Here is a 72089-nt window from a genome sequence, read left to right as displayed (position 1 = left end):
TTCATATGGTCGGTGTTAAGTCAAACAGAACCGAGTGGCAAAATTCTGACTTCGAGAAAACGCATTCAAAGTTTGCTATATTCGAAACCATCTTCAAACTCTGGCTGTTTGCAACATTTATGTAGTTTGATTAGAATAAAATGTTGCTTAGAAAATTTTTGACCGTTTACTATCATTAACTCATTTTTTAAAATTTTGCGACTTATTCCGGTCTGATTTAATACCGACCGTGTGATATCGCGACAAGCGATCGAGTTGAGCAGGCTAGTCGAGCAGTCGAATCAAGCAGTCTAGCCGAGCAGTTGAATCAAGCTGTTCAGTCAAGCAGTCCGGTCGAGCAGTTGAGTCGAGCAGTCGAATCGAGTGGTCGAGTCTAGCAGTCAAGTCTAGCAGTTAAATCAAGCAGTCTAATCGAGCAGCTTATTCGAGCAGTTTAATCGAGCAGTTAAGTCGAGTAGTCCAGTCGAGCAGTTGAATCGAGTTATCTAGTCGAGCACTTGAGTCGAGCATTCGAATCAAATTTAGTCAAGCAGTCGGGTCAAGCGGTTAAGTCGAACAGTTGAGTTAAGAAGTTTATTCAAGCAGTCGAGTCGCGTAGTCCAGTTGAGCAGTCGAGTCGAGTTATCCATTCGAGTAGTTAAGTCGAGCTGTCGAATCAAACAAAAGTCAAGCAGTTGAGTCGAGAAGTTTAATCGAGCAGTTCAGTGGAGCAGTTTAATCGAGCAGTTAAGCCGAGTAGTCCAGTCGAGCAGTTGAATTGAGCAATCTGGTTGAGCAGTTCAGTCGAGCACTCGAATCGAACAGTTTAGTCAAGCAGTCTAGCCGAGCTGTCGTGTCAATCGGTTCAGCCGAGCAGTTAAGTCGAACAATTGAGTCGAGCAGTTCAAACAGTTAAGCAGTTGAGTCGAGTAGTCGAGCTGAGTGGTTAAGTCGAGCAGTCTAATCAAGCTGTTGAATCAAGCTGTCAGTTGAGTCGAGCAATCAAATCGAGTAGTCTAGTCGAGCAGTTGAATCGAGCAATCTGGTTGAGCTGTTGAGTCGAGCAGCCGATTCGAATAGTCCAATCGAGTAGTTGAGTCAAGCAGTTCATTCGAGCAGTCGAGTCAAGCAGTTGAGTCGAGTAGTCCACTCGAGCAGTTAAATCGAGCAGTCGGGTCAAGTAGTATGTCAAGCAAATTTGTCAAGCAGCCGAATTAAGTTGTTAAATCGAGCTGTACAGTTAAGCAGTCAAGTCGATCTGTCCAATCCAGCAGTTGAGTCGAGCAGACGAATCGAACAGTTCAGTCGAGCAGTTCAGTTAAGCATTCCAGTCGAGCAGATCAGTTAAGCATTTCAGTCGAGCAATCAAATCAAGCAGTCTAATCGACCAATCCAGTCGAGCAGTCTAGTCAACCAGTTGAGCAATCGAGCAGTCCAGCAGTCGACCAGTGAGGTGACTGAAAATACAACTCATTGGTACGTAAGCATGACGTCCTGTCAGGGACCTGTTTTTAGTTACCGATAAGCCTCTTATGACGTCCTGTCAGAGACCTGATTTTCGGTACAGACATAAGCCTCTTATAAATAGATTATTTCCTGCTCTTTGAAAAAAATCACAAGGGTTTTTTTCAGTCACGACCGGTTGGCGTATCATATCCTTAGTAGATGAGTTATTTGGTTATATTTGGCGAGTATTTTTGCCATTACCAAAATCAGAATATGCCGAAATAGAGCGCTATTAGCGAGTCGCGTCTAGTAACTCGAATCGACTGAGTCATTTTCAAATATCGAGTGCGGGAAGAACGGGTAGCATAGCGGCTCAATCTACCACCAAAATAAAACAAGCTTACATTCAGTTGTGTAACTTACTTTTTAGCGATCGACTTAGTCGAGTTACGCGACAAAATCGTGTCACGTGTGACTTACAGAGAGCGCTACTCTGTAAGTCATGTCGAGTTTCACTTTGCTTGACTAGACCTCTTTTGGTATTATGTAAGTCACATGTGACACAGTTTAATGGAGTAAGTTGTCTGGGTCCACCGCTAAAAAGCTGCACTCGACACTCGACAGTGACTGGGTCGTGTCGAGTTGCTCGGAATGACTTACAAAACAGGGCCCATAATATTAACAGTAGACTAGTCGAGCAAAGGCCCATAGAAATCTGCCTTCCAGTCAAGCAGTTCTGTCGTGCAGTTGAGTCGAAAAATCCAGTTGAATAATCGAGTCGAAAAGTTGAGTCGAGCAATCCAGTCGAGCACTCGAGTCGAGCAGTTGTTTCGAGCAGTCGAGTCGAGCAGTTGAGTTGAGTCGAGCAGTCGAGTCAAGCAATCAAGTCAAATTGAGCTGTTGAGGCGAGTAGTTATGTCAAGCAGTCGAGCTGTCCAGTCAAGCACTCGAGTTAAGTAGTACAGTCGAGTCGAGCAGTTGAGTAAACGTTTTTAATACTTGACCCTTTTTATCGACAGACTTCGCAGTCGGTTATTAGTGCATAGAACAATTTTGGGCCTAGTGTCACGATCCTACTGACTCTTGTCGCACCGCCCAGCCGAGATTCCGACATACGATAACTGGCTTGTTAAACCAGTATCGCACATCGAAGCTAACTCGACGGTGCATTAAATTACTTATCGCCAAAATTGTAATCCAAGAATTTTTTGCATTTAATTTTATAGACGTGTGTCGGGCCTAGACGGGCCCACCCGTGCAATTTGAATTTAAACTTAAAAGTGAACTTTAGATTAGACATTTGATAAGCATACCCATAATTTGGGTTTTATTGCACTCTTAAAAAAGCAAAGCTGTGATCCCAAGTAATAATTCTAAATCCATTGATTTTACTTGAATTTTATAAAGGTTTTATTGCAGTATTAATCATTACCTCTGGGTTTATTGTGGTATTGCGCAATACCAAGAGGATACGAGTCCAAACACACTTATAGCTAGCTAGAAACTATTATAGCCATAATAAAACTGCTAATAAAGCAAATTTTTTGTGGTTGCTTATATTACCACGTTTAAGCTTGTTGGCTGCACCATGTCTCTTATAAACTTACCATAAGTGTGACGTGGCAATAAAAAATGGCGCACCAATCAAAATTGATCTTATCGCGGTTACTTGTCAAACCGCAATAAATCTGTTAGTTTTATAGAGCTATTGAAACGGTAACACCCTAATCATTTTTTGCTGCTATTATGTACCCAGCTAGCATTTTCATATGTATAAAGAAGGTAAAAATCAGCGTTACGTACAGATATACATGCTAAATAAATCGTATTTCATGCGCAAAATTGGCACATCCGTAATATTTTAGTGGCGATATACGTGATTACGAATAATTTTGAGCGTTACGACTATATAAATATTTATATACGATAATATCCGATAAAGCGCGAGTCGCTCCGTACTACTCTACGATTTTGTGCTGAAAATCGTATGTATGTCAGTCATTATCATTATATACGACAGAAAATCAACTTGATCCCACTTTATCCAGCTTTAGTTACGTTTTCGAGTTTGTTAGGAGATATTTACGATAGTTTTCGTACATTGATATACGAGTTGGTGCTAGCTGGGTAGAATACCAAAGTTCAACACCAAAATCATTTTTTATGCGAAGCCATATTGCCATATTCTAGTATTTTGTTTTAGCTCGCAAACAACAATTCATCAAAGCAAAGTGTTTTGCAGAAAGAGAGTTAATTTCAATTGGCTTTCCTGTCAGAGGAAGCAACTATAATGATTTTGCTAGAAATTGAAATTGACTAACTGAATATTTTCAATTTGTCAAAACAACCAGTTTTCGGAAATTGCAAAATTTCAGTGGCGCGCTGATTTTATTGACCTATCATATCAATGTGCACGATGAAATTAAATGCGCACATGCTGCAAACCAACGAAATTGCTTAAAATTTAATAAATATTCTATGGGATATTTTATTTTGATCGCTATAAACCAAATCGTTCAGAATGATCTGTCAGTAAAATTTTTCTAATCAGAGATATATTTTCAAGTTGACAACTTATTTAGCTTTTGCCAGAAAAGCGAAAAGCTTTTTTAAATTATGGCGATGGCTGTCAAGCAGCGAAAGCTTAACCGGTTTTATCGCTGCTTTTAGCAGAGCGTGATACGACTACTTGAGTTTATAACCTGATTCTTATAGCGGTTATGAAAACATTCTGAGGAGTGGGCCACTTGGTCAGAAGCATTTTTATAGCGGTCATCAGAAAGTTCTGGTGGAGCTCATAGTTTTATTAGCAGTTTTATGAAATTGGTCATGAAAACCACCATTCGAACGTAATAAAACTTGAAATTGTTACTTGGGATAGGCTTAAACGTCTTCCTAAAATTTGACCCTTCTTTATCGACAGATTTCGCAGCCGCCTGTTAGAGTACAAGACAGTTTCGGGGCTAGTGCAAAAATCCTACTCTATCTAGTAGCACCACCCAGCCGAAATTCGAACAAACAACGACTGGTTTGTCAGACCAGTATCGTACCTTGAAGCTAACTGGGCGGTTTTATTGCACTCTTATAATGGCATTTAAAACCAAAATTGGTCATGAAAACCTTTTTCCTTTTTTTGTGTGCAAGAAGAGTATTGGGTTAAAAGGTCACTGTGACAGTCTTAATGATCGTCTTTTGTGGCAGATGAAAATCTACTTAAAAGTATAATAAAACTCACATTGTTGCTTGGGTATAGATTTAAGTTTGATTTCGAAGTTGAATTTGGGCTTGCAATTGTATTTAAAATTAGACTCAAAATTTATCTGAATATTGGACTTCAAACTGGACTTGAATTGGAAATTAATTACACTTGTAATTGGGCTTTCAGTCGAACATAAGTTGGAATTAAATTAGGTTAGAAATTGAGAAATTGATGTTGAACTCAAATTGGACTTGAAAATGGATTTGAAATCAAACTTGACACTAGAAAGGAATTTAACTGACAATTGAACTTGATATCGGACATTAAATTGTATTTGAAATTTAGACTTTAAATCTGAGTTGATGGGATTAAATTTGGTTTGAAATCGACTTTAAATTGGGACATTAAATTGGACTTGAATTGGATTGGACCTCAATTGAATTTCAAATATCGTACTTGAAATTGCGCTTAAAATTCCACTTCGAATTAATCTTGATATCGGACTCCAAAATTGGAATTAAATTCGACATGAAATTGGACCTAAAATGAGACATTATGTTGAGCTTAAAATTAGACTTTGATTGATCTTGAGATCGGAGTTGAAACTGTAATTAAATCAGACCTGTAATTCGACATCAAATTGGATTTAAATTGGACTCCACATTTGACCTCAAAAGGACTTCAATTTGCACTTGACATCGGTGGTGAAATTGGAGCTTAATTAAGCTAGAAATTGAATTTAAAATGGGACATTGAAATTGGATCTAAATTGGATTTAAAATTGAATTTGAAATTAGAATTGTCATAGGCCTTAAAATCGGACATTAATTTGTACTTGAATTTTACCTGAAATCAGAAGTTAAATTGAAACTAAATTAGATTAGGAATTGGACTTAAAATGGGACTTTAAATTTGAAATGAAATCGAACTTAAATTGAAGTTGAAACTTGAGTTGAAATTTGACCTTAATGAAACTTAAAGTTGCACTTGAAATGGAATTTGAAGTCGGTGGGGAAACGGAAGTTTAATTAGACTAGAAATTGGCTTTCGAATGGGACATTGAAATTGGCCCTCAATTGAACTTCAAGTTGCAGTTAAAACTAGACTCGAACATGGCGTTTAAAGCAGACTTTAGATTGCACTTGAAATTGTATCTAAAATCAGAGGAACTAAATTAGACTTAAAATCGTACTTAAAATGGGACATTTAATTGGATCAGAGACAACATTAGAATTAAATTGAACTTGAAATGGGTTTTCAAATGGCACATTGAAATTGGACCTCAATTGAACTACAAGTTACACTTGAAAGTAACTTCTAATTGGCCCTCAAAATCGGACATTAAATATTGGACATGAAATTAGTTCTGAAACTGGAGGTGAAACAAAGCAAAGCTTTGGGCTTAAACGACTTTCTAAGACTTGACCCTTCTTTATCAACAGACTTCGCAGCCGGCTGTCAGATAGAGTACAGGACAATAACGGAGTAGTGCAATGGTCCTACCCACTCTATCTGGTGAGGTGGTGAGGAGGAGATGAAACTGGTATGCTATTAAATCTGAAGTTGGACTTAAAATGGGACATTTTATTGAACCTGAAATTCAAGTTAATACTGGACTGAAGATTGAATCTATTTTTACGCAATTGATTTACTTATTACTTATAATTCAATACCGGGCTATTGAATTGACAGCTCCGCACTCCGGTTGCACTGGGAATTTATTATGAAATGATTTTGGTATACATTAAATTTGTTACTGGAGGTGGGACACGTGCCCCAGTGTGTCCCAGCCTGGGCACGTCAATGCTTACTGGAGACTGGAACATTCTGTCGGCCGGGAAAATGCCTAAGTAATAAAAGGTCGAACAATTTCGAAGCATAATGAACTCGCTATGAAATTTTACTGGCTAAATGAATTACATCATTTTCCGGAAATGTGTGCACGTTCAAAATTGCTAAAATGTCAAGGCTTTTAGTGTCTCTCCTTAGCCATCGGAGTACGCTAACAACGATCCAAATACCTCTTCAAAATGTCTTTCCGCGTGATGTCGGTCACCACTTTTGCGCCCAAGCTAGAGAGATCCCATCTATCAATCCATTATCAGTCAGTTAAAAAACGATTCACCGCCACCACCGACCAATCGACTTTTCACCCCTTTTAAAAAGTATCGAACGGATGGGTGGCCTCCGCACAAACATCGCTCGAGTTTCCGCCGCCGCTGTCACTTGGCTTTTCCATCCTTTATCTGTACCTTCTCCATCAAGCACTTGACGCTCTTTGACAGCTTTTTATTCCAGCGCAGCATGAAATAATTATGCCACAATTGAGCCGCTTGCCGTGGACCTGTTCCCCGGTCCGGTCTATACGCCGCCCGTCGATTCGATGGTTGGTTTGTTGCCATCGATGTGATTATATACAGCGACGGACCCCACTTCAGTCAGAAGCCGGCGGAAAACAAGCGCGCAAAAAGTCATCCGACAGTCTGGCTATAGCAGACAGGATCTCCTGTGTTTTCGCGACAGAAAGTGCCGGGAAGCGCCACTGCTTTCAGATCGTATTATACTCAAGGAGTGTTTAATTTTTCCGTACAAGCACTTTCATTTCGCGTTAAATGACTTTTCCTTGTTGTTCTGTTTATATTCCACTTCGGAACGTCTGTTTCCGGTTGTTCGCATTGGCACTGGCAATTTCAAGCTGGCATGTGTGCCGTTGCTAACAGTCTCAAGTGGATTCGGAAGTAGAACAAATTGACTAGAAAGTTTCAATTGAACGCACAAAACCATTTTGAAGATTTCTCTGTGCATTCTGAACTTGTACTTGTAATGTGTAAGATTAATTGTATAAACTGCAACGTCTGTAAAATTTTCAGTTCATCTTGATAAATTGGTTTTCAATCCCATGGATAAGTATTCCAAAGATAATTTCACCTGCAATTCAAATAGCTAACAAGCAAAAGTTTTCAAATTGGATTGACCTAATTTTTTTCCAATCTTCCAGCTCGTTGATTTCCTTTCGCACACAAATCACTGTCTCAATCGAAGTTCGAATGAGCCTAACCATTATTTGATTTAACTTTACGGAATTTTATCGTTTGTTGTTGCCGCGAACAAACCGCAATTCTTCAATCGCTTTCACCACTGCCATCTGCTGCTCCATCAAGGCGCACTTCTCGCTGGCAAGGAAGCTTGATTCACCAATTGGGATGCTGCCGGATACCACCTGCCGCCTGTGCGGGGGGTAGGGGTGGACCACGTTAAGTGAGAAAGCCATCGTGCGTTTTCCACTTCGCATTATTTCGTTCCGCGCTTCATTGCTTTCGAAATGAATCTTATTCTACTGATTTCAGGGGGAGGAAATCGTGAATCTACTCGCGTGGATCAGACTTTCGCTGGAAGCGACTTTGATCGATTCGAAGGCGGAAAGCAACCAGCTGAAACGATCATGAAATTCTCATTCGTCAGTCCAACGAAAGAAAATTACAAAAAAGCTCCTTTATCAGTACACATACACAAATGTTTAACAATTCAATACCGCCCTCCAAGTGGGAAATCAACACGAAACGATAAACCCACGTATTTTCCCACATACTGACTGACTGACTAGCAAGGAAACAAACATTAGTCACAGCCGGTGATTTATGTCTTAATTAAATCGAACGATCGGAAATCGTTTTCTTACACTTCTGTACAGACAGGGTACAGTTAACTTGTTTGCAGCACCACCCGGTGCGGTAGCTTTAAGGTGCGGGGGTTCTCTCGCAGATTTTTCTGGTTCAGATTTAAAGCGGGGCGGTCATTTTTCAAACACCGGTCACGTCTGAGCCCCATTTGCTGCAGGGACCTATCGAGCTGGAAAGTTGGAAACATTTGCCAGTTTCTCATTTTCCTCCGGATGGAGCCTGTTGGGCTCGTTCTCGTAGACCAGAGAGATGAAATTGTATCTGATAAAATTGGTCGGCCGTCCGACAGAAGAGTGGTTTCCGAAAGTGTAGTGGAAAATTGTGAATTCCAAGCACAGGCTAGCTGTATGACCACTCACTTCAACTCGTACCGTTTGGTTTGGTTCGGTTTGGGGGGCGGGGGGAGGGCAAGTGGTTCACAAAGTACTGCGGCGAGCTTAGTGTCGTCGCCCGGGTCCAGTGTATTTGCTACTAGGGGTCCCGGGATTGGTCCGGGCAAGCTTGGTCTGAAGTTGAAAGTTTATCTTGCACTCGAGACGAGGTTGAGCAAATCTGGCAAACTACGAACAGCGGCAGTTGTTTGGTTGACCTTGCTCTCCGGCAGGAGGTGAAGAAAGGTTTTCCACGAGATGCATTGCTATTCACTGTTAAGTTCCTGCCTGGAATAATATAAAGTTTTGACTGTCGTAAAGCTATATATACTTCGGTCAGTCGTAAAAATGGCAAGATATTTTTAGAGAGTAAAAGTTAGTACCTATAGTTCACCATATTTTAATTGAGCAATAAAATTTTTAAGTAAAAAGTCTCCAAAACATAAATGTTTGAAAATTCCATTATTGGCATCTTAGTAAACTTTGTAAATTCAGATTGAGTCTGTCTGGTAAATATCTATTTTGTCTCACACAGCACTGTACACCATCCAGCGTTCGAATCAGTCCTGTCAGCTCCTCGGGAAAACCGTTTTCGTACATCTTCCATAGGTCTTCACAGTTGATATTATCATACTCAGTCTTAAAATCGATGAAAACTTGGTGCGGCAAGTGTGGTGGTCTGTCAAGAATGCAAATAGCTGTAAAGTAGTGTGTCAAAAGGAACTAGTAAGATGCAGAGGACGTTAGCTAATTGATATTTTAACTGGCTGTCAACTATTTCGTGGAAATTGATGAATGCAAATCAGTGTTGTAAATGAGATCCCAGAATAGTTATTTATTTTCTCGGTTTAATCGTAGTTGTAGGCAAGCTTTTTAAGTAAGCTAACTTCTGTGGGATATGGGTTACCCTGTTATGCAAGAATACCCTCGTTGCGTCGATTTTTTCGAGTTTACTTATGGGTATTATCTTACCCCTGGTGCTAGCAAAATCCCATTAGAGTGCAAACATGAACTGTCCCTCTCCGCTTTCCCCCAATCGGTGTGCGCACTTGGGTCTTTACGAAGTACCCAGTCAGCATTTTCATATGTATAATAAGATTGCAAATAAGAGTTACGTACTGATATGTATTCAACAAAATCGTATACGACGCGCAAAAGCCGCCTATCCGTACCATTTTGGAGACGATATACGCACTGAGGAATAATTTTGAGCGATACACTGATATAGGTTTTTCAATACGATAAGATCCGATTAACCGCGACCAGCTACATGCAGCTATACGACTTTGTGCTGAAAATCGTATGTTTGTCAGTTACTAGCATTATAAACGATAGATGTGCGCACTTTATTAGGCTTTATTTACGAATCGGAATTTGTTAAGCGATATTTACGATTATTTTCATACATTGATATACGAGTTGGTGTTGGTTGGGTAGACTCACCCTCTTTCCATTTCGGACCATCGAGCAATCAGGACGTGTAAGTAGTTTCATCCCTAAGCAGCAATCGATGGAAATAGATGAATTACAACTTCGTCAACTGCAAACCAGTTTCAAATCAGTCACTTAAAGTTGACTAATGCTACAAGTCATACAAAAACTGTCAAAATGCGAAATCTTCGCCAATCGTTCAATTCTAGAAAATTAAATTTTATCTGCAATTATTACTGTGAATTCACAGAAAAATTGGCATTCTGCGCTCATTTTGACAACCGAAAATGACAGTTCTTATAAAACACTGATACAAATTCATTTCAACAAACACGTGAACATTATGCGTACTCACGAAATTATTTTTGGTCAAAACCTGGAAAAAAAAATATTTTTTCGCTGTTTCAACGATGCAGAAATATATTCTTTTATAGTTAGAAATGTAAGTACTTACGTATTATTGACATGGAAAAGGTTAGAAAAAACATCCCGTTAGAATCAAACATAAAATTGTAGCGAGCTGCAAGCTAAACAGAGTATCTAACTGAATCATTACACAACTACTCAACTCGCAGTTAGCTACATAGTCATTACCTCTATTGGGGCTGGTAACGGCGAGTTTCGTCACTAACGCTAAACGAAAACCGAAAATAAAATGGCATTCGGCAAAATAGTCAACACCATGCGTTTTTCGTCATTCATGCCATTTTGAAATCCAAGATGGCAGACTATTATTTTTCATTTTGCAGGAAAACCTTTGCAATATAGACTTTTTTGAAACAGAACGAACTATTAGTAGACGAAAATCGATGTTTGACATCAATTTGAAAACCCAGATAGCAGACCATTAGTCAGCAATTTGCATGAAACCCCTAAAACATAGACCCTATTTAAACGGGAGTGACTGTAAGAAGTAGAAATTCGATGTTTGACACCATTTTGAAATCCAAGATGGCAGGTTATTATTTAGAGTTTTGCATGAAAACTCTCAATAAGACTTTTTAGAATGCGGATAGCTGCTAGAAGTCGCAGATGGATACTTGAGGCCATTTTCAAATTCAAGATGGCGGACTATTGTCAAGCATTTCTCATGAAAACCCTTGTAATAAAACTTTTTAAGAATGCGGATAGCTGCTAGAAGTCGTAAATCGATGTTTGACACCATTTTCAATTCCAAGATGGCGGACTAGCGTTTTCTGGAAAGCCCTTGCAATAAGATTGTTTTAAAATGCGGGATGCTGTTAGAAGTCGAAGATCGATGTTTGGCGCCATTTTAAATCCAAGATGGCGGACTATTAGGGTATGTTCCTTTTCGTCGTAATTACCTATTCCCGTCCTATCCAACACAAATTTTTAAAAATATCAGCATTTTTATGACACACCATGCAAAATTAGTTATTCCCTAATATTCTAGGTTTGTTGCCTCTCATACGCGATCAGTCAAAGTGAGCTGAGATTTATTTAAATGCTTTTTTCATTAACCCTTAAATGCGCAATGTTGTTTTAAAACAACAGTGAAAAACGTCCCCAAAGTAAATTATGTTTACCACCTTCAGATAAGTAAGTTTTCTTTTTAAATGAATTTTTTCAGCGTGCGCATTTAAGGGATAAAGAAGTCCTACCAGCCAAATTTCCTACGTTTTTTCGAGCGACGAAGAAGAAAATGTCGACTAATCGTTTTAATTTCCGTCATTTATAAATCCAAATAACTTACGCAAGGCATTGTCGTTATTCTACAGCCAGGAAAACTTGCCTGACCTGCAAAAATTTTGCAGAATAACAATGGTCCTGCTGTCCTACACAAATACTTGCGCGCTAGCTTCGTAAACATTGTTGTGATTTTTAATACGGACGATGAAAAGTTTTGATGGACGGATTTTAAAACGGTACGACGAATTTAAGAAATAAAGTCAGCTGCGTAATTTCAGTATTATGCTTTAATAATCGTTTTTCAGTGATTTCAAAGTTAACGGATCGGAAGGTAAGTGTGTTTTAGTCAAATCAGCACAAGAACTTTTGGAGTATTCATTAAATCATTAAATTATATCATTCAATTAAATGTAAATAGAATGGCTTTACTTACTACGACGGGAATTATAAATAAAGCCTACCAAGCATTTTGAATGAAAATCTTTGTAATACTTTTTGGAATGAGGGTAACGACTAGAAGTCGACAATCGATATTCGACTGGACTTGACTGTTCGATTCAACTGTTTGACTCAACTGCTCGACTCGATTACTCGACTCAACTACTCGATTCCACAGCTCAACTTGATTACTCGACTCGACTGCTCGACTCACTGAATTAAGCAGTTGAGTCGTGCATTCGAGTTGAGCAGTTGAGTCAGGTAATTCAGTTGATTATTCGAGACGGGTCGAGTAGCTGAGTCGAGCAGGTCAATCGAGCAGTCAAGTCGACCAGTCGAGTCGAGTTGAGCAGTTGAGTCGGAGTCGAGTTAAACAATTGAATTAAACGGTCGAGTTGAGCAGTAGAGTGGCATTAAACATCGCCCAGGTAATCAATAAGCACCACCAGTGCTATTCAAATGCAAACTAATAAGCATTTAAGTCGCCTTAAATGCTGCCCAAACGCCATTTTGGCAAAATATACAGCTACTTTATTGTTAACCTACTTGTGGTGCTGAAAATGCTAATTTGCAGCTAATTACCGACACGAAGAATTTGAATAGAATTTTGGAACAAAAATTCCTATGCAGTCAAAAAGCTAATAAACAACAACGTGCAGCATAAAATGCCAGATATGTTAATAAGCGGTCGATTTGCTGCTTATGTTAATGCTTATTGGTTACCTGGACGATTTTCGACATCTAGCAGCCACCCGAATTCTAAAAAAGTAAATTGCAGGAATTTTTATGCATAATGCTAAACAATAGTCCGCCATGTTGGGTTTCAAAATAGCATCAGTACGAATATGCTGGCCAAAAATGTTGGTAGATTCATGTTTGAATAACATAGTAGGATGAGTGTGAGTGCCGCAAGCCAAGCTGGTAATAGAAGATGTTCGGCTCGGCGCTTCACCTGAATGGTCCGCCAACATTTTGTTCATTTGCAACCCAACATATGCGTACGTGTATGGAAGCCACACAGTCGAGCATGTTGGCCAGACCTGAATTTACCAGCGGTTTTATAATTTCTCTAAAAAGTTCATCGAAATACCTCTCACTTGGAACCGCTTGGAACCAAAATTATTAAAATCAGTCTGGTGGTTTAAAAGTTATAAACAAATAAATGTTGAGAAAGTTGGCGTTTTTCAATTATGAGTGTATCACGTGTTATTCCTAACGGCGTTTTTGTTTCAGTGATTGAGAAGTTTACCAACTGCGGGGTTGCTTCTTCTTTTTCGTTCAAAATCGGCCGATGCGAATTTTTCTCTGAACTCACAATACTTAGTGGCCTTTAAAAAGGCCGATTGATGGATGATATTCAGATTTGTCCTGAAACATTACTTGGAGCTTGTATGCCATGATAATTATGTACATTTTGGGACGGCATTTTGCCTAATTCACTGAGCAACAAAAAACAAACGCTGGTCTGAACCTCACACGCAGTATCCGAAGCGCACTTGTTCACTGTTGTAGTGAGCCAAGCGGGAGGCAATGATATTCACAGATACTCATAAGCATACAATTGCCAAAAATCCAGTTTGCATTAGTTTTTGATCTAATGATCTGACATAAAGTAATACTTCATCGAGTAAAATATGTTATCAATCTAACGAGTATTATACGGCATAGTGCTACGTCACCCTTTCCTACAACCCTAAGGGCTGTATACCTTGTAGTTTTTTTACTCTAATTACTCTATTATTTTTTGAGGTATTCCCTAACGAGACTTTCCGGAATTATTTATATCCTGCAGAGATTAGAAAATAGCTTGTCTGGGTATGTTTGCTCCACCGCCTGTCTAGTGAAATAGGGTAATTCGAAGAACAAAGTATTTCTTACGTGCAAAGCACAGTTTGAAACAAGTCTCAGTAGTGCAGCCACGTAGCCAGAGGTGGGGGCCAGGAGGCCTATCTTGGCTCCTAATACATTATATGCATATCTTACTGCTTATAAATATAATAAATTACAATACATTTAATGTATTGTAGTTCTAAACGAAAAAATATGCAAATAAAACAGTTAAAATCAAAAGGAGCACCCGGGCCCCCCCTTCTGGCTACGTGGCTGCAGTAGTGGTCGATAATACGATGAGATATGAGAAAGTATGAGCTGTATCAGCTCGCTCATTCTGTAGAAATGTTTGTTTTATTACCATAACGCTTCCATAAAGGAGGAAAACTTGTTCGAATTCTGGTACGACTGTTAGCACAGCTGACCCCCGAGAGAGAAGTATAGCACCTGATTGTAACAACTATTAGATTGGCAGAATAATGCAAAACTTTCAGAACATATACTCGTTCATTAGGTCCCATTCCCATCCCCGAACCATTGCACAACCAGAGACCAACCAACTAACCAATTCCCGGCGGTAGATAGTTTTTCGCATGTCCTACGGTCATAAAACAAAACCCATTTCAGAAGGTGTAGACAGGCACGAACGAATTCCTACAGCCAGCATTGGTTTTCTTTTCTCAGCTTGCATACCGCCGCGGCCGGTGGGAGAGCCTGGCACCACCGGCAGGCGGCAGCGGAAAGTATAACTTTCATTCCATTGCAAAAACGGAAACCCGGTCAGCGACGACGGGTGGGAAGCATTCGAAATAATTTGACGATGATAAATGAAATCTTTTTCCGGAATAATATGTTCAGAAATCGCATTCGCAAGCAATCCCCTTTTCTATTTATATATGACGGGCCGAGTGGGCGGGCGGTCGGCGTGATTGCAGTAAAGACACAGAACAATGTGATAAGATATGCGATGAAAAATGAGTGGCGGAATAATGTTGATTCAAAAAAAAAATGCTCACATGGGGCGAAATATGGCAATTTTTGGTACAAATTTATGTGCTGTTTATCAAAATTCGACTAATGAGCAGAGCTTGACTTTTTATATAATCTTACACAAAAAAAATTCATAAGGAACAGTTATGCACTTAGAGACAGTGTGATACCCAAAAATGAATTACAAAGTACAAGTCCACTATCAATAGCTATTCTGACTGCCACCGCTGAATAGAAACATACCCAACCATCGTACCAACTCCCGTTGGAGCTTTCCCGCAAGAAAGAGGTGCACTGTGTTTGTTTATGACTACGATTCTCATAACTCTTACCTATAGCTTCAACTTCACACTTTCATTAAAACAAAGCAAAGTTTTCCTCCCGGTTGCTGTGCCGGGCCTGCAGGCAAAAACTATGCATAATACACATGTTTTCATTGTGCTCTTGCTCTGTGCGCAAGGGTTGCGTTTCCGCCTGTTCGTGCACGTATGTATGTGTGTGTGTGTGTGTCTGTGTGTTGGTATAGGTACGGTAGATACGTGCGGTATGGAAATGATTCCGACCGAAGCTCGCTTCGTTTTCCCGCTATTGTCCTACACAGGAAGGGAAAATCGCATCCATGCATAGGCATTTGCATCCATAAATATTTAACACTAATGTGCATGTTGAGATCTTCCGTGATTTCGTGCTTTCGAGCAATTTATCGTTTCTGCAGTTTCTGTAGGTACCCGGTCAAACTTTCTGCTCAAACTTCTATCTGTGGAGAATAGGTTTATGCACTGATCGAAAAGCGAGCAAAGTTTTCATAGTTTACGCTTCACATTCTGTTACTTGATAAGGATTAATACTGATATTTTCTTACTTATTTTATTGCTGTATTAATAATTCTGTAAGATGTTTATGCTTTTCCACATATCCAGCAATACCTTTATACCAACCACCACGAGGAACCATTTAGGATAGATATTCGTATCCGTAAGAGAAGATCGGGTAACCTACTTCGACGGAAACTTAGTCATATGCTGATATGCTGATGGCTGATGCTGATATGGAAGATAGGCTCGATAACAAGAAATAATTGACTGGAAGAGACTGTAAGATCATAGAGTATATAAATATAGAAATATAAAAGCTGCAAAAAACCTGTGAGAAAAATTGATAATTTTTAGGTTATTTTCTTAATGAAAATAATTTCATTAAACTACATTATTCTTCCAAAAGGGAACGGTGTGGTGTACAGCATTTAGTGAACTGCACTGTGATTTGGCCAAGACTACAATATACAGGTGTATGCAATAAATTAAGAAACTTTTCCGTACAGTTGCTTGCGCTCTTGGCTTCAGTACAGAATAAAAATGGAAGTTGCAATACAAACATGTACATGTCGAGAGAGATTGTTCGAACGAAAACACACGGACACAAACGAAAGCATACAGCGGGGAAAGAGAGTGCGCATTCTGCTGCTGCTGCTGCTGTTCCATGTATGTATGACATGAGAGGTGAACCTTCTAGCTGCATTAAGCTACTTCCTGTAACGTATGCTTTAAAAACTGGACTAATTCCATTTTGGCCACGAATTTGTTGGAGTAGATCCTCCGTTTGGGGTTTGACCACAAATTTCCTGTCGGTCGCAGTTGCGGGACGTTGGAAAGCTTGGCGGTCTTCGGTACAACGTTTATCTTCAGCCGGTTTATCTCTTCCAGTGATCTCTTGGTATAATAGGCCGAGGGCAGGCTCGACCAATAGACTACATCCGCCTTCGCGTGATACTTATTTATGAAGGCGACAACTTTCGGCAGGTACTACGTACTCCTCGTAAACCCCATGCCCTTGGCTTGTACGTTTTCTTCTTTAATCGTCAGCTACAGAAGGGTTCTTCGGGAACTTGGTTTGTGAGACATATTTCAGATTATCATTTTCCTCCTTTTGGGGAATGTGAAGTATCTGGTCTCCTTGTAACCCGGGACGGTTGAGACCAGAGCCTGATACTGGAATCAGCGGGTGGCTTAAGCGCCACTCTCAATGAGAGACCACCCACCTTGTTCGCTTTGCCCAGCTATGAGACCCTCTCCTTACGGGCGGGTATTATTTTGTTTCAGGATTCCGGCTCTGAAACGGTTCCACCGTACCGGGACAACGTCAATAATAAACCAAAAACCTTAAGGAAAACCTGCCAGGGATGACAAACCGCAACACAAAATATATCGGTTTGGTTCCTTCGACTCTACACAAAATATATATAATTTCTCATCACAGGGACAAGTCTCGCCTGCACTTCATCCGAAAGCGCTTCAAAATAGAGACGGGGGCTGAAAGATTAGGCCAACCCTGCCCGCTTTCAACGTAAAGCATAAAACACGACGAGAAAGTAGAACGGGAATCGTGAAATTCTTCTCTCCAGCAAATACCAAAAAGCTATTTCTTTAGATCTAAAACAATCGATAGTAACCTATAGGATTTATTAGCAGCAAAAAAATACATTTGTTTGGTTTCATACGGGGTTCGAACCCAGACCCTAATCAAAATATCATCTAAACTCTTACTCTCTTCGTTATCACAAGTCTTGCGCGCTTACTGACTAGGCTACGGCCGTTATATGCGATCTTCGCTTCCCAGAGGCTATCATAAATCTATACTGTCGACGTACTATCTTCGAACGTGCGTGCTGAGTGCTGTGAGTGCGGTAAAACGTGCTTGCAGACTTCAGCGATTATTTCGCTGACCTAGGATTTGATTGTTCATTCGGCAGTGCAAAGAAAAAAAGATCGATCGATAACGGTAAAAAAGATTCTGTGCACTGGGTATATCATCATCTTTCAAAGTAACTCGGGCGATGTCTCAAACGGTGAGCAAAAGGAGAACCGTCGACGAATGCGGTTCGAACTCAGGCGATGTTAACTGAGACGGATTTTCATGTGGGTGGCTTTGCCCACTGGCCCAGCTCGGTACTCAGTGGGGGAGGTACAGTACGGTACCACTAATCGATCATGCGCATGTCGTTAGAAAAAAGTTTGGAACGTACTCACAGAATGGATTTACGTGAAGCTGAATTCCGATGCGATGCTGCGATGTAACTTCCAGCGGAGATTTGGCGATGCAATTTGATATGCTGCTTCCTGCCTAGTGACGAGTTGACGAACGTCCCTCTACCGGCCACGTGAGGTTGTGCCGGGAAATTTGCCAATAGAAAGTGGAGTGGAATGCGGTTGGTCCGTTGAGTGCGGTGTATCGGGAAACTGCAGCGGATAGAATCTAAAGCCAGAAAGCACGTATCCGACGGGTCGGAATTAAAATCAGCACTGCACGTGGTCTGCATTAAATTTTTACCTCTTGTTCTAATTCGATTAAGCACGATATCTTCTCAAACTTTTCACGCACTGCGAGCCTATCTAGCGAATCTAATCTGGGAAAGAAAGCTACTTTAAGGTACACTGTGTTAAATAATTTCACGACTCAAAATCTACCTCAAGAAATACACCGCGGCGCTGAACGAAAATTGTAACCGATCCTATCTTTTCCACGATCCAAGACAAAGTGATCGAGTCAAGCTTAGTTTCCCTCAGATAAATGATAATCATAGAAATCTTCGGTTCCGGAACTACGTAATCATTTACGAAATGTCTTACGAAAGTTCTACCGAACAAGTTGGTTGAAGGAGCCGTCCCCTTAAAGTATCCCCAAAGCATTGATTTCCTACATCCGAAGTTCAGATTCGACCGAACCGTTTCTCTTTGAAATCCCGAAACAAAAATTCTTCCTCATGCTTTCCCCTTTTCCTGGGCCAGTGCCGAACAAGGGTTAACTCATTTACTCCCATATCAAGCTTTCAACCCGTCACCGAGTTCTAGTGGGCGCGTAACTCAACTTTTAGACCGGCGCTCATGCGCAAGGTGCTCAACGGCACTCACTCACTCTCTTGGTACAGCGTGTGAGATTAAATATCTGAAAGCTTTCATTCGAAGCAAGCCGAGGGGTTGCTCGATGAGATAATCATAGCAGTAGTAATATTCTAAATTAAGTAAACTTTTGATTTTAAATTAATTTTAAATAGTGGTAATGCCCTAGCCGTCCATTGTTAAGTAGGTCTCGTCATCCATTGTGCTTCGTTGGAAAGATGTTTTTCACTGGCACTTTCAGCTGTTCTTTCCAAACACAGCCGGTCTCGACTGATGCCCCTGCATAAAAACATCCATTTTAGCCTGGTGCTTCTTCATCACTATCGGCAAAAAACATTCCATCAAGAAGACTGGCATCTCTTCTTCGCGTCCATACAAATGACAAGCAACAGAAGCAACAACGCACCCCTCCCGACAAAAGTTGAAGCTGTGTATACATGTATTGGTGGGAAAAATGTGTGCGAGCGTGGCAATGCATTGCATGCGTGTTTGTGTACATCCATATTTTGATTTACACACACTAGTATGTGTTAGTTCAACTTTAACTCGGCAGATAGCATTGCTGTTACTGTCTCTCGACTTTTGGCAGAGTTGCCAGTCTTCTTGATGGAATGTTTTCGCTATCGGTCTTTCTCGCCAGCTTTGGCTGCTCTTCTCGGTTGCGCAGTATTGGCTACACGGATAGAAATTCTATCTTAAAAATGAGTAAAATGACTACTGATTTCCGGATTCTAGCTTATGTTTTATGAAAATACACCATGAATAATAGTCATGATATCACGAACATCTTGCGGTGCAACCCGACATAAGATCATGAAATATTATTCATGGTTTTGAGCTGCCTAATACGGCAGTTTAGTCATTATTTCACAGCAATTCAAACTTCATGATTTCATGATGAATAGGATTTCTTTCCGTGTAGCACTAGACTTCCGTTCGAAGTTTTAGCCTTTCTTCAGAAAGAAAACGATGTTGTAAATGCCGGATCGGCTATATCCGGTTGACACTGCCTCACCATGTCCAACTTCTTCGCTCCGTGGTGAACTAACAGCACGAACCAAGCATCGAGTGTAGTTACTTTACTGTTTTCGCCATGGCCGCTGCAAAACAATTGATAACGACGTCAATGTTTTTTTCTGTTGTGCACAACAGGGTGTTACCATAAAGCCAAATTAAAGCGTATCGATTGGTGACAAAAATATGTTGCCATAAAATTAATAATTAGAAGGATCATTCTCAATACACCCGTGATAAAAATCCCACAATATAAGCGTAACGTTCTGTAACGTCAAGCTGACGTAAAGCTTACGCACACTGAAACGTAGTACACGTTTCCGGTCGAAATAAAGCATATATGCAAGGCGCTTCTATCTAAAGCTTCTCTTAGTTCATAGCAGTGTCTATAGAAGAACGCTCAGGCAGCAAGCTGACTACAGATTTTACGGTAAGCTCAAGTTATAAGTGAAAATATGCATCGTATGTATAACTTGGAATCCACGATAGGTTACAATCACTGTAAATCGCGACGTGCGTAAAGCAAACCACTTCACTGCATAACCTACAGCAAATTGTATGGGAGAGCTAACCTCGAAGCCGTCATCCATAAGGCTACAGAGCAAAGCACTTGCCAGCACGCAGAACTCGTGCATCGAAACTATAAGATCTAGGGCACAGAAGGGTCTTCCAAACGAAGTAGGTAATTTCTGATTTTTGTATTGAATAATTTCTGACAAAAACGTTACGCAGGGCCCTTTTTATTTGCACGTGCTAAGTCTTCGTCAGCGCCGCGGACCTGAGGCAGCGATCGCAATAGGATCGTCTTTCCGTACGTCTACGTGGGACTCGTAGATATTGCTGCAGGTTTCTGCAATTCGCAAGCTGAAGGTGAAGTGGTGTTTCCGTCGCGCGTGAATCGTGTATTCTAAGAGCATCGTGGTGTGGAGACGATGCGACGAATGATTGAATGATCCACGTGATAATTGTGTCCGTTGTTTTACGCTCTAAGTAGAGCACCAGTGTAAACGCCATCGAAGAGGCGTACTCGAATTTTCAGCGCGCTCGAAGAAGCGCGATCGATCATACCGCGCTCGAAGAAGTGCGATCCATGTAAACGCACTCGAGGCAGCGCGATCCGTTGAAACGCGCTCGAAAGAAGCGCGATCGAAAGCATAAAGCGACGTCATTGATGTGTGACGTCAACACATCGCTCCGGAAGGGGAGTCAACCTTGGACGCTGGAAGATGCAAGGTAAGCCTTAAACCTCATTGATTCGTTGGTAGCAAAGATTTAAATAGTTTTGGTCGACTTTCGCCCTATTCTATTGACCAAAAGATAGCTAGCCGGTGGAACTGATATTGAAACGAGCAGGGGGAGACTCGACCAAGATTCGATTACCATTAGTTGGGTAATTTGATTCAGATTAAAGTTATATAGAGATAAGAAGTAATACCGTAACAAGGGTCGCAACGATTGGCGATCCATATGTGGACTCACCACCACCACCACCAGGATTAGCGTATGAAAAATCGCTAAAATTAGTCAATATTTTTAAGGCGTACAAGAGCATAAAATGAGATTCTAAGGAAATAAAAATCAGCCTTCCACTCGTATTGATGGTGATGAAATAGAAGTAGAAGACGAGTTCGTGTATTTAGACTCACTGGTGACTGTCGATGATGACAGTCAACAGAGACATTTCAGTCTAAGAAAATGAGCCGTTTCACGAACTTGATCATCCTACACGACTATGAGACATTTGTGTTGCCCGCGTGGTGTCTTTTCACGGCAGGAGTTACGAAAAACAAATAGAATGCGAACAAACCATGAATTGCATCAGCTGCGGGGAGAGCCATCCGGGGAGTGACAACCCTAACCGTCCAGTGTTAAGTAGGTCTCGTCATCCATTGTGCTTCGTTGGAGAGATGTTTTTCACTGGTATGAATGATGTACCACGAAAATCGGTCACCTGCTGTGAACCGGGCATGTCGTAAGAATGTCGGACGACATGGAAAAGCTTCTAGACACAAAAACGTTCTGATAGGAGCGATGCGAAGAAGCGCGCAGCATGCAAAATGGGTCAACCAAGTGAACGCCGATCTGTGAACCCCAAGTAGTTAGACTCAAGGCTACCGAAGAACAGCTATGAACTGAGTTGAGGCTGTAAATCGACAACGTCTGTTTACAGCGTAAACCATCCAGACCGTCTTTTGAAAATAAGTAACTTGAAGACACCCGAAGAAACCACTCCGCTGTCAACCGTTACACACAATCATTATTTCTTGGCATGCAATAACCTCGTCCAGCTGTTTGTTGTATTCGTAAGCAAGGCCTTCGAGAAAGATACGGTTGAACACCCACAAATTATTAACGGGTAACTGGGGGAACACTCACATATAGCACAAGTGGGTAGGGAGTGTCTCGAGGGTGATCTCGAAAACAAATCGATCTTACGGATTGGGGAAGTCTCGAAGACAATGTGAACCGTGGGCAGGATCAGATCTCCGATCCGACAGATTTACGGAAGTATTGAGGTCTAGTGCAATTGAATTTATTCCGCGAACAAGTGCTAGGGTGGGAAGCAGGGGTGAAGAAGCCGATTGAGTTGCGAAGAAAATTGTCGAGGAAGATAAAAAAAACAACTGGACGATCATCCAAAGAAAATCGAAGCACTAAAGGCGTTTTAACTCACCGGGAAGCAAAACGCAGTTCGTGGGGGGAGCTCGTTCAATTGTTCAATCCTAGTACTATTATTTATTTTGAAACGATGATTCTACAAACGATGAGAGGACGGTAAGGGAAAGTAATGAAGAAGGATTTTTCGGGAATAGAGGAAAAGAGTGGAAAGGAAGGGGGGTAATAGGTAGCTACGCTTAACAAGTTGTCGTTGTGACTCCTATCTTTTGTCCAATGCTGGAAGGTGCATGGGTCGAACCAAGCTATAATCAAGGATTATAACCGGATTTGAACCCACAACAGCTGCCAGGGCGTATGGCTCACTGGTACCCGTGTACCTTTGAACCATAGAGGCGCTGGACAAAAGGAGGCTGCACAACCTCCTTCTTAAGGTAGCGATGTATCTGGATGGGTTATTTATAGACACATATGCCTGACCGCATTTCAAGGTCATGACTAAAATCACGAGTTTGGTCAATCCTAGTACACTAATAAACTTAGTCTGGCGAAAGGTCCACAAGCCGAGCGGAGCTCTACTCCAACTCTTCTGGATGTGGTTATGCTGGAAGATCCTGGATGTGGCCATGCTGGAAGATTCTGGTTGCTGACACCGTTGCATAGTATCTTCAACAAGTGTATCAACCCGCGGATCTGGATGAGCCATCGTTCTCTGGAAAACCAGTTGACGTCGAGGGCCAATACGGTTGTGACATCTCCCTGGGGGAATAATTTTAATCAATTGATCAAGGTAATGGAAATTCCGTTGGACCAGATCTGTTGATATACCCAATGCTGAAACACGTGCCGTTCAAGACGAAAACCATTTTTTTGAAGTTGATCAATCACATTTGGGAGACTGGCAGCATCCCTGAGGAGTGGAAAAAAGTAACTGTGATCTCGTTACCAAAACTAGGAAACGACCCCAAGATGGTTGATAAACAACGTCCTATCGCCAAAGCTGTACCGAAAATACTATGGAAAGGTACATATAATTCTACTCGTATCGGTACTAAAGCTATTTAAAGTTGTTAGAAGGGCTGTCTTAAGGCTGTTAGAAGGGTGCTCCAAAAGGCTGTGAAATCACCAGCACATTTGTCGGAAAAGGTTAATAAATTCCGAATTTATACGCCGTGCATCAGCATCGAAATTTATCATGAGGAAACAGAGAAGCGAATGGTTCAATTCGTCCATGATTAATGAGCAACATACATTCAAGTTTCCTGGCATCGCTGAATATACGAATATCGTGTGCAACGCAAACATGCGCAATAACACCTTCTACTGCTTCTAAAGCAACTAACACGTTATGCAACGAAAAAAAAGTAGACGATTTTCCGATTTAATAACGTGTATTGTTGACTACCGTTAAAAAAATTCTAAAGAACGAAATTGTAGAGTTTTGCAATATAGTGAAATGATTGTTTTGTTTTCTTGTTATTCTTATTGTTAGGTTCTGCATGTCTTTGTGTATTTAATATGCATTTTAACAGTATAAATAAGATAAACTCACGTTTAGTGTCCCTTCAGTGTTTAGTTACGCAATCTGATGCTGTCAATATAGTTTTCCGTGTGTTTCTAAGCGTTATTTTGCATTAGATGTTATGACAATCAATCTTCTAGCCATTATAGTAACAAGAGCAGCAGCTATAGAGCTTTCCAGTTATGTGTGTATTGGTGCTTGAAAATGAGGCAAACAACAACAGTAAACAAAAGAGATGCATTCCTTTGTCACCAAGGTACAGAATGAATTTCGTCTTCCGCCGGCTTAAATACCAGCAAATTTTCAAAATATGTGCTTGAATTTAGAACAGGATGGAAAATTTACCAGAAATATGTGCTCTGCAGTGTGGCAAACGGAGAAACACAACTAGTAATCGCTATTTTTCGGTTTGTTCCTCCAGCTTCAGCTGTTCCCCCAAATGAGGTAAACATCATGTATATACACGCGTATTTCGTGTTCGCAAGTGTGGGTGCTTGAGCTGTCAGAAAGCTCTATACGCTGTGCTTGTCGACCGTACTCTAATATCTGTTGCCACTGTACTACTAATTATAACCCTTTTGCACCGTACTACTAGTTCTAAGTTTTGGCACTGTACTGTTCGTTATATAGATTTTAAATCGTACTGTAACTATAAGTTTTAACTACTGTTAAAGTGGAAACTAGCGAGAAAACTAATCTTCTTGCAATCACTTATGAGCGCATCTCAATCTTTTCGATTTGTTTGTATATCTATTCCTCCACTGACGTTTCAGCACGATCCTGATTCCTGACGCACGCTGGGTCGCTGGCGGCACGTCAGGCGAACAATAGTCGTATACGCAAGGTGCGTACTATGGCTGCAGTTGGATGTATTGGTGCGACGCAACGAAAGGTTGTGACACATGGTAATATTATTTTGAACACTTTCCGGCGTCGGGCATGAAATATTCGCTAAATCGGCCACACTCAATGTTGAATATTCAATTTTTTAACGAATTCGGATGTTCACAATGAGGTTATGTTCGTGATAAAATTCAAAGATTATTACCATTACCAAGACTACCATCTATCCGGTGATTTTCCATGGTTGGAGCTTTGGTAGCAGAAGTGAGTAAGCTATAAGTAAAATATTAGAACCAGTCAACAATGACATCCTGCGAATAATTTCCGGAGCCCCGGACCAGTCCGGTGTTTGCTCTGTTTGACGAATCCGGAAAAATTCGTTGCAGCTGTTGGCGTGCCAGAAATTTGATCCACTCTGCAGGAGGATAAGGCGCCATCCATTGTCGATGAAGAATGACTGACAACTGGACTGGTTAAGGACAGTTTTGTGAATTTTGCCAATATAGAGTCACCAGCGGTAGAGTTTTTTCCGGCGCCAATCAGGTGGCACCGGAGCTCTACAGTGCCTGCAGTAGACTGGTCGATTACGATGCAATTCAAAATCGTAGAAGCACCAACTAAGGCTAGAGTACTCCTCATAGCATTAGAACTTGAATGATAATAAAGAAGGTCAGTGTTTTGAGGGAATTGCTCCACAACCAAATGACTCTGTTTGCGATAAATCCTCAATAAATTGCAAGAATTAAACTTGCACTATCACTCACTATCTGTATTTTGACATTAAGGCAACGTATGATTCAGTCAATCGAAATGAGTTATAACGTATTAACGCTGCTCCGCATGTGTCCGGTAAGGCAAAGCAGAAAGCACTACAGAGTCCTAGCTATATGGACATAACAGCACAGAACAGAAGTGGAAGTCCGAACAATTCGGCAACCAAAACTGGTAACAGAGTCTATTTTGTTTTTATTTTTCTTTGGGAAAGTTTTCGCATAGAAGCGAATAGCAGTAATATAAGCAGAATGCTCGCTGCCAATCGCATAGCACCTTTCACATGCTTTCGTGTTCATTCGTAAGCATTCGTGTGTTTTCGTGGAAAGAAATGACTCGCTACCATCATGTTCGCTAGTATCTGTAGAAAGTAGCATGTACGTGTTTGGATTTCTACTTCCACTTCTGTTCTGTGATAACAGTCTCTAAAAACCATTTTCTTCTGTGATATTTGTATTACAGTAGAACAGGGAAGTCTACATCTAGGTGCTATATTCCATTATCAAACTTGACCTTCTGTTTTTTATACGACAAACTTCGCAGCCAGCTGTTAAGAATACGGGACAATTGCAGGGCCAGTTGCTACGGTCCTATTGATTCCAGCAGCCTCTCCCAGCCGAGATTCCAACATACGACGACTAGTTTATTAGATCAGCATCATACCTCGGGGCCAACTGGGAGGCACCTGCAAGGCACAAATCTTTCACACAACTCTGAAGAACGTACTGCTTGAGCCCATAGTTCACAGTATAGTTCTGTTCACAGTCCAGTATTGTCCACAGTTTAGTCTAGTTTTGTCTACAGTTCAGTGCTGCCACATTTGCTGCCCACAGTCCAATCTACTGCAATGTACAGTCCAGTCCACAGTTCAGTCTAGCTCATACTTCGATTCCACAGTCCACACCAGTACGCAGTCCAGTTTATTTCTAAGTCCAGTCAAATTTATTAGGCACGAATCTTCAACACAATTGTGAAGAACGTGCCGCTCGAATTACACATCCTGATACTAGTCTATAATTCAATCCACAATCTAGTCCAGTCTACAATCTTGTCAACTGCACAACCCAGTCCTGTCCACTGTCTAGTGCTGTCTACAGTCTAGTACAATTTACAGTTTGGTCCACAGTCCAGTCCATTCCATATTTCAATCCCCTCTGTAGTCCATTTCAGTTCACAGTCCAGTCCAACTCAGTCCACAATTCAGTCCAGATCACACCTCACTCCCGTCAACAGTCCAGTCCAGTTCACAGTCGAATCAATTCCAAAGTCCAATCCAGTCCACAGTCCAGTCCATTCTACAGTTCAATCCAGTCCACTCCACTATCCAGTCCTGTCTACAACTCAGTCCAATTCACATTCCAATCCACAGTCATGTCCAATCCTGTCCACGGTTCAATCCCGTCTACAGTCCAGTTCTGTTAACAGTTCAACTTGTTTTTGAAGCGTTTTTAGCGACTCAAGAAAAACATATCATATTTCTAAGAATACCTATCTAGTGAAACCTTCAATTCCTAGTCAAAGATTTCATACCAAATTTTATACTGTGCTACCTGTATTCGACACGCAGCTGTTGTTTTTTCCAGCCTACCATTTCAGTCGCACTGCTCGCTGCTCGCTGCTGTTCGAGAAAATTTATTGCATGGTGAAAATAGTTTCCTGAACAGTACACTCTCATTTTCGCCAGTCGCGCTTTGCACAACGATTCTAAACTACATCTTCGAACCATTCCGCTGACAGGATAGTTGTGCTACTTCAGCCATTAAATCCCTTCCTACTATATAAAACCAACGCCAAACCAGTCCCCATTACCGACGTGCGCGGCAGGTACTACGACTGAAGCTTGCTGCAACTGAGCGGCGGGAATTTCTTCCGCCCCAAAGTTTGTCCATTAAATTTTAGCCCCAAAAAGCTTTCCCTGACACCGTATGAGAAACGTTGGAATAAGTTTGCCATATTTACTGGGCCGGTCAGTGGTGGCACACTTTTCTTGTTTCGTTGTTACGTATATGTAGCAGCCGGGTAAAGCCTCTCTAGCAGTAGCAGTGGTCGAGCGAGACTGCATAGCTGGGAATACAATGCCGAAACATAAATTCGATGCTTATGCTTTTGTGTTTTGCACAACTCTGTCGGCACTGCCATAACAATCGAGAAAATATGAGGAACACTGGGTTAGCAAGTCGCTCCAGAAGACTACTACCGGAATCGGAGCTCCACTAATATAAATATTCAACATGACCCACTCGAGCACATGGGCAACAGTATTTTTAGATTAACATTATGCTACGAGCTTATTTACTGAACACAGCGAAATATGCATAAGCAATGAATAAAAAAGTTAGAGCTTACAAACGTGATTTTAAGTGTTAATATCCTTTCATGATGAAGCAGCGGAAACAAGTGCTATTTTCTTTGGTGTTGTACAGAATCCTTACGCAGATGAAATGTTACTCTAATAAGTAGCGGTTCAACACCATCAGACGAAGGAGGTGTACATCTGAGTGTTGTTGATTCCTTCTCGGAGCACAAGCCCCCCGCGCGTAAGGAAGTTTCTACACGGTGCCAGTCAGTGGTGTTGACGAGGCAGCCGCTAACGTTCTCCGTGCCTCATACATGGGGGCGGAAATGAAAATCTCACTCGTCTTGGGGGGAGAGGGGGAGGTGGCGCAAAGGAAAACTGCATGCCGACTAAGCCAACTTTATGCGGTTGAATACTGTGGTAGGTACGAGTGGTGCGGTACGATACGCTATATGGAGATGAAATGCAATTTTCACCATTGTACAAAGGCATCCAAGAGCTTCACGGGTATTATACGTACAATGGCTTCGTGAGGTGTTGTGTTCTGCTTGTGTTATGCACTGGCAGTCTATTGTTCGAAATTAAAATTGGATTAGCTACTAGAGAGGCTACTTAGAGCAAGTGGAATGTTATTGTGCTTGGTGGATCGAAATTATTTGCTTCGTGCGTAGAGATCCAGTCTGATTCGTTTGTCTCCTAGCTTTGATATAACAATAGGTTTTTAAAGTTACAAAAAATGTACAAGATTGCTCATAATTACGGAATAATTTCAGTGCGTTGAGCCATGTGGTTTGGCAGTCCATGTGACGTTGAACAATCATCTACATTTGTTTTCTACGCCGAACAATAGGAGCTTAGTTTTATGGATTTACCTGTAAATAGAAACAAAATAAGATCAAATGAAAAACGTATATACACTAATTAGTAATTATTTGAAATGTTAGAGACGTTAAATAACGAATTGAATAAAAATAATACCAGAGCATAGAACAAAGCTTTACCAACTTTACTGGCATGCTGTGGTATAAACAAAAGGACTGCTTCTCCAAATCAGGAGGTCAGTTAAAGCTTAGCGGTTTCCAAGTGGTTTTTACATATTTTTATACCAATCGATCGGAAAATCTTCAACGCATCCACACCAATAATAGAATCTAATATTTTTAAAGTACGTACTATTAAAAAATTAAAATAATGAAGTATTGTCCAACTGGAAATCCTTGCTTCGTGATTGGTTGGACAAGACGCCATCATAGTTTTAACGTGTTTTTAGAAAAAAAAAGTGACAAAATCTCCCCGTCCCAACAAGTCGAAGATTCTTAACGACGATCTAAAACTATACCAATTTGATATCTGTGCTTGAGAAGTAAACCAAAACAAGTGACAAAGTTTTCTCGTCTCAACAAGGTTTGTTAACACCGCGATTAAACCTAGACCATTTTGATGTCTTTGCTTGGGAAGTACGCCAGAAAGAGTTACAAAACCTCGTGCCAACAAATTTCTTACGAACGCGATTAAACCTAGTCCAATTTGATGTCGATGTTAAGGAAGTGTGCCAGAAAAAATGCAAAAGTCCCAGCTTATCCCAGCAGATCGCAAATTATTTACGGTGAGACGATTAAACCTAGGCGGATTTGATATCTGTGTTGGAAAAGTGCGCTACAGTTGTAGGTGTTCGGGTTAATATGATTCTGTATGGATACGCATGTTTGCCGTTTCATTGGAAGTGTGGTGAAAAGATGTTCTGTTGATAAAATGGGATTGAATTGGTAAAATCCCTTGAACGTGGGGAACCAATGGTAATAATAATAATATTTAGTTTCTGTAAGGCAGCAGGAAAGCAATAGTTTGTATTCTTAATTTTGTTAAATTGTTTCCAAATGCACATAAAAATAACTGTGAAATCGATTGAGGATTGAACGTATACAATGTTAATACTTTGATAAATGTTAAATACAACGCATGTAGCATGTAGCATATATACATGTAGCATATACATGAAGAATCGAATAATTACATGCATGGATACATGCTACTATCACTACAAGGAGACTTACGTAGTCCTGCGTCACCCATGCGGTCGTGTCTTGTAAACCACCCCTCTGATTTTTTTTATTTTTACATTTAGACGCCACTTCTTAACAGAGGACGTACCTTCTTTTGTCTTTCAGCCATCTTCACTGCTAATTTTGTATCAGAAATTCCCATAATGCAACAAAATAAAGCTTTTTGCTCATTTGGATCTGTACATATGCAAAAGAAACGCACTCCCCCTTTTACTTGTTTGGATCCGCACCCTTGTTAGAGATCAACCCCTCTTTTGTCAACCCCTAGCGCTGATTTCCCTATGTCAAGGAACAGTTATACCAAGTTGGGTTGAAAACGGTTCAACAGTTCTGGGGTTTGGAATTTTTTCGAGGCCCCTATACTATACAACAACAAACGAGCTCAGGGAGAAATGAGAGTGTGTATGTGTTAGCTCTTTCTCTCCTCTTTCTGTCAATATTTTTTGTTTTGTTTATGCTTGCCAAGTTTTGCTAAAAATGGCGTCATAACAAGAAGCATTCCGCGAGTGCGTTGTACACTTCTACGAGCTTCCACAGAAATCTCGGGAAAAAGTTTACGGTACAACCTTTAAAAAGCGAATATGTTGCGGCTTCGACTGTTTACCATATCCTACGATGCCCAACAACTATTCGCAAGCAAGGTAGTGGAAGACCAGCCAAAATTATGGACGCAGAAGGACATCGTTCTCTTTCTCGTTTCTTCAACAACAAGCCCTTTGGTTTGGCTATCAATTAAGATGCATCAGACGAATGTTTGAAGAAAATTTTTATCCTGCTTCTACAAAAACATCATGCAGATGGACAAACGTAATTTGGCCGGATAGAGCATCATCGCATTATGCCAAAAAACACAATCGTTCCTGGATACCCATTCGATCCCATTTTTACCCGAAGACCGCGACCCGTCAAATCTGTCTCAGTGCGCCCAATCGAGGATTTCTTCGGGATTTTGAGTTCCTTGGAGCACAAAAATAACTAGAGAGCCATGAATTGCAAACAGTTGATTGGAGATGCATTCGCAAAATTGACCTAACGGCCGTCCAACGCTCCTGTTTCGACGTCAAACGAAAGCTTCGCCGAACAGCCGATTACGGACCGTTTTCAAATGTACACTTTTTTTTTCAATGGATAATGTATCTTTCATTTCGGTAAATCAGATCTTCTTCGTGTATCTTTGTCTTTTTTGTCAGCTTGAGAAAAAAATTCCAAAATTTTAGTTGTCACCCGTTACTTAGATTAGAAGCAGATGGACGAAGTGCAAACTGCTTGCTCCTTTGGAATAATTTGTAGAAGAGTACTACTCATTTACTAAAACCAAAGTGTCACGAAGAATAGATAACCAGAATGGTTATGTTAACATATATATTAAAAATGATTTGGTTTAAGCCATTGTTCATGCTATTACCCTGCCACTTGGTAGTGAGTCCACCTATACATCCCAAACGTCCCAACCTTGTGTGAGCAAAAAACTGACAGCTTTATCATTCGATTTACAGTAGGCATGGCGAATACAGTCTAACAGCTACGCTCGATGCTTTGTTCGTAGTGTCAGCTCACTTCGCAGCGATAAGTTGGACATCTTCAGCCACTTCGTGTCCGCCGGACGCTGACCCGGTATTCTCCCAAAATCTTCTCCCTTCCGAAGCATCGAACGGAAGTCTGGTTCTGACCCTTTGACGGCGCTACGTGCCCGTGAGGTGCAACAGAAGCTAAAGAGAAAGACCGTGTCTTGGATCGACCCGAATAACCTAAAAGGCTAAATGATCGTTAACAACTCCGCGCCTGAGGCTGGGAGGTTACAGCAAACAGCCAAGGTAACGCAGTTCTCTGATAAAGCTGGGTCGTTCTGCTACAGATCTTCCATATCTTCTATCCCGTGTGGAATTTAAGCAGCCCCAATAGCACTCGATCGCACCTGACGAATTCAGCCGATCTGTATTCCCAAACATAGAGTTTCCGTTGAAACGACTACAACAAACTTCCTGTGGGTTGTTATCGTTGAAAGAACTCAGATTGGCGCATCACTCGTGACGGTGCCACTGCCTTGAGGAACACCGAACTGAATCTAGCACGGACTAGATTGTGAGGTAGTTCTCACAATCCAGCTTATCGCCTTTGTTGTAGATAGGGCAGATAACCCCGTCTTTCTACTTCTCCGGTAGTCGTTCCGTATCCCAAATCTTGACAATCAGTTGATGGCACAAAGCCTTTGCGAGATTCATTGAGTCTCTTATAGAACTCCCGTGTGTCGTGAAAGCGGTACAGCTGCTCGAGCTCTTCGCACTCCTTCTCCTATTGGTGACGCTTCTTCTCCTTGAAGAGTCGGGTTTGCTGTCTCCGCTTCTGTTTGTATCGCTCCACATTCTGACGGGTGGCTCTACGCAGTATTTGTACCCGCGCTGCGTTCTTCTCAGCCAATATCTGCTGGCATTCTTCGTCAAACCATTCGTTACGACGATTCGGTGTCATACGGCCTAGGACGTTCTCCGCTACGCTGTCAATGACTGTTTTCACGGCATTCCAACAGTCCTCAAGAGGGGCTTCATCCAGCTCACCCTCTTCCGGCAGCGCGGTTTCGAGAGATAACGCGTAGTTTTCGGCGACATCCGGTGGCTTCTGACGTCGATAATGTCTGAAAAGTGCCGACCATCTATCAGAACGTGGTCGATTTGTGATTTTGTCTGGTTGGGTGAACTCCAGGTGTATCGATGGTAGAGGTTATGCTGGAAGAATGTACTACGTATGGCCATGTTCTTGGAAGCGGCGGAGTCGACAAGTCTTAGGCCGTTTTCGTTCGTTTGCGGGTGTGCGCTGAACCGTCCAATCACCGGTTTGAATTCCTCCTCCTGACCAACCTGAGCATTACAGTCCCCGATAACAATTTTGACTTCATGTCTTGGACAGCGGTCGTATTCAAGCTCCAGCTGCGCATAAAATTCGTCGTTGTCATCTTCGGTACTTCCGAGGTGAGGACTGTGCACGTTAATTATGCTAATATTAAAGAATCAGTCCTTGATTCGGGCCACCACCCGATCACCCGCTTCTGCATCTCGCTTATCACAATAAAATCTGTGCCCAGCTCGTGTGTATTGCCGCAACTCTGGTAGATGGTATGACCATCTTTATTCGTACGTACCATCGTTCCTTTCCAGCATACCTCCTGCAGCGCTACGATGTCGAACTTGCGGCTCTTCACTTCTTTAGGAAGCACGTGGGTACTTCCGAGGAAATTTAGAGACCGACAGTTCCATGTTCCTAACTTCCAACCGTTAGTTCGTTTTCGTCACCTGGGTCTTTGCCGATTGTTCCGATTAGAGTTATTATTACTTACGGAGTCCACTGCTTTGATTTTTTTAGTGGTTCAGGCTTGCAAAGCCCGTAACCAACCCCACAATATTGCCGGAGGGCTAATGTAGCTCGAAGGAACCCTCCTCCCCTGTCAGCATACGACCTTGGCTTCCACCGGGGTTGGTTACCCGATCTCCACCGAGGTTGCTCGTATCCCGGCTGGTACCACGAGGAGGTAGGGGTAGGAGCTGCTAGGTAAGAGGCTTTGGACCACTATGGGGTCTATTTTATGACCAGTGCGCAAGGTACCGATGGTACGCATTACCCAGCTGTTTACCAGCCAATCAAGTTTATAATGTTCTTTGCAGTATGACGTAATTAGGTTGCCTTACTAGAGCCACATTCCTTACTAGGGAGTCTCATGATTGGGCTGTATCGTCTTGGCTTTAGCGTTCGAAACAACACGGTTCTTAATTCAGTTGCTAACCGGGAATCAAACGCTGTCGTAGGCCGCTCCTACTATGGACTACAGACGCTAACTGTCATATATATCATATATATTAAGAGAAAAACCACGGTGATGGATCGAAACTCGCAAGGTTACAATTATGTAACAAATTTGGTACATATTATTTGGTTATTTAGAAGTAATATCCCTGAAACGATAAACGAACATGCGGTTCGGGAATAATCGTATCGAATGATTGACGTTTCTAATTGGATTTCGGTAAGATTATGGCTTTTGAAATGTAAAATCTATACTTTATGTTTTCGGCAGGACAGTCATATGGCAAAGCAAAACGACACTTATTTATTCTATGCCCGACGTTTCGATGTATTTAACATCTTTCTCAAGGAGTTCTACAACATAAAATAACATAGTTAAGGCGGAACCGAAAGTGGCTCACGTTATTGTGTTAGTGCGACAAACACTGTACTGTACATCTCATGTGTTCGTTAAAATCCTAAACGTTTATTTGAATATTGCATTAGTATTGGTAATATATGTCAAATAGCGGAGCTTGCAAAAATAAACAGCTGATTCGCAGCCAACCGCACTGACTACAAACATCCCGAAAAAGGGTTTGTTTTCTTTATCAAGGCATTCCGATTCAATCAAAATTAACAGCAGCAACTGAATAATGCGTAGGATCACTAGGATGTTTAATTAATCCGCTTGCATCGGATTGCGTTTTTGATTCCTGCGTTTGCGTTTTGTTTGTTTATTTCACTCTAAGCTCATCGATGCGGCGAAAGTTGAAAGCTCTTTAAAAGCTCATTGATGTGACGAAAGTTTGATACTGTGTTGCTGCTTTTTCGGAAATCGCTAGTTCAACGAAATATGTGCGCAACCAAATATCTATTAACTAATTCCAAATTATACATTGGTCGCTTTTATGAACACGTAACGATCGATATGTTCAGTAAAATTTATTTTCCATTAGCAATTATGTTTTGCTGAGCGTTTATTGATACATAGTAAATCGATAAATTGAACTACAAGTTTTAGGAAATTATAACAGCACTGGAAGCACTGATTACGTGGCGAAAGCATGCTCTGCCAATACAAATGCATTTTTAAGGCGCAAAACAATACATGCTTCGAATGGTAGCCATTTATCCAGCCATCTTTGAGCCACTTTCGGTTTCCCCTTAACATCATTTCTAAGATATAACAATAGAACGTCATATAGAACCACGTATCGTAATTTTGTCTGGTGGCTTCTGTAGAAGGTTTGAACTAGTCACATTGATAAGTAATACTAGCACTAACCGAGCTTAAAATATAATAATGTTGAATACAAAATTATTATTGAATCGATTTGTTCATAATGCAACGAACAAATTCAAAACTCACTGTATTCGAACGAAATTCTTGCGGATCGTTTTAACATACACCCTGGCTGAATCGGTACACTATTTGGCTATGGCTACTGTGACGGTTGAATATTCAGTGTAAAGGGGTGTTGTGTATTGATGCTGTTGCTTGTTATTGCGTGTGTGCGTGTTGAGTGAGAAGTTTGTTTTGCTATGTTAGTTTTGATAGTGTGTAAGATTGCAGCGTATGTGGAGCTAAGGCAGTCAACATCTGATCGCTTGTTAACTGTATGATCGGTGTTTGTTATGTGACAAACTTCCAAAATCGGCAGTGCTGTTTGGCGACGATGTTGATCAACTACTTTAGTTTCGTCTAGCGCAAAACGGTGCTGAGTGACGATCAGCAAGAATTTCGTTCGAATACAGTGAGTTTTGAATTTGTTCGTTGCATTATGCACAAATCGATTTAATAATAATTTTGTATTCAACATTATTATATTTTAAGCTCGGTTAATGCTGGTATTACTTATCAATGTGACTAGTTCAAACCTTCTACAGAAGCCACCAGACAAAATACGTGGTTCTGTATGACGTTCTATTGTTATATCTTAGAAATGATGTTAACTATGTTATTTTATGTTGTAGAACTGCTTGAGAAAGATGTTAAATACATCGAAACGTCGGGCATAGAATAAATAAGTGTCGTTTTGCTTTGCCGTATGACTGTCCTGCCGAAAACATAAAGTTTGGAATCATAAACAGTCGATAGCTCCACTTCGTAAAATCTATACCCATAAAAATGGATTTCTGTCTGTCTGTCCCTATGTTCCTTATAGAATCGAAAACTACTGAACCGATCGGCGTGAAAATTTCCATGTAGGGGTTTTTGGTGCCAGAGAAGGTTCTTATGATGGTTAGAGATCCCTCCCCCCACTAAGAGAGGGGCTCCCATACAAATCTATGCCTATAAAAATTGATAAATGCTTGATGCGAGAAATATAGATTCTGGCAAACTGAAAATTCTTGATATTAGGTCAAAAATATAGACTTAGCGAAGGTAAGAGTCGAACTCACAGCTCCCAATCTCCAGTTGAGCGTGTTGTTTAACCAATTACACCACTAAGCCGTCTAAGTGGTGTAATTGGTTAAACAACACGCTTAACTGGAGATTGGGAGCTGTGAGTTCGACTCTCACCTTCGCTAACTCTATATTTTTGGCCTAATATCAAGAATTTTCAGTTTGCCTGAATCTACATTTCTCGCTTTTTCTTGCTTTCGCGCCACCGTAAGAGCACCACAATAATAAAATTGGTGGACAAGACACAAACACGTATCACTCTTACAACATTTAAAGATAAAAACAATATTAACAAAAATTATTTTTACCTACGAGTCGACCGGTTTCAGGCATTCTATGCCTATCATCAGGACGATGCCGATGTCCAACTGATTACGCATTGTTTATCTGGTTGTATCCACGTCGAAGAGCGGGAGAAATTGTTAACTTGATCTCACTTTTTTGCCAATCCAAAGAGAGGGGAAATTATTGGTGGATCATCTCCATTCATAAGAGGTTTCTCTGCATTGGCGATATACATTGATTCCCATGCATTTAGCAGTGAAACCTTCTTAATGGTTTTGATTAATTTCGCACTCTCCCAATTTATTTTATGCCGTAATTCTTCACTGTGCGCTGCTACACTAGAGTCACATGATCGGCTGTGCTCCACGGCCTTCCTATGTTCCCTTAGTCTAATTTTAAATTTGCGACGTGTTTGTCCAATGTAGATAGCGGGGCAATCTTGGCATGGAATTTGATATATTCCAGATTGTTCCTCAAGCGGGATTTTGTCTTTGAGGTTGCACAACATTTCCCGTAGAGTGCAGCTGCTTTTGAAGGCTGTCGCAAATCCATGTTGGTGAAGAATGTTTTTGATCGAGTTTGTTATAATTGGATAAAACGGTAGGCTGATCCTAACTTTCTCATCGCTGTCTGGTTGAAGAGTTGTTGCATTCTGTCGGTGTCTTTTCCGTTCATGTTTCCGCAGGATTTTGTTCACAAAGTTGCTGTCATATCCATTCTGTCCGGCGATTTTGTGTATTTTCTCCCTTTCCGCATTAAACTCTTCTTCTTCTAACGGTATATTGAAAAGGCGGTGGGCCATCGAGTGGAATGCTGCTTGCTTTTGGGCTCCAAAATGGTTGGAGTCGGATGTTATGAAACGGTCTGTTGAAGTTTGTTTACGGTAGATGCCAAATTTCAAAGTTTTGTCTTCTTTTATTGAGATGCGAAGATCTAAAAACGGGAGTGTACCGTCTTGTTCTTTTTCAACCGTAAATCTGATCGAGTCGTGTTTCGAGTTCAGCAGGTTGAGCGTTTGTGGCAAATAGCGTTCCTTCACCAAAGCAAACACATCGTCGACGTACCGCTTCCAAACCCGGGGGAACATTTTGTCTTTTTGTACCTCGGTCTCAAAATCGCTCATAAATACTTCAGCTAATAGCGGTGAAAGCTTACTTCCCATGCTAAGGCCAAAGTTTTGTTTGTAAAACTTCCCGCGAAACATGAATAAGTTCTGCTTCATACACAACTGTGCCACAGAAAGATAAGCCGCAATGTGGTTCGAGGGGACTTGTTTTCGTTCTAAATTGGATTGGCAAAAAAGTGAGATCAAGTTAACAATTTCTCCCGCTCTTCGACGTGGATACAACCAGATAAACAATGCGTAATCAGTTGGACATCGGCATCGTCCTGATGATAGGCATAGAATGCCTGAAACCGGTCGACTCGTAGGTAAAAATAATTTTTGTTAATATTGTTTTTATCTTTAAATGTTGTAAGAGTGATACGTGTTTGTGTCTTGTCCACCAATTTTATTACTACATTTCTCGCATTAAACATTTATTCTTCCCCAACAGAAAAGTAAAGCCGACTGTTATACGTCGTTAGAAAAAAGAAAAGAAAAAAACATATAAAAATGGATTTCTGTCTGTCTGCCCGTTTGTTCCTTATAGAATCGAAAACTACTGAGCCGATCGGCGTGAAAATTTGCATGTAGGGGTTTCTGGGGCCAGGGAAGGTGCCTATGATGGTTAGAGACCTCTCCCCCCAGTAAGAGGGGGGGTTCCCATACAAATGAAACACAAATTTCTGCATAACTCGAGAACTAATCAAACAAATGGAACAGAATTTAACATGTGGGTGTTTTTGGAGACAAGAATGTTTTCTATGGTGAATTGAAACCTCTCCCGCTTCAAGAGGGGGGGCTCCTATACAAATGAAATACAAATTTCCTCATAACTCGAGAACTAATCAAGCAAATGGAACCAAATTTGGCATGTGAAATTTTTGCGCAACTCAAAAACTAATCGAACTGGAGAAATTTTAGACTCTTTCATAAAACATTAATCAATAACAAGACCACTGAAAACTATCAATAGTAACATTAGACCTGCCGTCGGAGCGCCGGCCACTGCGGGGGGCAGCCCTCCGTAGAGATCACCTCTATCTAGGTTTATTTATTTTCCTAGAACTACTGACCTCTGTTACTTTCCTTCAGTTGGGTCATCCTTGCGAAATGGTACTTTCTACGAGAAGATTTTCCGTGAAATGGTACATCCCGCGTAAGGTTTTTCGCGAAATGGTATTCTGCGAAACTCTATATTCCGCGTTATGGTCAACCGAGAATTGGTGTTCCACAAAATGGTATTCAGCGAAATGGTTTGTAATGATGGCGAATATTTAAATGCTATCCGCTTTATTTTATCAGGCTAAGCAATGGAGGGAGTTGTTTTCTACTTTACTGTGAGAAAAGTTTGTATATTAAAACACCCATGAACTCCTCAGAAACTTGCAAAACTCGAGATTGTGACAAAGGTCATTCGAGATTCACGATGTATGTACAACACAGTTTAGTTTGTGGCAATACGAAGTTTGTCGGGTCAGCTAGTTTAAAATATGAAATTTAAAATTTAGGAAGGTAGAAAATTCATCTTCTGCTGTTAAAATTGAGTTGAGACCGGGTTTTGAGGTTTTACAGAATTTTGCATATATCACTAGACGATTAAAAACAGTATGGGGAGTCAGTTCACGTCGAGGACCCGGGTTCAAATCCCAACCCTGCAGATGTCACGAATGACCCAAGTTGGTTAAAGTGACTATAATCAAACAAAAAAAAAGGTATGGGGGAATTCTAATGTCTCCTGGTTTGCAAATTCTTCCAGTTTTTTGTAGTTTTATCAACAACACGGCATCTAAATAATCAAAATTTTCGACTGCAGTTTCAATGGCAATCTACAGAAAAAGTGTCCCATAACTTTTATTTTCGTTCGAATGGCCATAAAGCTTACATGTTACATGTTTGTCTCCAGGAGAATAAAATTTTTTATCATTTTTTAGCCGTAGCATCAACTGTTTTGCATCGATAATTTACCTTGTGGATAATGTAGCAAAGAGAAATGAATTTTAAACATATTTTTTTGGCATTGATTTTGTCTGAGTGAAATGTTTAGTTTAGTAGTTTAGATTGACAGAAAGAATATACCTACTGTTGAACAATGATTTTATCTACCAATAGGTAATATTAAAAATAAAATAAGGAGTTGAATTCAAAACTGACTTATAACCCAGCTAGCACCAAATTGTACATCAGTTACCGAAAATTATCGTAAATAACTCTTAACAAATTCGGAATCGTAACTAATGTTTAATTAAGTGCGCCCAAGTTGATTTTCAGTCATATATAATGATAATAGCTGACATACATACGATATTCAGCACAGAATTGTATAGTAGTGTGGACCGGGTTGGGCTTAATCGGATATTATCGTATATAAATACTTATATAGATGAAACGCGTATATTTATTCCTCATGAATAATCTCTGATTCAACTTATTTTTATCGAATTTCTTAATGTTTTCTACCTGAAATCGTATACAATGACCTCTCTGTATAGTAAACCTTATTTTCGGGGGTTAACCATAAATTTCAATGTGAACCCGAAGATAAGGTTCACAATTAATTACATGTCAATCATTCCCCCGTGGCCAAAACGCATTGTCATCCATTCTGCATTACCCAATTTCTATTTTTCTATCGCTAATTTACAATTCTAATAAGCTATTACACTCTAACAATCAACCACACTTTCTTCAGCGCACCACAACAGCCACCGCGCCAGTAACAAACCATTACAAACTACTTTTATTCACTTTAACCACTCCCTGTCTCCTGCAGACAGCATCGAGCGAGGGTCCTGTCAAAAATTTTCACCCCTAGCCGAAAATTGGAAATCAAATCTTTCAATGTTGCACCATTATTCGAACGGAAAACGCAACTCACGCACTGCCGGAGCACTGTCACTCCTTCTGGCAGGATAATAGTCATTTTCGATAAAACACCTGCACCTCATCTCTCTCTCTCCCTGCACTCTATTTCGCCGCCCAGACATATCGATGACTCACGCGTGCACACGCATTGCGGTGGATGTGATGGTAAAAGTTTTCTATCGCCAAGAACAAACGGTGCACCAGTCTATTTGTGACGTTGTACCTACTACGTAAGGTGGAAATCATGCAATCACTTGAAGTAGTTTGCTACGGATTGTTATACTCACAGTAGTGCTGAGGGTGATTGTGGCTTGACAGGGAGAAGGAAAACTTTTGCGCTATTTTCCTCCCACTTGCTCGTACCGCACGGCATCGCATTTTGATGTGATTCGTGATAGAAAACTAACTAATTTTAGCTCCAGCTGAATGAAGGTTGGCGGAAGAATACCTTGGCCGGTCGACGTTCTAGAAAAAAGTTATCTTTTTGCCAACTTACACTGCTACTGCTGCTGCTACTGCTATACACACTAATGTCCTGAATAGTGGGAGGGCGGTGGGAGGGCGAAAATGGTGAAACTTTTTTCCAAGCTGTTCTTGTCCGTAATGATGATGAAGTTCGCGACCCTCGGTGGATTGGGGGGGCGAGCGATGGGGGGCAACGTGCTGGCCTGGCCGTGGAGAACTGCTGCTGCTTCCGGCTGGTGAAGTTGCTCCACTTGAGGGATTGCAAAGTCAATCAATGTCGGGCGGAAGATTGTTTGGGAAGTTCACGGCAGGCAGCAGGGGCGTAGTTTGTCTGACTGGAGCTGGTGTCAGCCCCCAAATCTGGCGCGGGTGGGACGCGATAGTTTGTATTACTAACATGTCAGAAGCTGTCTTTCGTTTGTTTTTGTTCGGTTCACGTTTCTGCTGAATGTGTTTTGCTGTCATTCGTTGTGCCCAATGGGTTTATGTTTTATTCAGACTTCTAGAACTTTATTGTTTCGTATCAGTAAAAGTATAGTCTATTAAAACAGAAATTTAATTTTTTATCCGAATCAGCTAATAAACTGAATTGATACTAATGATAAATAAAATAGTTTTGGCAAAATCACTTTTTGTGATGTTTTCCTCTGGATGCTTTAGAATTTAAGTCTCCAACTCAAAGCAAAAGTTGAACTTCAAATGCAAATTTAGTAGCTTTCAATTGTGATGAACTGAACTCATTCGCTATTGAATTTCTTCACTGCTCTACCGAATACGCACACGGACAAAAATTCCCCATTCGAGATCGCTTTTTCACGGTGGTTTCTTCCGGAAAACATCGATGCCAGACCACCCAATGAACCAAACAAAAACGAAAAAGAGCGATGCCATACATCCTGCTCGGAAGAACGGACAAAAGTCTCAGTCCCGATGCAAATCGGCTGTGGCGGAAAATTCAAATTGAATTGAATGAAATCTCATTATGGCAAGCAATTTTTCATTGTTTGCTTATTCCGGTTCGATCCCGTCGAACGACGGTTGTAGTCAGGTTAGGTTTAAGCCAGCACCGAGGGGAAGAGATGCTGTCAACGACGACGGTCTGGTGAAAGTATGATGCTAGTGATTTTACTCAACCTCTTCCTCAAGGACACCCAAGTTTGACTACTCAGCTCGAGCAAAACAACGGTACACTATTGAACACTGATGACTACGGAATGCCACTTGAACCTAGCTGGCGTCCAATTCTTAGCGGTAAATGCTAAGTAGGGAAAATTGAGAAACTCTATACACTCCCCAACCAAAGTGGAAACATGACAAATGAGATAAAGTTCGCTGAAGAGAGGTTAAAGAGGATGTCTACGATAGGATTCGGAATAACGGGAAAAAATATATAATAAGAGCTGAATGAAGAAGTTCCACTTGTCCTTTTCACCGGTGCCACTGGGAGGAAAGCTGCTTCCTGGTTGATGGTAAAATGAAAGCGAACTCTTATCGCCAGGATCTTGTTCTTATCTCGGGCGGCGGCTTTTGTGCCGGATCAGAGAGACGATGAACCACTTGACTAAAGGAGTGGAAAATGAAGACCAACATCCAGCATCAACCCGGCATCTCGAGATGTGATGAGATAGCAAGCTTTCCGTTGCCGGGAGAGACCGACTCCGGGGTGAAGGAAAAAATAATTAATTTGTGTTTATAAATCTGAACCAACAACAAGCCCGGCGTCGGTTGCGGCAGAAACGGGAAGGGGGTTGCGCATCAAAGGAATATCGGAACGGGGAAGTTAAACAGGCAGCAAAAACATTTCAGCTTCAAAAGAGATGAAAATGATGAATCCCTCGGATAAATGCTTACTGTGGGCCCGACCGGAGCCGGTTGATTGGAAGCGACCGTTCCATGCGACCCGTCCTGGCGGAAGGTCGGATTGCAGTGGATCGGAAAGGGCGAATGGAAAAGTTTGAAAGTCGACAGAACAAATTATCTAAATTAGGGAGAAAAAGATTCCGCTCTTTCCTAGTTTGCTCGGGTGTGGGATCAATTCATTAGGATCTGCTTTTTCCTGAGCGAGCCTGTTGCGATGGTGCGGGAGCGGTTCCTCAAGCTGAAAGGGAGCCGCCTGTGTAAGAGGGCCAAATGACATTGATTATGCGAGATATGATAACGAGGAAAGTTTTGATTACCCGTTAGGCAAAATCACAACAGTAAACATGGATGTGAATCATTCGGGTATGATAGGTCACAGAATTATGGGATTTATGGAAGGCTATCGCGCCGGACCGGACAGCTGTGCAAACAACTTTCACTGTTTGATCATCAACAAACTGAAAACCGAATTTTCTGATTTGTGTAAGGAAATGTTAAATATGCTATATCAGTGAAAATGTATCATAATTTGATTTAATAGGAATATCAAACTCCAAATACAGCACGTGACATTAATTTTTAATTTTGAGTGAAGTGAATAATTTAGACTAAACCGTTTACCTAATAATTCCAGAAAATTTCATTCCTAGTTACAAAATCGTTAGAACCTCTGTGTCATAACCACGCATCATAATATTGAAACAAAGGGTACCAAGTACCAGTAAGAACCGTACTAAATAAATACTCCAATTACGCTGCATTTCCTGTTCCCCCCTCTGGGGCTCGAACTCATCACTCCACATCCGGTTGTAAATAAACCCAACTTTGTATCCATACCTATCGCAATCGTTAGTCCTTTAATGTTCGCTCGTTCTCAGTCGTCGGCCTCGGTCGGGGGAGGACTTGCCTACACCCCCATCCCCCATCAACCGTAACAAAACGAAAAATGCTTCCTCCATCAACAGCAACCCAATTGCAATCACCAATACGGATCGACAGTTACTCATGCATGCCATCGATGAACAATCGACGTTGTACACTTCAATAAGGCCCGTCAAAAACGCGTCGGAAACAAACTCCGATTGGTATCATTTCGGCTCGTCGCGATGATGATTTACTGTCAGAGTCCCTGCCCTACCTCCCACGCCGCATGGTTCAGCCCATTTCAGTTTCGGGTACATACAGAGCAGTGATAAAAAAAGAGAGAGTGGGAAAATCGGCTTTATGCTGACGGAACCGTCGCCTTGCCGGGAGGATTCATTTCCGTTGCCGAATGCGCCAGTGTAATACAATAATGAATGTTTAATCGAGGTAAATATTTGGAATTGATTTTCGTACGCCGCGCCGGCCGCCGTGCGATGAATGTTTCGCTTTTTCAGCTGCCGATGCTTTTTCGAGCCAAGGCAAATAGGTACAATGTATGAAACAAATATTTCCTTACTAATGATCTTCCCTGCCAGATCGGTATTCGATTTAATAACGATTTTCGTGGGGTTTTCTCAAAGACAGAATGGGAGTTCAAAGTTTTCTGAAAAAATATTTCGGCAAAATGTACACTCGGTATTCAAAACTATTTTTGTTTTAATAAATACTTTAGCTTGGCAGCCCATTATTTTTGCGCACCCTCGCTTTTTCGGTTGGCGCCCAGATATTGTACTAACTAAACTACTGCCGCACTCTTATATTAGGTAGTCTAAAACCTAGTTTTATTCTCCCAACTCTATCATTCTACCACGCATTACACACTCGCCTCGACGACGATAATTATTTTTGTATAATTGCTCTTTGTTTTTGCTGCCGAGAAGCGTCAAATCCAATTTTATTATAGACAACCTAATATAAGAGTGCGGCAGTAGTTTAGTCAGTAAAACATTCGGTCGACAACCGAAAGAGTGTGGGCGCGAATTCCTCTTGCCATTACACAACTCAACATATTTTGTTTATCCATATGTCGCTTGAAGATAGCGGTTGTGTCTAGGTTGGCATCGAAAGTATGTTTGGTCGATTTATCGTATGTGACTCGGTAATCCTTTAAACTGTGATCGAGCAATGAATTTTAGTATCCATTTTTGCAAAAAATTTGCTTATTTTCATTTCATCGCAAAATACATTCCCAGCTTGTTGACACCGATGAACAATGAGTATGAGTTAGCGATACCGAAAGAATATTGGAGAGCGAAATCAATTCGCATTTTTCACACCAGCTTTTGCGTCAGTGATTGCTTGCGAGCGAATGAGATAAGTTCACCAATTGTCGAGATCAGGGATGGAAAAAAATCGCTTCTAGCGATCATAGGACACATTCCAGCGTTACGGGACACAATTAGCACCCATTGTTACCATGTGAATCCCCTCCTGTTTCACCAATGTTTTGGCAACTATCTTGTGAAATAGTTGTTTAAAAAGTACTTTATTTTCCAATAGAATGCTAGGTATTTGATCAAACAGGTACTGATCTGCATAGTAGGGATAGTGTCCCGTAACGCTGGAATGTGTCATAGGAGCGATCAGATTCAGATTCATTGACATCACTACTTACAAGCGACAAACACTTTGTCGCGATCCGCACAGATTATGACAAACCTCATGTCATGTAATGTTCATTGCATGATTGCGTTGAGAAATATAACAGACGATTGGTTGTGTGCATCGCATGAATCGCAATACAAACAACATGTGTGACCTTTTGTAACACTATGATCGACTTCTGGGACTGTTTAGAGAACAAAATCTAGTGATCAACGCTAAAGATTCACTGTTTGTCATGATCTGTACGGATCGTGATCTGTGCGTGTGGCGATAACTCACAGATTTTATCAAAATCATTGATCTTCCATCCCTGGTCGAGACTAAAATCAATTATGGCAATGAGCAATCATTGCGATCAAATTTAGCAATATTCTCAATGACGGACACGGATTGTGGTCCATAAATGTGTTAAAAATAATGCGTAAAATATTGCTTTTCAACAATTATCGGCAAACACCTAACTTTTGAGAATAAGTGCCGAATTCCACTCGGCACTTTCATTTCTGGTACACGTATTCGTTTTAACTTTCGACGAAGCATACTGATATACTGATACATACTGACATACATAGCATACTGACATACTGATATTCACTGGTATGAAATGGAACCTAAACCTGGAAGCCCTGCCTAGCGCCTGCTCGATGATCTAATTCAAACGATGACGATAGCTGGAACTACGTTAAAATGTTTCATGTACATACTGAAGCAGCTAAGCTGGGAAGTGCGACCTTGAGCGCCTGTTCCCCAAGTGAGAGGCGGCTCAAACAGCGTCTGTCTCGGAGTGAGAGGCTAAATATAAAATGCTGTATCCTGCAAACTATACCTAAGATGGCAGACTCATCCATGCGATGTATGTGTCGCAACTCTCATGTACCATGAACAACGAAAATATAAATACGGAACAAATCAATCGGTATAGGACACGGCAAAGAACTAGTAAACGTTTAAAGGATAATGATTGGAAACTCGGTACCTGGAATGTCCGAACCCTCCATGAACCGACACGAGCTGGCTTGCTTGCTCGAGACTAACCTCGAGACGAAGAATGGAGATCGCTGCTTTTCAGGGAGTTCGTTGGCCAAATTCCGAAGAAAGGGAGTTCCTTGCAGTAGACCCTGTTGTAGGCACCTCCATTAAGTACAACTTCTACTACAGTGGCGGTAGAAAGGCAGAACATGGAATCGGTTTCCTGGAGGAAAGCAAAAGTAAAGAGTTATCTGATGCAGGCCCGTAGATGACCGTAATTGCGTGTTGAGAATTAAGAGCAAATTCTTCAACTACACTCTAATCAACGTATACGCACCAACAAATGACAAAATTGATGATGCTAAGAACCAGTTTTACGACTGGCTTAACAGAATATATTGAGAGCGCCTGAAACATTACGTGCAAATCATCATTGGAGACGCATATGCGAAAATTGGGAGCGAGCAATTCTTCGTCCTTTATCTGTCGACCAGCGATAATGGTTAAAAGGATGGCCATCTGTAGCACCCACTTTCCACATTTGAATATTCGGAAACTCATCTGGAGGCATCCAAATGGAGACTCTTGCTCTCAGATCGATCATGTCTTGATTAACGGTCGACACTTTTCGGAAGCCATCAATGAGCTTTTCGGTGACCAAATATCGACTCTGACCACTATTTCGTCATGTATAAGATCCGCGCAACGTTGTCGAACACGACAAAGGCTTGTACTGAAAGCAAGCTGCATTTCAATATCCAGCGGTTGACGGCAGATGGCGTGGTAGCAGAATATGCCAGAATACTTGTTCAACGAAACGCAAAACAACAGAAAGAAAGAGAAGAAGATATAAGTGGACTATGGAGGATCCTCCATGGTGTAATTAAAACAAATGCGAGAGAGCTGGTAGTCACGACGCGTGGAAGGTAGCGTAACAGCTGACAGGTGCATATAACAGATGAGATAGGGAGGCTCGGACTCGCAGGCTTACTGGGCTACACGGCAGAACAGAGAAAGGTATAGAGCGACTAGAGCTGCGAAAAAAGAACCCTCCGCCTAACAAAAGTATGGTGGTCTGCAGACTTGCTATAAACACCGTCCGGTGCGGAACGGCTGCTACCCGTCCAGATACACACCGCAACAGGTAGGTACTTTTGACAATAGAACGCACTGGCGTTGCTACATATTGACACGCTCCCCGAAAACGCAAAAACCCGATCGAAGTGCTTTGTCTTCAGCTAAGCACCGGTGAGCACCGTATCAACGACGGCTTGCATGATTTCTTTGCTTTCTTTCTTATTCGTTCATATTCGGTGTACGTGACTGAGTTGTCCGGACGTTCGGGCTCGGTGCTCAAGCCGTGCTTTAGCCGTGCTCTAGCAGGTGCCAGCTAGTGTAAGCTGGCACGGTATCGGTCGCAAACTAGAATAATCTATATATAACTGCTTGGTGCGATACGGTTAAAACTTATGAACGGTAGTGGATACCTTCCACAATGCCGTGTTTGTGCCATATCATCTGCAGCTGTTCAGTAAAAATTATAGAATTTTTGGCCCGGAGCCGCCCGGAGTGCACCGAACACGCATAATACTGTACCGAACAGAAAAAATCGGCACTGAGGTACGGTATTATATTAGTTCGAACAAGAGCAGGCAAAATACACCGAAACCGGTAGCGGAGGAGAATGTTTTAGCACGGTTACCGGAGCGGTGCGTGCTTTCACAAGCCTGGCTGGTCTGTACCTAGTGGAACGAACGAGGGGTTCACGTAGGACTGCGAAGGCGGGTACAATTCGACAATGCTTGACAATTCGAGATTGTTCGTAAATTTATAATTTACTGTATTGTAACAAATGCCCTAAAACATTTATATGCATTTGAAGTTGTGTTGAAATATCCTAAATATCTGTATTCGGTATACCATTGTCATCAGTTTCTTGCAGTTTGTAGTTCCACTAAGAGTTAAACCATCAGTCCAAAATTACATATCTTCTAACGATTGGTGATGATTTCGTATTTTGACAATTTTTGCAAAACCTGTAGCACTAGTCAACTTTAAGTAACTGGCTTGACAGTGGTATGCAGTTGACAAAGTCAACTTACTTAAGGAGTCAGCTTGCTTACAACCAGTGATGCCACATATAATTCTGTGTTTTTTGTTGGAAAAATCTGGCCATCTGTATCAGCGAAGAAAAATATTTGCGCAAAAATCTGTCCAATGCAAAACAATGAGAGTGAAAGAGACGGAGAGTCATTTGGCTGACTATTTCCGTCTCTTTTTTCATTGTAAAAGCTCAAAAATCTGTTTAATCTGCGTATTTGGCGAAAATCTTCTATGCATACAGAGTCTGTACTGGCGATTTTTTTCAAATATCTGTTAAACACAGAAAAATCTGTGCATGTGGCAACCCTGCTTACAACTACGGTTAAACCGAAAAAATGAATAACTATTCTGGGTTATCATTTACAATACTCATTCGCATTCGTCAATTTCCATGAAATAGATAACACCATTCATTGGGATAGCTTTACTTTATAGTTATTTGAATACTTGACAGAAACTATGTAGAGAATTGTAAGCAACTAACTGATGCAGAGAAGCGAATGAAACGCCCAAAAGCTAGTCTCGGATAAGACAGTCACTGATTTTCCTCGCTTTGAGAATTGCTGCGTCACGTCGCTTGCACAAATATCCCTTCAGCCCTATTTCCGTGTAAGACATTTGTTCCGAACAGATTCTTGCAGTATATGAATGCAATCTATCAAAAGGAAAGGATGACCGCTCACTTTTCCATGACATTTCACTTTTTTACATCACATCAAATTGGTCTAAATTTAATGTTTAAAGATAAAATCGATTGAATGGAAGGTGTGGTATTACACTTTGACCAAATTGTTTATTTGCAGGGCATCAAACTGGACTAGGTTTAATGTTAAAATGATAAAATCGGCTGAAGGGGTGATTTTGCACTCTGGCGAACTTCCCAAGCACAGATATCAATTTGGTGTAGATGTAAACGTCGTAAAGAATCTTCAACCTGTTGGAACTGGGGGTTTTGCTACTTTTTTTGTGTAGAAGGAAACTACACTTAACAGATGGTGAGTTTATCTATCGTCCCTGCCAGTGAAGCAAGGTAATCACGAAGAAAATCATGGGGAAAATTGAGATTGAACTTTTCGTTAATTTTAGTAATTGAAAATGAAAATTGTAATAAAAACCACATAATTGCTACATCTATTATGAATCGATTGCTATTCAAATCATCAAAATCCATTTATAATATGCAGAGCTATTAACTTTCCAAATCTTTCATTTTTCGAGACGCTCGAATTTTTTGTTTTTTTTTTTTGGAATTACCTCCTGTACTAGTTACCTTTCTGAGAGACGTAGTTCTACGTAAAAAACGATAGTTCGAGAAGAACGTACCCGCCCGATCAGAAGATAGATTCTTCAGCAACGGCACACGGAGTTTGTACAAAACACTGAAGTGCTGGCAATCTGTTTACTGACAAAGCGACGGTAGCGGCCAGGTGGAAAGAGCACTTCCAGACTCTGTTGAATGGAGAGGTAAACACGCAGATAAGCAGGTACAGGATAAGAATTATGAGTAATGGCGAATCTGTAGAGCCACCAATACAGGAGAAGGTTAAGAAGACAACCAGCGAGCTGAAAAACGCATTGGCTGTACGAAGCAATCCAGCTTTGGTAGGATCTGAAAGGAAGAATAAATTCCGGAGAAGAGATTATAATATCGACTCAAGTATAAAAACTCTCGGGGCATTACATTACCCAATTCTGCCTATAACGTCCTCTCCCGTACACTGTTCTGTAGACTGAGACCATCAGCGGAGTCCTTCGTCGGCGAGTACCAGGGTTTTCGTGGTTTTCGTGATGGTCGCTCCAGTCCAGATGTTTACGCTGCGTCAATCACCAGACAATTTCCGGGAGTACAACTTGAAGACACATAATCTGTTTGTGGACTTAAAGGAGGCGTACGATTCAGTTGAGCGTGTAGGGCGCAATGTCTCTACATATTAGCGTTGGTAAGAGAAAATACTTATCAACTTAGGGATAACATTTACTAATTTTGATCGTCGTGGCACTAATTATATCGAGACTTGTTGATACTTTTCGGTTAAGAGGATTAGCAAGTCTTGATATTGTTAGGGACTATATCTTTCAATAAGTGCTTCATTGGTTTCACTGTGCATGGTTTTTGCTATCACGTATTATGAACCAATTAGCAATATGTGACTATCTTCATCTTCATAGAAATCGTCGAAAATATGATACTGTTTCGCAGTGGTCAGTGTCAGTGTCAGTGTACAGCTACGTAGTTTTAAGTTTTAAGAATGCGGTAATTTACAATTATATATATGGTGGCCGGGCAACCAGATACGTTACTTGCGTGATTCTTGTATGAAAAGATAAACTCGCGGAGAAGTGACGTTTTTAACGTAACGATTCTTAAACGAATTAGAGCGCGTGATTTTGACGAGCTCCTCGATATCGTTATCTTGATCTCTTGTGAAAGTTAACTTAATTATCTATCGTGATAAATAATCAAACTCATCTAACAAGGCGAACGCAATCTTTTCCGTTTTTGATACCATGGAATAGCGCGGGACTAGTTAATGTTAACGGGAAACTAGTCAATAACTTTTCGTCGAAGAGCCCAATTTCGGAAGCAGTTTTTGGGCCTAAAAGTGGGGTTCTGTTTATATAAATGTATTCACAAATGTATATACTTTTGAAATTTGCTAAATCAATGACGACTAATTTCACCTCAATGCATAATGTTTTTGCCCGGTACCGTTGAGATATAGTTTATATGTGTCGAATTGAGGCCCAAATACGTCACATACGCTTTCTAAACGAGAATCTACAACGGAGAAAGTGCGAAAGTTTCAATAATGGATGAAATGTAACTGTTCACGCGCGCATTACTTCTATGGCAATTGTGGGACAAGGGTCGGATAGCGTTGCGTAATAATGACGCGTACCAATAGAGCGATAAATAAAGACTAATTTATTTAGATTGCCACCTGGCTTATATAAGAAATGTTATAAAAGTATAAGCTTTGCTTTGTCATATCAGTACAATAATGTTATAGGAAAGAAATTGATCATTGTTCATTATTTTACATTTGCTTTGCGCTTATTGTCGCAAGCGAATTTAATTGTACGATGTGTCACCTCTGCTGTCCATGTCGCATTGTTGGCGGCAGAAGCTGCGATGAAGATGATCGAATGAAGATCGTCGATAGATGATGCTACAGTACCCCCCTTCTGGAGAGAACGACGGTTAATGAAAGCGATCTGGAAATTTTACTCGTCGGCCAGAACGAGTGACCGTAGTCGGCTGAGGCGTAGGTGTAGTTGTTTCCAAACGATCAGATGTTGGTTGCGTTGTATGCTGATCCTCGAGCACGTAAGCGGGTTTCAGTCGGTCGACGGAAATTTTCGAAGTTCGTCCGTTAATGTTGATTTCGTAGTATTTGTCGGTGCGCTTTAAAACACGATGAGGTCCCATGTACGGCGGTGTAAGGGATGGCTTGATCGAGTCGTTGCGAACGAATACGTGCTTACATGTCTTGAGATCGGGATGCATAAACACACTAGCACGGTTGTTGTGCCAAGCTGTGTCGGGTGAACGAAGATCACGCATGACGTTGCGAAGATTGCTCGAAAACTCCGATTCGGTAACACTATAGGATGTTTCAGCAAAAAATTCTGAAGGAATCCGAAGCGTCGTTCCATAAACCATTTCTGCTGGAGATGCTGCGATGTCTTCTTTGTGGATAGTTCGTAAGCCAAGAAGAACCATCGGGAGATGTTCGGTCCAGCGCTCGGGGTTGTGGCAAAGAATGGCTGCTTTCAGCGTTCTATGCCATCGCTCGATAATGCCATTCGACTGAGGATGATATGGCGTCGTACGAAGATGATTTATTCCGAAAATACGAACCAATTCTGCAAAAAGCGATGACTGGAATTGACGTCCTTGGTCTGACGTGATGTGCGTTGGCACACCGAAGCGAGATATCCAGCCGGTCACTAGAGCTTGAGCGATGGTAGGTGCAGTCATATCCGGAACAGGTATCGCTTCTGGCCAGCGAGAAAACCTGTCGATGATTGTCAGACAATAACGATTCCCGTTGCTCAGTGGAAAGGGTCCAACAATGTCGATGTTGATGTGGCTGAATCTGCAATCGGGTAGAACGTACCGTGCGGGAGATGTGCGTGTGTGACGAATAACTTTAGTACGTTGACACTGAATACACTTTCTGGCAAAGGCGATGCTGTCCTTTCTTATGCTTGGCCAAACGAATCTCTGCGTCATCAATTTAGCCGTAGCGCGGGTGCCAGGATGAGCGAGGTTGTGCGTCGAGTTTAAAAAAACTGTCTCGGAATCGCTTCGTAATAAACGGCCTGATCCGATCGTGCGAACAATCGCAGTACAACAACGCAGATTAGAGCTGCCTGGAATAGTAAATTGTTTAAGCTGCAACGATGATTTTATTTTACCTTCCAGTATCTTTCGTAACTCGTCATCGGTCTGTTGATCGGTTGCGAGAGCATCAAAGTCAACCGAAGGGATAGAGTTAATGGCTGCGATCCGAGAGAGTAGATCGGCTGGAATATTATCCTTTCCAGTTACATGTCGTATGTCGGTGGTGATTTGGCCGATGTAGTCTAACTGTCGTGCTTGGCGGTTTGTAGCTTTTTCGGGATTCTGGTGGAAAGCAAATACGATCGGCTTGTGATCGGTGTATATGTGGCAGTTTCTTCCTTCCATCATATACTTGAAATGTCGTACTGCTAAATAGATTGCGGTTAATTCCCGGTCGTACGTGCTGTACTTTAGTTGGGCCTTGTCAAATTTTTTAGAAAAAAATCCTAATGGCTGTACGTTTCCATCCAGAATTTGATGAAGAACTGCTCCGGCTGCAATATTCGATGCGTCTACCCATAAAGATATTTCTGCGTCCTTAGCTGGGTGAGCGAGCAATGCAGCTTGTGCCAGTTGTAGTTTACACTGTTCGAAAGCAGTTGATGTCTCTTCTGACCAAACCAACGGGGTTCGGTCATTCCGCTTATTACCAGGAATCATCGTAAGCAATGGTATTTGTGCTACTATTGCGTGTGGGATAAATCGCCTATAAAAGTTTATCATCGCTAAAAAACTTTTAAGATCCTTCACTGTAGTAGGACGTTGGTAGTTACGTATTGCCTCGACGCGCTGCGGTAGTGGTCGTATGCCGTCGGCTGACACTGAGTGACCAACGAAAATAATTTCAGATCGGCCAAACTCGCATTTTGCGACGTTGATCGTTAAGCGATGTTTTTCCAATCGCGCGAAGAGTTGTCGAAGATGATCACGATGTTCCTCTGGGGAAGACGAAGCGATGAAGATGTCGTCAATGTATGGGTATACAAAATCCAAACCTCGTAGCACTTCGTGTATCAGCCTCTGGAATGTTTGCGCAGCGTTGCGCAGTCCGAACGTCATGAAGGAGAATTCGAATAATCCAAATGGTGTGGTGATCGCAGTCTTCGGGATGTCGTCTGGATGGATGGGCACTTGATGGAAAGCTTTCTGCAAGTCAACCTTTGAAAAAATGGTTTTTCCTTGCAAAATAGCTGTAAAATCCTGCAGGTAAGGTACAGGATATCTGTCGGGCACTGTTTGAGCGTTGAGTGCACGGTAATCGCCGCAGGGCCGCCAAGTTCCGTCGGCTTTTTTTACCATGTGAAGTGGACTTGCCCAACTACTGGATGATGGTCGACAAATTCCTAGTTTCATCAGGTGCTCAAATTCGGTCCGCGCTGCTAACAGCTTCTCAGGTGAAAGTCGTCTCGGTCTAGCAAATGTCGGCTGACCCGTCGTTTCGATGCGATGCACTGTCGATGATTCGCTGATTGTACCTGGGAGTTTCAAACGTGTGATCGATGGGAATTCGGCCAATAGCTCTGCGTACGGTGATTTTGTGGAAAACGTGCGGATAGAAAGTTCACTTGTTGATGCTAAGATCGCCATTGCTTCGAGCTTTGTTGTATTGTCTATCAGACGATGGCGTCTTAAATCGATCAGCAAATCGTGATGGCTAATGAAGTCAGCACCGATTATTCCCGATGTCACATCAGCGATAAGAAATGTCCACAGGAATTCTCGACGAAGGCCAAGATTAACTTTTAGTAAAACTTCTCCGTATACTTTAATCGGTGTTCCGTTTGCGGCAAACAATTTGATGGTGGTTGGTTTAATCCGAACTGAATCTGGGTTTTTCGATATAACGGACACATCAGCTCCGGTATCGATGAGGAATTTTATGTTACTACTGGTGTCTGTTATTTTCAGGCGGAAAATTTTTGCTGCGTTGGAGAGTTTGCCAATTTCCAACGTAGGTTCAGTCGGATGATGTCATTGCTTATTTTTAGAGTTGGAAGGATGCACGAAATAACACGGTTTGCGACACTGCTGGGCTTTGTCGCCAAAAGTACGATGATACCAACATATGTCATATTCACTGTTACGGTTTTCAACAACTCTATTTTGGCTGCGCGATCGTGAACGATCCGATTGGTTGCCTTGAGGTCGAAGCAATTTATTAACCGTTCTCGTTAGTTCGGCGATTTCCCGTTGAAGTAATTCGATGCTACTAGGAGGTGGTGATGCCGGTCTGGCAGATGACGCCATTGCGATTTCTGAATGTTCCGTGCAAATGGCATTGACGTTGCGAAGGTTAAGGGATTCTACGATTGCATCCGCGACGATAGCTTTCGTTGCCGAGTCACCTTTCGATGCTATCACTGCTGCCTGCGCGTGGGTTGGAAGTCTCGATGCCCACAGATCAAAAAGGGCTTGTTCGCTCAATGCATTTCCAGCAACCCTCCGCATCTCGTTGAAAAGTTGGCTGGGTTTCATGTCACCAAGCGGCATTGCAGACAATACCTGATGCAAACGTCGTTGCTGACTATCAGTAAAATGTTCACTGAGCTTTTCTTTGATATACGCGTACTTTTCCGTAGTAGGTGTACCCTCGATGATAGATCGTAGCTCTGTTAGCTTATTCGGAGGCACCTGAGCCATTACGATGTTGTACTTCCTGGTGTCGTGATGAGTTGCAATTCCGGATGCGGCAAACCAAAACTCCAGAGAAATGAAATATGATTCGATGTTCGATGCTGTCATAAGCGGTGGATTCAGGCGAGGAAGATGCACTGCTTCTACGATGGCGGAATCCTGTTCCTCGGTAGAGGTTCGAGGTGCTAATTTGTCGTCCGTTGCCATGGTTCGATTAAAATTCACTTTCGATTCGCGAACACGGGATCACGTCGGGGTCACCAATTATGGCAATTGTGGGACAAGGGTCGGATAGCGTTGCGTAATAATGACGCGTACCAATAGAGCGATAACTAAAGACTAATTTATTTAGATTGCCACCTGGCTTATATAAGAAATGTTATAAAAGTATAAGCTTTGCTTTGTCATATCAGTACAATAATGTTATAGGAAAGAAATTGATCATTGTTCATTATTTTACATTTGCTTTGCGCTTATTGTCGCAAGCGAATTTAATTGTACGATGTGTCACCTCTGCTGTCCATGTCGCATTGTTGGCGGCAGAAGCTGCGATGAAGATGATCGAATGAAGATCGTCGATAGATGATGCTACACTTCGTTGAATTATGTCATCTACCAAGATGAACCCTGATCTGTACCTTCCCCTTCTAACACAAATCATATTCCATAATACTTGTGGAGATGCAGTGGTACCCGCGGTCTCTAGCAACAACAACAACAACAAGTATATCGGACTAATATTCTTTCGTTTTCCCATGTAGTACAGCCTTTTAGTTGACCAATCACAGAGTGGAACTACGAGCAGGTTACCTAAGCCGAGCTAAGCTTTAAGGCGGCGTACGATTCAGTTAAATGAAATGTGCCGTGGCAGATAATACTAGAGTACGGTTTTCCATCGAAGCTAGTTAAACTGATTCTTACGTCGCTGGATGAGCCAAAGTTTTGCATCAAAATAGCGGATGAGACCTCAGCTGCTTTCGTGATGTTGGATAGACTGAAGCACGGGGATGCATTCTTCAACCTGATATTCAAAAAAGCCAACAAATACGAAGAGCAAACGGAACGGGACTACCATCACGAAAGCTCACATGCTTCTTGGTGTTGCGGATGACGTCGATATAATCGGAATCAACCGTAGAGCAGTGAAAGATGCCTTTAGGCCTCTTAAATTGGATGCAGCGAGATTGGGACTTACTATTACCACCACCAAAATGAAGCCAAAATGAATGGCAGGGAACGTGAGAGTCCAAATGGTGTTGGTATAGAAGTAAAATGACGAATTGGAGCCGCGAATCGGGCTATCTATGGATTATGTAGCCAGCTGAACTCATAGTTTGCAAATTCGCACAAAACTGGTGCTCTACAAAACACTAACTTTCCCGATGACCCTTTAAAACTTGAATTATGAACGCTAAAGGAAGCTGACCGAGGAGTGCTTGGGGTTTTTGGTCATGAAATTCTGCGATTTATACTTGGTGGCAAAATGGAAAATAACGTGTGGCGCATACGCATGAATCACGAGCTGTATCAAGTATATCAATGAAGCGACCCTCATTTCCTTCTGTAACATTACATGCACGCATTTTCATCTGGCTGAACCCGGATGAATCACCCCGGTCGGCTCAGAATATAAATTTAACATTTAATTCGATTACCCGCGCCGGTCGGTGACTTGATCGAGCGACGGCGCCGGTAGGGCAAAATACTTAAATGAAAAATAAACGTCGCGTTTGCACCACATTCTAGGTGAACGAACGCGCAAGTTTCTTAACCTGCGGCAACGAACAGTTTCCAAAACAAATGCGCCGTTGCATTTTTGCCGACTAAGGTAAACAATGGAGCGCGGAACTGTTCGGTACTAAAGCCACGGGCCAAAATGTATGCGTGAGAGAGAAGCTCGACGGACAGCGTGAGGTCTACCGCTAGGCAGAATAGGACGAAACTACCTCGAGAAGGAGGAGTTTCCTTAGGGCGAAGAACCTCTTCTATCAAGTAAGAAATAACTTTGTAAAATAAGTTTTAATAAAGAATTGAGATTCGGTTTTGACACGCCAACCCGTCAGGTCGGTAGTGAAATTAATTACGTTGTTTTATTCCGCATACTGTTTCATCTCCATGTAACATACTTCATCACCAATATGCTGATACGGTGCGGTGAGCTGGACACGTGGTCAGAATGCCAGACGAAAAAATAGCCAACACTATTTTCAGCAGAGAACCAGGAAGATTTAGACTGCGGTATGGATCCCGCACCCGATGAATGTGTGCGCTCGAGGTCGATGCACGTTCAGCTGCTATTCAAGGGGATTGAAGAACGGCAGTCCAGAACCAACAGTACTGGAGGACCATGATTCGTTCGGTGCTGGAACGAAAACACACCACCGCGCTCAGGCAAAGTCAGTAACAATTTTAGTTAGTTCATTGATATTCATATTCATACTGATCGTTCAAACAAGTTGATAAATGTTTGCCGTTCAAATAAAGCTATTATATTCAGTGAATGACTAGAATTAAAAAAAAAAGAGAAATTTAGTTGAAATTTCCGATGCGTTTATTTTAGATACGCAGGCCCAACAATCTACATTTTTAATCAATCGTTGTGCAAGTTTAACCTAATGCTGCTGAGAGTAAATTCCATCGGCATCGGTATTCCAGCCAATGAATTTCATCACCAATCTAATGCTGGACTATCGTCATATCTGCACAAAACCTGCAGCCGTTTGATATGTGGATTAAAATTTAATCCCTGGCTCGTTCACGATTTATCCCCAGCAGGATATGGGTGTGTGTGTGAGTTTGATTTTTTTTTTTTCATAGAACTGGACGTTGCTGTTGTTTAGACAAGCGATAATCAAAACTAGACCGTCCTTTTTCCCCACCTTCCACCATCTGGAAGGTTTATGATAATTAGAAATTGAATTGGGTGGTGGGATCCTGCCGTGCAAGATGAAGCAAGAGGTGCGCTGCTATCATCAACTCCAATCGGACTGTGTGAGTGAGTGGTGGTTGAAAATATTCAATGTTATTTTAGGACTTGGTATATCCGGTGCTCGGTGCGGTGTTTCTGCTGCAGCATTCGTAGACTGTTTGATGTGAATGAAGTGATGATGATGGTTTTACAATATTTGCCTGGAGGGGTACGTGTTTGGATACGGATTCGGAGGGTTAGTCTGACAATCTGCTGGCAGGTTGACTGGTGTATGACGGCTATAAAATTAATATTGCAGTACAATATTTACTCGCAACATGTTGGTTGGATAGACTAACTTTGCGAATTGTTATGCTGTCATGAAACGTTACCACATGCGGATGCTTGCTGCGCTAAAAATGCTGATTAACATCCAACTTAGCGATTTCAAATGTCAATTACTGAACGAGACAAAATTTATGCACATAAATTAGCAGCATGTCCTGTTCGCAATTCATAACGTTTTACTTGTGCGTCATAATCACCCATGTTATGCGGAATAACGTAAATCAATTGGTGATAATCATCCAACCGCCAATCGACCGTTAACGGAACTGTCAACTGTGTGACGTCGGATTAACGATACAAGCTCGAACAACGTTTGACCTTGAATTATTTCACATAATAAACAACTTGTAATCCGATTGCTTTGCTTTTGCACCCCCGCCCGTTAAGAAACTCGGCCCCTTTTCAAGTTATTAGCAGTTCAAATAAAACTAAATTGTGTGCAAAGTGATTACCTACTCCTACTCGCCCGACTGTGCAAAGCCGGGGTTATTCACTTCCGCACCATTTTCCTTGTGGCAGGGAATACAACGCAACGGGGAAACATTTTGCACCAGCAGATTTTCCACTGTCGTGCAACGTTTTTTTTTTTGCTTCTTATTCTCCAGGGATAGGGACCGTCCCGGGGTAAGCAATCCGTACTGGCCGCGTGTCACAAATTAAAGTAGCATCGTGCTCGTCGCCCAACGACGTTGAACTGTAATGCGATCTCTAACGGGTACTACGACAATGTGCTGGGATTGCTCGTCCCCATCGGAGGGAATTGGTAATGGCCAACAGGGCAGTACATGCTCTGAAATATAAGGTTCTACATTATGTACTTAGCTGGAAAAGACAACTAAGCGGGTAGAGTCATATAAATCTTAATGTAAAGTTGTGATTTGAACATTCTGAGAGTTTGCATTCTAAAGTCGAAAAGCCATGAAGACTACTAATTCAACAACTCCGTACTCAGATGGTTTTCTTCGCACAACTTGCATTTGAAATCACGGCAAAGAACAGGTTGGTCCTCTCGAAGGTCTTTTTTTACAAAAATACACAGATAAAAAATATTTCATGTTTAGCATTATCTTCAAGTATATGACATTAAACAACTGAATGAATCTAATCAACAAGTACAGGTAAATTATGATTCCATGTTTAAAATTTTTACAAGATACGCAGCAAGCACGCAATTCATAAATTGCGCACTGTTAAACGAATTTCGCCCTCCGGAAATACAGCGAACCTTCCATTAATCCTCACGCAAACCCCTTTTAGTAGTCCCTTATGAAAAATTCATTCTCTTAAGTGGTACAAAATGGTTCAAATCCTGAATGGAGAATACCCAGCTTCCCGGCAAATCACACACACACAGGTGCCGAGTCTAATTTACACTAGCGCTTAACATGAACGAACGTTTCTGGAACACTGCCATACACGGTCTCCGCGTTTACCCGTTCACAGCCAGTGGGAAGTGATTTCCAAAGTGTCTGTGTTTTCACTACGGCGGGCGGTAGGATCCCACGAATTGTAGATATATCCCGTCGCAAATGGCCGGTCAGCCGGTCAACAAAAGGCAGCACACCACACACGCAGGACACAGTCCAGCACATAAATAGACCATGTTTACACATTACTTTTGTTTGACTCTAATTTAACTAGCCTTTCCGTTCGTCTCCTTCCACCCGGCTTTTTTCCCTCCACAACGAGTTGACTCGGGTCGGAAAATATTTGCTCTCAATGGTTGTTGGTGTCCGTCCAATCCGCCGCTGCCTGCTGGAGTCTCGTTTCGGGTACGAACGATTAGAGGAAAGCATACAATTTTGAGGAAAAACTCCAACCCTAGCCCTAACTACCCTAACCGATTCCGCCCGATGAGCCTTGCTGTAGTTGCTGTTGTTGTTGTCGTCATTGCCGTCGTCATTGGTAGGTAGGTAGGTACAATGCGCAATGAATAAGCGGCACCCGGAAACATAAAGTCCATCACATAAACCGTCATAACGGCCGCGTGGTAGTGGCGAGCAGCTACGATGGCGGAAATATTGTCCCTAGCGTCGTCGGAGCGTTCCCGCTCTCCAGGAGGGTGGGAATTCGACAAACCGGCAACACGACCGGTCAGAATTTGACGAGCGCCCGTCTGCCGCCCTCCGCTTTCCACCAGGAAAAACCGCACACGTTCCGTGATGAAGATTATTGTGACCGACAAACAAAACTGTTGTTTGGCTGTTGATGTTGGTTGGTACTAATCAAGCTTTTTGGAAAGACGAGGGTTGTTGAAATGGGCAAGCAAGGGTGGCAAAGAAAATTCACTCAATTAATGCCAGTACGCTTACGTACATTCTAGAGGAATTTGGGAATCCATTCGTTTTGCAGTGTGGTGCGGTGCGAATGAAACGAAACGAAATGGTTTGGACTAGAGGGATCGAACCATCGACCGCCGGGTATCGACCATCGAGCTCTCAATTGGGCAGGGAATCGTCCCCATCGACGATGGCGAGAAGTGTTGGTGACATAATTACGAAATTGATGTCGTTTCGTTTCGGGATTCAGGCTCGAATGGGAATGTTTTTGACGTGCAAACTCGTTGTGTTTTGGGATCGAATAGATGATGAACGTGGAACACTTTCGCTAGGATATATATACTCTCAATCAGGGTCAGTTAGGTTGCAAGCTCGATAAATGTTTTATTGCCTATCACTAGTTCATTGCACATAAACATGCATGCTATGCGGTGGTTTCTTGCGAATAAAATACGATTTCGTCCGGGATTATTGAGCTAGAACGAAAATCGAAATAATATTCGATAACCGGATAGCATTTTTAAGCTCACAGCAGGTGACAACTGAAAGCACAGTCAAAAAGGTTTTAGCTGAAAGATTATGTGCTAGAGCTTTCGTCAACAAGAATCGTGCTTTAAGAAAGCACGTGCCTCCGCCACTCTTCACTTTCATTTTGTACTCCGCCAAATACCATTCGCAGCACCTTCCGCTCGTACACGATAAGGGCATGTATGTCCTCCGTGAACAGCGGAACTACCAGTTTAATAAGGGTTTTCTACATTATCAGCTTCGTACGGCAGCGTATGCTTCTTGATTGTAGCGTTTTGCGACGGGCAAAGTAGGCCCAATTTCTCGCTTGATTGTGCTGGTGGATTCATACCAGAGTTGTTATCCGCGGTCGCCAGAGATCCCCAAACACACGAACTCATCTGCTACTTTTAGTTCGTTGCCGTCAACGGTTATCGTCCGTGGGAGGCACATGTTGGTTTTCTTTTAACACCTTTCAATCATTTAATTGGTCTTCAGCGCATTTGGTTTTAGCCCACCCATTCAGACTGGCAGCTAGATTGCCTTCGCCATCGGAAAGTTCCTGGCTTCATAGCCTACTCCTAGGTTTGCATTTAACTTTGATATCGTTATGAAAGTTATCTGCAAACCTAGGAGTTGGCTATCTTTGGTTAAAATCGTGCAAGTCGTTCCAATGCCCGCTAGCCGGATCGCCCCCTCAAAAGCGATGTTGAATAACATGCAAGATAAGGCTTGTTCGCTACAAAATCTGGACACCTTAATTTTGCAATACAACAAATTTGCTAGAAGTTTAATTCATGAAACAATTTTTTATCATATGAATAATTATCAAACAAATTACCATCACTTATTTGGTCTGCATGAAAAATTGGCGAATTTTGGAGTTTACCCTTGCCATGAGTGTCAGTGCAGACTTATTGGCAACCAATTTATCTGCGTTTGTCCAAGATTTTCGAAATTTATCTATATTTGTTACTGGTTATTTGTGCTGGGACAGCTCTCTCTCTCTCTCTTCACCAAAGCCCAATACCGCTCGATGGGGCGCAACTTTGGACAGTTAGGTGAATTCGCATCCTTCGTACAATACCCGATCAGGAGGCCATAAAAAGGTAATATCAGTTTTATAACTCATTATGATATTTATAACATAATCTGTTACAAATTGTTAACAAATTGATCAAGAAGCAATAACAAAAAAAATAAATTTGTAACAGATGCTAATAGTTATAGCTCATTTAGATATAAATGAGTAATATACACTCAAAAAAATCGACACGTCGCATCCACGTGAAAAATCATGTAAACTTCTGTACAGCAACTTACGTGAACTTCATGTACTAGTTAACGGGAAAATTAATAAAATTTACCGGGATCGCACGTAAACTGGCTAGTATGAGTGCGAGTTACCAACAATTCACGTGAATGTTACATGAAAACTGTGATGGATGAGAATTACCTATGTTTCCACGTGCCAACTTGACGTGCTGATTTTTTTGAGTGTAGGATTCTCCTCTAAACATGCTAAATATCACCCTTATAACAAAATATGTTATTTGAGTACAATGTGAACAGTGATTGGAGGAAATCCAAGCTTTTTGACAAGTTTTCTTATCGAGAGATCGGGATTTTCATTACGACCACACACAAGTGCTTTTCGCACCTGCCCTTCTTTCGACGCCATTTTACGCTGATCGCTTGTAATATAAACAAGTGTTATATTTTCAGCAAGAACAGATATTCGTCTACCACTCTGCAAAATATTTCACTCATTGTTAATGTATTTCCGAAGCTGCGTGTGTTTAGGGGTGTCCTAATTTTGTCGCGAACAAGCCTTAATAATATTTTTTCTTAATTCCTTCCAATATACACAAGAAGGACCCCATGCAAAGCAGCGACCGAGATTATCGAAGCCAAAAATTCACATTTCAGTAGACAAAAAATAACTTATGATATATTAGTGTTGCATTTCATTTTAAAACTAATAAATCAATCTGCATGCAACTGAAATGCAAATAAATTTACATTTATTGAAGTCTGCTGTAAACCACTAAAAAAACAAACAAATTTTTATAAAGTTTCAACTCAAAAACCAACTCTTGTAGCATCTTCTTTATTTATTTTTTCTGTAGGGGGAATAAATGCTTAATGAGAAAAATGTAGATTCAGGAAAACTGAAAATTATTGATATTAGGCCAAAAATATAGACTTAGCGAACATGATAGTCGAACTCACAGTTCTCAATCTCTAGTCAAGTGTGTTTTATAACCAATTACACCACTAACCAGTCTATTTATTATTTATTTATTTATCACATCAACAGACTTACATGGTTCAATGATGATTTAATTTCTTAAAACTCAAGGTCAAGTCTAAAATTAGCAATATATTAGGCTTATACAAATTTGAACAAAAGTTTATGTCGCCCCCCCCCTCAAAAATTTTCGAAATGTGAAGGGGCAAAAAAATCAAGTGTTATATTATTATGTTGCATTCTTTAGTGATAAGTAGATTTTTTACAGTTCAATGAGTTTATATCTCTAAATTATCCAATATGCGCAAAGTTCTAGCAGTTATCACGTTAGTCTTGATCAACTTTCTTTCGCCTACTAAGCTTTCTGATTCCTGCTGCAAGTCACAGGCGACTATTTTGCTTGATCTTTAAGTTCCCAACAACAAAAATTGGGGTGCTTGCAATCAGACTTTTGGCTCCATTTTCTTTAAATTTCGTTCCATTTTAATTCAACTTGTTTTAAAAGAACTGAATTAGATTGAGGCAAAAATCAATCAAACACTATATGAGTGAAACCGCTACCGTGGTACCGCTTTTGACGGAGATATTCCGTATTGCTGTGGAATTATTTTTTTCGGTCATAGGTATTAGGTAATATAAAAATAGCAAAAGCAAAGCCTAGGTGCTGCCTTCCGTTATCAAAATTGGCCTTCTGTTTTTATACGACAGACTTCGCAGCCAGCTGTTAGAGTGCAGGACAATTGCAGGGCCAGTTGCTACGATCCTATTGACTCTAACAGCATCTCCCAGTCGAGATTCGAACATACGACGACTGGCTTATTAGACCAGCGTCATACCTCGAAGTCAACTGGGAGGCAACATAAATATCTATACCTATAAATAAGGATTTCTGTCTGTCTGTCTGTCCCTATGTTCCTTTTACAATCGAAAACTACTGAACCGATCGGCGTGAAAATTTGCATGTAGGGGTTTTTGGGGCTACGGAAGATTCTCTCGATGGCAAAAGACCCCTCCCCCCACTAAGAGGGGGGGCTCCCATACAAATCTATGCCTATAAAAATGGGTTTCTGTCTGCTCTATGTTCCTAATAGAATCGAAAACTATTGAACCGATCGGAGTGAAAATTTGCATGCAGGGGTTTTTGGTGCCAGGAAAGGTTCTTATGATGGTTAGAGACCCCTCCTCCCACTAAGAGGGGGGCTCCCATACAAATGAAACACGAATTTCTACATAACTCGAGAATTAATCAAGCAAATGAAACAAAATTTTACATGTGGGTCGTTTTGGAGACAAGATTTTTTTCTATGGTGAATTGAGCCCCTCCCCACTTTAGGAGTGGGGACTCCTATACAAATGAAACACAAATTTCCTCATAACTCGACAACTAATTAATCAAATGAAACCGTATTTGGCATGTGGGTGTTTTTGGAGGCATGAATTTTTTCTATGATGAATTGAGACCCCTTACCTTTTTAGGAGGGGGGGCTCCCATACAAATCATATACAAATTTCCTTATAACTCGAGAACTAATCAAGCAAATGGAACCAAATTTAGCATGTGGGTGTTTTTGTACGCAATTATTTTTTCTATGGTGAATTGAGACCCCTCCCCTCTTTAGGAGGGGAATAATGACCCCTCTCCCTTTTAAGAGGAGGGCTTCCATACACATGAAATACAAATTTCCTCATAACTCGAGAACTAATCAAGCAAATGGAACAAAATTTGACATGTGGGTGTTTTTGGAGACAAGAATGTTTTCTATGGTGAATTGAAACCTCTCCCCGCTTCAGGAGTGGGGGACTCCTATACAAATGAAATACAAATTTCCTCATAACTCGAGAACTAATCAAGTAAATAGACCCAAATTTGGCATGTGGGGGATTTTGGAGGCAGAAATTTTTTTGATGATGGTTTTAGATCCCTCACCCCTGTGGTAGGGGGATAAGGAGTCTCATACAAATAAAACAGAAATTTTTGGGTAACTCAACAACTAATCGAACTCGAGAAATTTTAGACTCTTTCATAAAACATTAATCAATAACAAGACTACCAAAAACTATCAATAGTAACATTAGATAATTAGTGTTGCCGGCGACCTGCCGTCGGAAGCGCCGGCCACTGCGAGGGGCATCCCCCGTAGAGATCACCTCTATCTAGGTTTATTTATTTTCCTAGATCTACTGACCTCTATTACTTTCCTTCAGTTGGGTCACCCCTGCGAAATGGTACTTTCTACGAAAAGATTTTCCCTGAAATGGTACATCCCGCGTAAGGTTTTTCGCGAAATGGTATTCGGCGAAACTCTATATCCCACGTTATGGTCAACCCAGAATTGGTGTTCCGTAAAATGGTATTCGGCGAAATGGTTGGTAATGATGGCGAATATTTAAATGCTATCTGCTTTATTTTATCAAGCTAAGCAATGATGGGAGTTGTTTTCTACTTTACTGTGAGGAAAATTTGTATATTAAAATACCCATGAATTTCCCAGAAACTTGCAAAACTCGAGATTGTGACAAAGGTCATCCGAGATTCACGGTTTATGTACAACACAGTTTAATTTGTGGCAATACGAAGTTTAAAAATAAATAAAAATAGAAATTCAACAAATTAGACACTCCGGAATATCAGCTATCGGTGCTTTCAGGGATCCAAATTGGTCGTTTTATTCCGTAGTTTCCAAGTACATACCCTAATTTTGGATATTAGGAACGTAAGCTCAAAAATACAGTTTTTTTATCATGCATTAGATGCATGCAGAAAGGACGACACTGAAATGTTCGAAACTTGAAATTTTCGAAGCGGTTTGCATATACAAAGGTAAATACGTTATTGTTGGAGAACAAGCATCAGCTGAGGAATGGCCTGATATTCATGACTAAAAAATTGACCAAGAAACAAGCGGTTTCAAACGTGCATAGTTTCAAAGATATGTTTTCTTAAAACATGTCGGTAGCGCAACATTCCATGCAAAAAAGTTGTAGGGCCCAAACTCCCATTTTCACACTATGATTAGATTGCGATACTCTTTCGTGGTTACCAAGTTCTGAACTAGTAAATGACACGGATTTGGATTATTCAAAAAACAAGGTATCTAACCGACTGACACGCAAGTTCAAAGCAAATTTCAAATGAAGTTATACGTTTGTGGCTCCCTAAAGTGATCCTGTAGGATTCCACTATTATCAAACTGGTTCATTTCTACCAGGATGCTTACATTACGAACTTGGGTCGAAAAATTTTGAAGTTTGGTTTGGTTTGAACTGAAATTTAAGTACTCTACTAAATTTGTGTACAAAATTTTTAATGATATAGGTAAATAAACGCTGGTTTCTTCTCTTTTGTCTAGTTATTGAAGGTTTGGCGCGATAGGTGGAAATCGAATATTGATGCTACTTTATCAAACGTCCTCTGGAGACCACAGAGAGCCCCGTATTTGCTGGTGCAACATCCTCAGCATAGTAATATTTCGAAAGGATCTAGACTGGTCGTTCCGATGAAGAATTTGAGGGCAGTCTCGCAGTGTCGGCGAATTTCAAGGCTTTAGATATATCCCTCCATGTGGAAAAAGTATCCAGGTGGATTAGCAGTAATCAGTTTCCGCAGCTCGGAAAGTGGAAAGGATTTCGCCAGGGCAGCCGACGAAGGGCAAAACGCAAAAAGCGGCGCTGGACTAATTCGATTCGTTCAGAACTGTTGTGGTAGTTCGGGTTGCAGACCGCAGAACAGTACTCCAGAGTCGATCTGGCCAAGGGGCAGTATAATGTTTTTAAGCAGTAAACGTCTGTGAAACTTTTAGAGATCCTAAAAATGAATCACAAAGTCCTGGAGGATTTGTTGACGATATACGTAGGCGATTACACGTAGGTCCTTGATAAGATCGGTCGCTCAATATATATCGACAACAGTGTGTAATTTAAAATAACAGCATAGCAGAAACACAACCATTCTAGGGTTACGGACCCTCTTCGTCATACGTAAACACGATCCAGACTTTATAAGTTTGCGAGTTTTTATAAGAATTGATCCACAACTCAAGTTTTTTACACCAGATAAATCTGACACATCTAGCCTGTACATGTATACCCATTTAGCCTGAAAAAATATTTCGGAATTTACATTTCTCATTGGTAGTTCGTCATACGAAAATTCACTTCGTCATAAACAAGATTTCTTTCGTTTATCATGGACAGACAGCAATTATTTACAAAAATCTATGCATGTATTCTTTGAGCCGAGTCCAAGAGCTACCCAACTACTATAAAAAGAATGGAAATGGTTTGAATCACAGCTCAAAATTTCAAGTAGTAACTCTTCATCATACTCAAAACTGGTAGAGAAACCAAGAGGACCTCTATTTTTTTAACAAATATTGAAAAATAGTAATTTTCCAACGTAATCTTTTCCTCGATAGCGAAGAGATAATCCATAAATATCAATACCAGGTTAGTTTGACTGTAATTCGCATCGAAATTGGTTATAATGCTGATTTCTTGTCGATATGTCTGGAAAGTAGACGAAGACCCGCCGTAGACGAACCCATCCAGCCTATTTAAGGTACACCAATTAGCGAAGACATCCAGCTTGGAGCCCGAGGCAGTCTCCAGTTGAGCGGATAGGGAGTGGAGCGGCTTGGTATATGATCTTCAAGCACGAGGTGTACGTCGGTTTAGGACGTAAGTTCACGTAGAGTAGGAATATGCGCGGTCCGATATGACTGCCCTGCGGAATACCTGAGGTGGTACAGAATGTAGTGGATCTACAATCACCGATCACAACCATCAGATTAATTAGTTAAGAATGGAACCATCGCAAGAGACTTCCGCGTTTTCATGGATTTGACAATGCTCACGGAGAACATACGCGCCCTTGTGGACGATATTGGGCGCAGTTGATTTTTGAACCCCCAAATCCAAAGTAATAAGACTTTATATTGGTGAAACAGCTTCCTCCCAATGCTGTACTACACTGCCAAATTAATTTAACTCATTTTGAGATTTGTGAATTTTTGATACATCCTTTATTTCTGGTAGAATAGGATTTGAACGTCGAAAGTTTTTCCATATATGTATCTCCTATAAGAGATTTGAAATGCCTCATTTTATTACTCTTATTCGCTTTCAAAGTAAATTAATCAGATTTACTTTAACACATGCGATGAATCACGTGTGAGCTGTCAGAGATAATGGTTTAAGAACGAACATCCCAAAAAATATCCGTTAACCGTCACTTTTGCCCCTAATACTACGAAAATTCGATATTGAGTAAGTGTAAGTACTGGGTTATCACAGCCGTACCCGCCACTAAATATGAGCTGCCGACGTAAATAATACAATTACCTGCCGCGAAGGATAGTTTCTGCATTCGGCATTGTACTGCGTGAAGAAGGATTGACACAGTGACGCCCGCTGTTTTTTTTATTGAACAGTAGCAGCTAAATTATTCTAATGGTTCGATATGGCGACGAATCGAATCTCGATTCTCTAATTTAGCTATGTAGTTACTTTTGCAGTATGATACCATTTGAAATAGTAAAATGTAAAATTGAAATTGGACAGACAGCTTCCGAAATACAGTGGAGACGCTTTTTACGTGATTTGTTTTTCTCGATTACTCAAAAATAATGCAACATATCGACTTGATTCTCACCGCATTTTCCGTTTTAGAATCATAGTAATCATAAATTTATTTTTGAAAAAAACTCACAATTTTTGGTGCAAAATGTCGCTTTGAATGCAATTTTATACAAAACCTGAAAGCTACCCCTAGCCTAAAACACGGCATGAGTGTATTTACCGACTAGTGCCAAAATAACTCAACCGATTTTTACAATTTCCCGAAGGCGGATTTTTACGGATTTGAGTCTCTTTAACTAGGGTATGTTGATTACAAATTGCTCAAAAACTGTGATCGACGTGTTAGATAAGATTTAATTGCAAACAAAGAGCCTCAAGTAAAAACTTTACCTACTCGTGGAAATATAGAAAGCTACTGATTATTCCATTCAGACGCAGAATTTGCAATAGGTAAATATCTTTCAGGTGTCTTGATATATACCTTTTTCAATTCCCTATTAGCTAAACCAAACGGACATTGCTCATGTTTTTCACAAGACTTAGGCTTATAAATTTCTACGCAATCATCCAATTTAGTTTTACGAACTTGGTAATAAAAGAAGGAGCGGTCATACAACTGGCTACCATATGCTACGTAATACCTGCCGAAATGATGATTATTAATAGACCTAACCGAATAATTTGTTACGGTAAAAATAAGAAACGAATTTCCACTAGGCAGTCGGTCGATATTTTTGCCAGAAAATTGATTTACCTTCCACATTATGCAGAACCAACAGCAGCTGGAAAATAGCCGCCAAAGCTCTCGGTCTCGCGCTGAAACCAACCACCGAGAGCTTATCCATATTTAACAGGCCGAAACGTCTACTCTGTTGGATACTTCGTGGAATTGGTTTTTGTTCACAAATTTAGCTTCCTCTTCTTCTCACACTTATTATTTTTTTCTTCTTCTCTGTTTCCTTTTTATTCCCTTGCTACAGGGTGGTAACAGACTGAAAACAGCGAACGTACATTTTCCCGCCGTCTACGGATACCTCTTCGTGAAAAAAATTCACGTCCGTCACGCACATTTCCACTAACGAGAAACAGAAGTATCAGCCACACCAGGACAGGAAGAAACGAAGCACCAAACTTGATGATAATCACTACGTAATTCTCATTCCCACTCCCCGGCCGAGGCTCGCATCTTTTGTTTTGCTTCCTTGCCACACTCGCCAGCAAACAACAAGCGCGCGCTCTATTCAACAGTGTAATATCATTAATTTTCCTCTCTTCACACCAGCGGCAGCAGGATCACGTATTTCCTCGGCAGTTTTTCTTGGCTGAAGCGCGCCCTTACTAGCGCCATTTAGCATACCATTTGAAAGGACGGCTTTTCCGGAGTGTTTTTTTTTATCTTTTATTTTCCTCTTTCTGCTAGTCGGTTTGTTGGCTGCCGCAAATCACATTCAATTAATCAAATTTTCACAGTTTCCACACTCAATCATCATTTCATATTAATAACTTTTCCGCTCGTTTTCCCAAAGACGAACCTCAAAATGTGCTCTGATTCTTCTCAATCTGCCTGTTGGGGTTTGATGCGGGCTGTGCTCACTTTATGGTTTTCATTATTCACGTTGTGCTATTGTTACCGTTTCCTTGATTTTTTTCCTTTTCACGCAGTTTCCATTCCTTCAGATAGTGACCTTCGATTTTTCTCTTCTACTCGTTATTCCAGAGCAAAAGACGCGCAAACACCACTCAGCATTCGTCAACACATTTCACCCTCACAGCTCTAACGCAGTGTTTTCCGAAGGGTGACATTCTGTTGGCTTAGGGTTAATGATTTTTATTTCCGCACCAACCGGTGAAACCTTCGTTCGTTCAGTGTCCCCGTTTTCAACTTTCCTCGCCTCCCAGCGACCCCAATATGCTGCTTTAACGTTCACTGGAATGTTTCTTTTCAACCGATCTCCTTCGAATCTAATCGCAAACACATTGACACTCACAAAGATCGATTGAGGCCTTGTCCCACAAAAGCCAAATCGCAGCACCGAAATTCCAAAAGCACCCCCACAGGTAAGGTTACCTCATAAATCACTTTTTGTCTGACACCTGCACAAAAAACCGACCACAGATAACTGCTATCTTCAGTGAAAACCCTCTAAAACGTGCAGACACCGTTGAAAACACTCTCCCGAAGGAACGCAGCTTGTTCCGGAACGAAACGCTCGGCTCGACTGTCTTACTGGCACTAGTGCACGATCTGGGGGAAAACTGCTCCAACCGAGCCAACTCCGAAGCGGACCGCCAGCTGGCGTGAGTCGTGAGAAACCGTTCATCTAAAGGTATTTTGCTTCCTGTAGGCATCAGACTGCAGACCTGGCAGAGCAGGGATGTTTATCCCGTTCACCGAACCAACAGAAAAATCAACAACATCAACCGAAACACATCCGGCTCGGGCACGATTCTGCGCAGTGGAAACTATTTCTCCACACGGGGGACCCCCCGTTCGGGTTCGAAGGATTCACGAACCGTTTCCAGTGCCGGCAACGATAGCAGGATCTTCTTTGGTTACACCACTACATCCCCAGCACGCCATGAACTGATTACTTGAATGGCCCAGGTGATGGTACCGACCGGCCGCGGCGACGACGACGACGACGACGGCGGCGGCTGATTCCTTGATAATATGCGGGCTACAGAGCGCGGCGGTTTATTTTTATGTCCTTTCAAGGGAGATGGTATTTTGTCGGCAACACAAAATAAAAGCACTTCCACCGGAATGAGACGGATGGTATACTGGAACTGGAGCTAACCGTCCGCATCGAGGCCAGTGTTGCCATTGGCGGCGGCGTGTG

This window comes from Sabethes cyaneus, chromosome 3 (assembly GCF_943734655.1).
Source record: "Sabethes cyaneus chromosome 3, idSabCyanKW18_F2, whole genome shotgun sequence".
NCBI lineage: Eukaryota > Metazoa > Arthropoda > Insecta > Diptera > Culicidae > Sabethes > Sabethes cyaneus.
This window is presented reverse-complemented; position numbering follows the sequence as displayed.